Here is a 51,474-nt window from a genome sequence, read left to right on the forward strand (position 1 = left end):
AAATTCTCGATTTTATTTTATCGGAAGTTTCTACTAGGTCATTCTAGAAAGAATTTTATTTTTTAATAAATCATTAAATTAATTTTTATTAATATTTTAGAGACGAGCATAAATATACTCTTTAACTGTTAAACTCAATTCATCCATCAACAAGATTTATCTCGCTCATAAAAAAAGAAGGGAAATATAATAGTTTATAATACATCAACTTTTTATTCACAAATCTGAAAATAATAATTTAATGCAACTTTTTACTACAAAATTTAACATAATTTTTGGATTAACTGAGAATTTTTAAATACATTAAAAGTAGAATTGAAAACTTTTTAGAGATTTAATGACAAAGTTGGAAAAGCATAAAAGATTAGGACATGTTAAAGTATGCAAAATAAATCTTGTTTTATGTTTACAAATCCCACCTAAGTCAAATTGATTCAATGAATTTGACATCTTTGTTATTTAATTTTTTTTTATATTATTATTATCATGTGATCCAAATAAAAGAAAATTATCCATTACCTTTGCAAAAATAAAATAAAATAAAATAAAATATTTAAAACAACAATTTGTATATTCAGTTAACCAAAAATTAAATTTAAAAAGATTAAAGAAAACCATGATAAATATAGTATTTTATAGGATTATTTTTTTAAATAAAAGAAAATGAACCGACTTATTCATAAATGCAGTAAAATATCGCTATCTATTAGTGATACGGTAGATCATGATAGACGTTTATCAGTCTCAGTTGATATTATGTTATATTTGAAAATATATTCAGTAGTTTACCATTTATATAATTATCTTTTTTTTTTTTTTATAAAGAACACATTTATTTTTTTGTTAAATTAAAATATGTATACATAATATATTACAAATTATATAATGTTGTAATAAATATATATATATACAAAATAATTTATAATATACACTATGCTCCTAAACTAAGGATTATAATAGTTAAAATTCAACTTAATTATTGTTGAGTTTTTAAGTAATTCTAACTACGTCTTATGACTTATAAATATATTATCAAACATGTTTTAAATGGTTATTTAAATTCGATTTTTGTTTATAATCTGTCCCTAAGCACATATCTTCGAAAAATTTAAAACAAGATAAATAAAATAATGATAAAAAATAGGAAGTCAGTAAAATTTCACATTTTCTACTAAAAAATTTTAGCTTTATTTCATTTAGATTCCTAAAAAAATATTCCTAAACAAATTGTTTTATAAATAATCCTTACACAACAACTATTTCAATTATTGGGCATTAAATTTATATAGAAAAAATGTTGTGGGAATTTGAGGTAACACTTATATCTTTGATTCATTTTATTTGATGAGCAAATATGTTCATGTATTTGAAATCACATGCAATTCGTTAGTTAGGTAGGTGTCAAGTTTCAATATGGGATCCAAATTTATCTTAAAATGATTAATTCAAATAATTACGAAATAATTTAATATATATTTTTCTTTTGGTAAAAAAAGTATATAAATTAGAAAAACAATTGAATAACTTAAAATAGAAATCAAAGGACAAAAAAATATTTAAACCATTGAAAAATGTTTGTTTGATTTTTTTTTTTTTTTTGTCGCTACAATTTTAAGAAAGTAATAATTTAACCCCTACATTTTTGTTGGTTATAATTTAGTGCGTGTACTTTCAAGTTTTTTGACTCTTTGTTGTGAAAAATATTATTTCGATTTAATAGAATTTCTTACACATAGATTGATAAACTAATTGGAAATTACATTTTATATATGACTTTAATTTTGAAGATATTTTTCATGATAATGATTAAATTGTTATAGATTTCAAAGTATATATGGACTAAATTGTTAGTAAAATTTAGAGACTAAGACCCCATTTAGTAATCATTTTAATTTTAATTTTTGTTTTTAAAAAAATCAAATCTATTTCCTTCTTATTTCTTACAATGGACTTGCAAATTTGTTAAGTACAATGGTTGAATTCTTAGCAAAATTCTAAAAACAAAAACAAGTTTTTAAAAACTACTTTTTTAGTTTTTAAAATTTGACTTGATTTTTTAAACAATTGGTAAAACGTAGATAATAGAGAAAAGAATTATATAGGTAAACGTAGTGTTTATAAACTTAATTTTCAAATGGTTACTAAACAGAGCATAAATTGTTTCATATTTAAAAGTTGAGAGGACTATATTGTTATTGGCTAAGGTTTAAGGACCAAAATTTTACTTTTGTTAAAATTTAGGGATCAAAAGTATTTTTTTAACCCAAAAAGTTATACCAATTATCTTTGTTCTTGATATTTATTTATTTATTTATTTTAACCTTTTAACTTTTTAATTTTATTCAATTAAATATCTAAATGTGATGTTTTTTTAAATCGAAAAAATAAGTTTACATGTCACTACAAGATTTTTGCACTTTCTGAATGCAAGAAAGTGTTAGAAGAGTAAAAAAAATAAAAAATAAAAAAGTGAAAGTCGGAAGAAGTAATTTCCGATTATATATATATATATATATCGTTGTAAGAAGTAATTTCTTTGATATATTTATGTATTAGAAACAATGCATCGTCTTATGTTGACACAATATATACCAATGTTTTAATTTATGCAATACCTAAATATAAATATTATAAATGGTACCAATTTGATATAAAATGAATATCATAAAAGCCAATAAATGAAAATGCAATATTATTACAAAATAATAAAGGTGAATATTGGTCGATTGGTGTCGATTCTAGGATAAAATCAGCACTGAAACTAACTGTAATGTCTATATGTGGTAGTTGGTCAACGGTCGATTCAGTTGGTCAATTTTCTTTTTCTTTCTCTTGTTTAGCGTGTATGTGTCCAACGCGTGTGTTTCAAGTCAACTATTGACAGACTTCAATTCAATCAGATTTGTTCAGTCATATTGATTTTCAATGTATTTATGTTCATGTCTACGAAATTGTGTCCTACTTTTATAAAATTGATATTTGTAGTTATGTCAGGATTGTTATCATAGTTTAGACATCTTATACTTGAAAATTGAAATTGAGCATATTTATACTTGTAAGTTTGTTGTTAGGTTTGCATGTTTTTACATTCATTTTGAGCATTTATGTCATCTGATTTTATGTTTTAGTTGTTGAATTTTGTGTGATTTATTACTTTAATTTAGTTTTTTGAAGCATTGATTGCAACACTTGTTCATTTTCATAGTTTAATTAAAAAAAAGTTCAATACGTTGAAATTGATCAACTAAACAAATTAAGTAAACAAACTTGAATATATATAACTAAAACCTAACAAAATATAATGCCTAACTTTTTTTCTAAGCAAAAAAATAAACATAATCCAACTAACATATGAATATGTTAGCGATTAAAAGATTTATAGTTTGAAATTCATACATCTATTGTATTAAAAAAAAACATTTTTTAAAGTTGAAGCTAGAAAAAAAGAATAACTCAACTAAATGTAAAGGGTGAATTATGTTATAATAATAATAATGATGATGATAATAAGTGTGAAGAAAATTTTTTTAAAAAAAACATATTTTATTTTCTTAATTATGTCACAAAAATGTGAAGAAAATAATTATAGCATGGTGAATTTGTCTCTCCATCCTACAAAATGTACAACAAACAAATAAGATTTGAGAGAGATTATGGTTTGTTTTGTGCAATTTAAAAGGCCAACATGATCTCAATTCTCTGACCAAACTGTTGGACTTTGTGTTTTTTGAAACTCATTATTTTATGTATTTCCTTTTGCTTTGCAAACTCCCATAACCAATCTTCAAACTAAATATTATTCCAAAGCACAATGTGGATTTCATCATTAAATACTCTCAATATTCTTTTAACTTAGGTCTATAAAACTATATATTATTTCTTACCAAGTATTTTGGTAGCAAGTTGGATTTTTATAATTTAAGATAAAGAAATTTGTGTTTGTTATTCAAGATTTGCTTGTTAGATGAGTTACACATAATCCCGACTTCTGACACTAAAATTATAAAAATACAATTTTCTTAAATCACAAATTTATGGGATAAATTTTTTTTTTAAAAAAAAAAACAATTCATTCAAGAACTAACCAAGGCCACACGAAAAACCAGTTCGGGATAACAAGAGAAACCCCACCCATAACTAAATATAGATTATATTAAGTATACATACATAAAAAAAACTTGGGTGCAACTCTTCTATTCTCTGTTCTATCTAAATAAAAATATGCAAAAAAAATATATATATTAAAAAATTATTTTTTTATGTGTATTGACGAAGAGAAGCATGGAATTTAGGTGTTGCCTATGCTGCATTATAAATATATTTGTAATGTAATTATTTTACAACTGGGAGATTAGTTAAAATTCTACATATAATCTTAGGTTAAGTGCTTAATTAGGGTGACTATATTGATTATAAATTATTTTCTTCCTGTTGTGTCAAGGGAGCAACTCATTATATTGATTAGAAACAAGAGTGCAACTAATATAATTAAACAATATATCTTTTAATTATTTTATATAAATTTTGTTTTTTCCCCTTAAAATACATTATTATAAATTAGAAAAATCAATTTTGAATCAAAAATCTAGAAAAGAATAATATTGTTGTCTAACCATTTGAGTTATGTTTTAATTCGGCCATGTGGGTTTAAACTCAAAATATTGGACCATGTCGTATTAAAAAAGAAAATTTATTATCTTGACATATAACTAACTATATAGATGTAGATATACACATGCATCTCAACTATATATTAATGCTTAATTGATTCTTAAAGGACTCAATAAGTTAATATGTTTGATGAAGGTAGTAATAAGAGGCATGGTTGTTAAAAAAAAGTTAGATCTTTATATATGTGAATTGCAATATTGCAAAAAATAATGTGATATATTATTATGGCATTGAATATATTATAGTATAGGGTCAAACAATTATTAAAAAGGCTATTCTACTCAATTTTTGAAGAAAAATTAAAGGCAATTAATTAATTTGTTTCTTGTTTCTAAAGAAGAAGAGTGACTATATTGTTAAAATAAAAATAAAAATGTCATTAAAAAATAAGTTAAGCACTCACCAAGACTTATTTCATAATTTATTTTTTTTAATTCTCTTTTTTTAAAAAATAAAATCATTATTAATTCGTTGGTTATATGTCAAAGTTGGGTATAATCTGAATCATATTCAAATTAGGATTTACATTATTTCATAAACCAGGAAAATAAAAACTACATACATTTTTTTATAATTTAGCGAAGTTATCTCAACTCTCTTTAATATATTACGTAATTATGATACATTAACATACTTTAAATTTTATATATATAAGAGAAAAAAAAATATATCACATGATTTCTTAACTAATGGCAAGAGTTGTGATGATATTATGTTTTCTAAGAAGTAACAATTATCCTTTTTGTATAGTTTTAATTTTAATTTTCTATTTTAACCATTTCAAGTATTTTCTTTGAAATTCTATCATTTTATATATATTATCATAATTATATAATGTCATTATAAATCCCTATCAAATTATTTAAAGCATTCCAACTAACCCAATTTTCAGTTAAAATACAAAATAAACTCATTATCAAAAAAAACCTAAATTTAAAAGTAGAGATAAACAAAACCCCATGAGAAAGAAAAAACTAAAAAATAAATAAATATAGTAATAAGAAAAATTAATCCTAGAAAAACACAGCCACAATCAAGCAGATCTAAAGTGAGGATTTGTTAGTAATAATTATTAATTTTCACATGCATGACAGTTAAAAAAATTGTGCATTGAAAAAGACAAATAAATTAAATTTGTTGTGTGTGATAATTATAAATAATTAGAATTCATTTTTTCATGTTTTCCTTTTTGGCTAATTCCCATGATCTCTTGTCTGCTTAGGGTTTTGTTTTTAACACAACACAAAATATTAATCTTTAAAAAAAAAAAAAAAAATTCTTTATAAACCCATTGGAAGATTTAGGGAATATATGATGGGGCCATGCTTCATTTATCTGATTAGACATTGGGTCTTTTGTTTTGGATCTAACTAATTTAAAATAATAATAATAACTCTGAGAAAAATTACAAAATGTAATTACAATTACATCTATAAACTTTTAATAATGAAAAAAAATAGACCCTCAAACTTGTATAATTATAGAAATTGTAATAATTCTATAAATTTGAGGATTCAATTTCTATTATTTTAGAAATTTCGAGAGTCTAATTTTTATAATTGAAAGTTTGGGAGTGTATTTATAACAATTATCATCATATTTTAGAGGTGATTTTTACCATTGTCAATAACTTTTAACTTATTAGAATGTTTTAAGATCTTTAAAGTTAGTTAATTACTTATGTTTTTAATTAATTAAACCCTAGGTGCTTATTCTTTCATGAACTGTTCAAATTATAATGGTGAAGAATTAGAGAGAGAGAATCTAATGTCTATGGCTTCCACTAATTGAGGCACCTAATTAAAGGAATATCACTAATCACTCTCTTTTTAGAGGTTATTAATAATTAACACTACTTAATTAGAGACATATTAATCATGATCCTTGGAACGTTGTTCAAAATGCTTGAACATGATTATTTATATAATTCTTGATTTGGTTCTAATTTGTAGATTCCAAGCTAATTTTTAGTTAAAATTGGTGTTGAATTAGGGAAAAAAAAGATGGAATTGAAAATTGATATTCTTTAAATTATTCCAACCACCTGTCCAAAAGTTTTAGAAAAAGAAAAAAATAATAATCAACAATAGTCAATTAAACTAAAAAAAAAAAAACTAAATTGATTTGAAGATATATAATAAGAGCTCTTTAATATGGTTGTTTCTAATTGATAAGTGTCCTTTGATTTGTTAAGTATATAATTGGGAAATTTTCACCAATAAAAAAAATGTTTAACTATTTACAAAAATAATAAAAAAAAATACTGATAGATATTGATAAATTTCTATTAGCGTCTATCACATAGTATCAATGATAGACTTTTATTTGTTTCAATCACTAATAGACATAAATGGACTTCTATCAGCCTCTATCAAAGAAGATTAAATTTTGCTATTTTGTGTAAATAATTTTTCTTATTTTTCTATTTTTTAAAATTCCCTTATATAATTATTACTTTTGCATTTCAAATATCTTAAAAGTTTCTAATAAAAGATTTTTGTAACTAAATTACCAATTCGGACTTGAGCTTATTAGGGATTGTTATAAACTTTAAAACCATTACTAGCAACGGCACTTTTAGGGAAAAGAAAAAAATTAATACGAAGTAAATTAGTGTTTAGTGATTTCAAAATAAAACACAGAAAATTAAGTGTACTAAAACAAGAATAAAGTAGGTAATTTTAGGAGTTTGGTTAAGAAAAGAAATCAGATTTTATATCTTACAAAAGAAATATAATAAAAAAGTTATTGTCTCGAAGTTAATTTATAATCAAATTCACCCGACACTAACCACGATTAAGAGTCGGTTTGGATTCACTACATAAAAATTGTTTTTCAAAAGGTCATTTTGATTTATATTCTTTTGATAAAATCCGCTTAAAATACACTTTGAAAATGTTTAAATTTTGTTTTTGAGTTTTGTCAAACATTTCAATTTTTTCTAAAATTACTTATTTTTAAAATTAAATCAGGGATTCTCTCATAATTACTTTTAGTCGCGACAAAATTATCCATTCCAAATGCAACCTTAGAAAGAGGAGGTCATTTGAATCTTCTAGATATTTTTTAGTCTATGAAAGAATTAGCTACTTTATTTGATTCTTCTATAATACCTTACCAAGCACATCTTTTATCATTAATTTTGGGAAAAAAAAACCTCTCACTTCTACTATATTAAATTATAATCATAAAATAAAACAACAAAATAAGGAAACACAACTAGAAAATCTACATGATTTTACATGAAAACTCCAAAATGAGAGAAAAACCATATCTCATCTGAAAGAAATCTACTATATGAAAATTTATTACATCACATAGAATTTTTCTCTTTGGTTTCAATGACGAGTATTTTCCCATGATTTTTCTAATACTCACCTTTTTCTCCACCGAGAATATAACTAAATTAAATACACTCACAAGTTTAAAGTGTTTCTAACTATAATGATTTGAAACCAATGTCATATTTCCTCCTTTGAACTCACCACTTTCTCAAACTTTTTAACGGTAAGATAGCTACTCTTCTAAAATTCTGTTGAAACCCTATCATTTCATGACTTTGTATTCAAGCTTAAACAATTCTATGAAAATTGAAAGTTTAAAGTTAAAATTAAGGGGTTTTACATATAAGGCCTAAAGAAAATCCTATATTTCATAAATGACTTAAAATTTGAATTTTTTCAAAGATGACTTTTAGGGTTAATTTTGGACAATTATACCATTTTTCATTTATTTACATTCGATTTTTTATATATTTTCCCCTATTTTGGAGCTACTTTAATGATGGAGAGAGAAAATAAATTTCTTATAAAGAGAGAAAATGCATTTAATATAATTTTTCTCACTTATCAATTGGAGAGAGAAAATATATTTACTGTAATTTTGTTTCATTTTTCAATTTGAACAAAAAGACATTTAATAAAATTTTATTTTCTATTTACGTTGGTTTTCACGTATCAATTTATTGGCTTTTTTTATGGATTAATGGTTATTTTAAATATACTTTGGAACATTTTGACGAATTCATGGTTATTTTAATATACTTTAGAACATTTTGTTAGGTATTTGAAAATATTCTAATCAATACATGAAATATACTACAATTTATAAATTAGTGATTCACTCAATGTTTGACATAAGTCACAGTATAAATAATATTTGAAATATACTACAGTATATAAATCTTTATGAATTTCATTTACACCATAGTATATATATCATAATACATGAAATCTAAATTAAAAAAAAAAAAAAAAAAGAACACTCTCGTTTATATCAAATAAATGAATACATATACCACAATATATATATAAAAAATAGAAAAAAAATAAAACTAAAAGTTGAATAGAGTCTTTTGTTCGTCTGCTCCGAGTTCACCGTCGTCATTCATTTACTCTGAGTTTGCTGTTGTCATTCATTTTCTCCAAATTCGTCATTGTCGTTCATCTGCTCCGAGTCTGCCATCGCCATTCTTGCCGTCCTGTGCTCCCTCCATCACCGGATCATCCAACGTCATCCGTCTCCCATATGTAACTCACACTGTCGGGAGGAGAAAAAATAGGGTGGAAGAAGGAGAAAAGGGATGGAAGAGGAAGAAATAGCCGCATGGGGAAGAGAATAATATATATATACCTATTTTTAGGCTTTTTATATAGAAATCCCTAAAATTAACCCACAAAACTAGGGCAAAGTTGAATTTTTATTATTAAAAAAGAGAAAATATCAATTTATACCCAGAATTTTCATAACTGTATCAATTCAAATAACCTCCCTTATATTTTATTTGGATACATTTATGAAAATTCATGGCTTAAATTGATATATAAGTTCAGGGTTTAAATTGATACAATTATTAGTTTGGAGTTTAAATTGATACGATTCCCAAGTTTAGGATTTAAATTGATACGACTCCCAAGTTTAAGATTTAAATTAATACAATTTTCAAAATTCGGGGGTATAAATTGATATTTGTCCCAAAAAATCAAAACACCAAATTGGTACAAACCTAGAACCACAAACATATAATTCTAATAAACAAAACCCACAATTTCTCATTTCTCACTCTCCATTTATATATAACAAAAGGCTGTGAAATGCATCACATTTGAAGCATATAAAAACACCAAAAAGACAGATCGAAGTACAAAATTCAACAAATTATAGACATCCATAATGGAGAAGGTGAAACTTTAAGATTTTTTTGTTGCTCTAAAATTTTCAAATCTTCCTTTAAAAAAAAAAATGTATATCTTAAGATGGTTCCCATTTCATATCTTTGAAATTAAGACACAAGACAAAAGCAAATTAAAGCTTGTGTTTGAGACATGGCAATTTATTGATATTAATAAAATCCTAATTATTTTGAGATCATACCCTTCAAAGGCCTAAGGCTGTTTCAGACAAATCTAAAACAAACAGACCACTCTCATAAATATTTGATTCATTTGCTTATTCTCAACATAAAACCCTATAAATTATTTTGCTATAAGTGTTCGATCTATTTAGAAAGCTAGTAGTCAAACAAATTACGAATTGTTTTCTAGATCTAAAGGATAAAAGGCGTCTTTTTTAGTGATTTTGAAATTATTAATCATTTATTATTTTATTTTACCATTTTAAACGTGATTTTTTTACTATTGAAATTGATTTTGAGTCCTTATAAGTAGAATGTTTGGAAATGGTTCTAACATTTTCAAAAATTACTACAAACATGTTATTGAGTTTGTCAAATATGGATGGCCCAAAATTTGGGAGAAAAATGAAATGATATATTTTTTTAAATTCAAGTTTCTTGACTTTTTGCTTGTGTCGTATTCATGTGAAATTACTAAAACGGAACCTCTCGCACACATATTGAGAGCCCTCTTACTTGATCTCCTATCGTTCTCCTCACTCTCACTCTCCTCTCACATAGATCAATCGTTCACTCTCACACTCTTGTTCTCACTCTCGCTTTGAACACAAACCACACAAATGGAAAAAAAAAAAAAAGCCTATGAAGAACACGAAAAAGAAGAAAATACACAAAGGAGACGAGGGAGAGGAAGGAGAAAAAAGGAAAATCAAAGGTGGAAACGAAGGAGGGCAACGAAGGGGGACAAAGGAAAAAAAATCAGGAAGAAGAAGAGAAAGGAAGAGATAAATGATAATTTTGTAATTTTACTTAAAATGATGTAAACAAAAGGACGAAATTCTTAAATTTCAAAAAATCAATAGGGCAAAATTCTTAACTTGCTCAGATTTCAAAGTAACCTGGACAATGCTTTTAAAGTACAAGATAGATTTGAAAATTAGTGAACTTTATTGTGATGTTTTTTCTTTTTTGAAAGAAAAATTTATTTATGGATTAAGATTAGGTTGCACTTAATCGTAGCTGTTTTGATATAATTACCTCTCTATTAATGCTACATTTTAGTTGTCACATGGTTTGAATTTAGAGGCATGCGCGACAGCTTTATTGGAACTTAGGAGGAATCAAGTAGGGCAAATGACAAAGCTCAAGAAAAGCCCTTCTATTCATGCTTTACACAACTGCCTCAAAAAAAAATCCGGTGCGGCAGTAAGTTCATTCTTCTCGATTTTGAGGTCAACTAAGAACAAATCCAAATCAATCATTCTTTTGAACAAAAAAAAATCAAATCTATGTTCGATAAAGGATTGAATCATTAGTTTAACTTTTGGTCGGTTCTGTTTGTTGTCAATTTGGTTTTGATTTTTTTCCCAATTGGATCTTTTTTTTTTTTTTGCTAATGTTTTCATTTTTAGAGAATTTTTGTTTTGAAACAGATAGACCTTAGTTTAGGTCAATTTTGAAGGTCTTTTACAATGAAAACCTAATCAAAACAAAACATTTCAATTTTCGTTTAAAACCAAATTGTAGTGTCCAATACTTCTGTAAAAATCAACCTGAACTACTGGATTGGTTTGGTACGGTTCAATTTTTTAGTTTTTTCTATTGTACCCCTACTTCGTACCATGTAGATTCATGCTCATAATCAAACATATAAGTTAAACGTTAGTTTTTTTTTTTTAATCTGTGAGTGTCTCGATCAGTTTACATACACCTCAACTAACTTCACAGGGCAACCTGCTTAACCTTCCAATATTTGGGTGTCAAAAAAACTGGTAGAAAATTATTCCTATGTAGATGACCACCATGGATTGTACCCGTGACCTCTTAGCCACTAGTACGTTATAAGTTTAGTTAATTAAATTTTAGTTATGTGTCTATTTAGTCTTTAAGTTTTAAAAAGTATTCAATAAGTCACTAACTTTTTATTCAAAATTATAGACACGCCATTGAAAATTTAAGATCCCATTAAACACGAAATTCAATTAACTAATAAATCAATAAAGTTTAAAAAACTTAATTTTTTTAATATCTTAAGGACCTATGGAGCACAAACTAAAATTTGAGAAAATTAGTAAATACATTTTTAAAGTTAGAGACTTACTAGACATGAGATTCAAAATTTAGTGACATACTCGACATCTTTAAAAGTTAAAATACCAAATAAACATGAACATGAAAATTTAAAAAGCTACCTTGTCATTTACCTTTACTGGTCTCGTAAAGCTTTTAAATAACTAGTCTATTTAGTAGGGTAAGTATATATAAGATTACAAAGTTATGAGAGATTCAAGGTTTAATTTATAAAAAAAAAAAAGGTTACTTGTGGCTTAACTAGTTAGACGATGGTGTCTTAATGTAATTAGTTAGATAGATGATCAAGTGTTCAAAAATATCCAATATGTTTTTTCAGATAAAGAAACACTCATCTGACTGAATATTATTATTGGAGTGTTACATCTTATCCATTCTCCACAAGGGTCCAAATGCAAGAACCATATTCAACCATAAGATTTTATTGTTTTTGCCTTCTCGATTTTTGAATTCAAAACCTTTTACAATTAGATCTAACTCTAGTGTTGCTCTTTTCTTTTCTTACCAAATTGTACCATATCAGTGTAGATTTCATTCCTATGGTCAATAACCATCTACAATCGAGTTAAAGATGGCAAAAAAGTTCGATCATTTCGATACACAATTTTATCTTGTTAATGTTTCCTCCCGTTTCGTAACTTTCATCGAGATATATTCTTTATAAAATCAAATATCATTTAAAACTATGACATGTCTGCTGCTACTAGAGTCCCTCTCCAAGTAGGGTCGATGTCGATGAAATCAACCATGTCATTTCAAACCACGAATGTGAACATATACTAGTCCCCTTTGAGCACGGTCGAGGCATCAATGAAATACCACTTTTGAAATACACAACCTCTTTTAACCTGGGTTTTAAGAAAGGTTTTTTTATCGCACACATACCCTCCCAAGAAAACCTCACATTTACATCCACAATCAATCAGAGGTTACAGTACGAATCAAGGATAAAAATATTCATCGATATATTCATAAATCAAAGGATTCGACATCCCTATTAAATATAGATTGATATCTCCGACATTTTCAATTAATACTTGTAAAACATTAAAAAAAAATGTCATACATTTAATCCAATATGAAAGACGATTCAATTATTAATCTAAATAATTTTTATAAATTTCGTAACTTACAAATATATCCTTCGATATTGATATTTTCTATCAATATATCCGTCGATATATTCATAAAATTAACATCTCGATGTCGATATCGGCATCGATGTTTTAATCCTTAGTGGGATAGATCCTCCATTCGAATGAACAAGATCTCTAGACACAAATCTGTCAAATACATCATATTTCACATGGGAGCATAAAAATACAAAAGGACGGATCCCAAGTACAGAGGTCTAACAACATCTAGACATCCTTAATGGAGAGCATCCCCAGACCTCATGAGGGTGGAGGAAACGTGAGATTCGTTGCTCTCCCCTTCAAGAACAATCATATCCTAATATGGTCCTTTGGAGTTGGAATCCACAGACAAACCAAAAATTTGTGTTTCACACATGGCAATTTATTGGAATTTAACCTTAATGTATGATAGCATCAAAGGCCAAGGCTGTTTGGACAAATGAACAAACAGACCAATTATATAAGTATATTTTCTTCATTTGCCTATCCTCCCTCACAATGGCCAATATGGCTGTTCGGCTAAAATGATCCAATCCTGCTTAGATAACTATTTTCTTTTAGAGTTACTATGTTGTATTCAACATTAAAAGATTCAAAATTCTGACAAGAGTACATGTTTAATGTCCGTTAAGCTACGCTTACATTGACTTGAATGTATGTATATCAAATGTCTGACATTTCGATATTTTCTAAGGGGAAAAAATGTTTTATATTAAAATTTTCTATCTAGGCGTTTCTCCAAACATGAAATTAAGAATTAGATACAAAATTGAAAGCTTAGGATTAAACTTGTAATAAGCTTAGAGACTTATTAGGCTCCATGTTTTATCTAATAAACACACTCTATTTGGAGTTTGAAATTTCCATCATCCTACAAGTACGTTTGACTCGTAGGTTTTGTTAGTCAGAGTTCGAAAACAAAGCCAACATTTGATGGATGGATCAAATCTCTCAAACTATGAATCTACAAATCCTATTCACTACATAACTTAAAAGAAACAAGTATGTCTTAATCACAGAAAGCACAGCCTAAGGGCAAGGGTGAGGATCCCCCTCCAAGGATTTGAGCTACGCTATAGTTACATAAATTTTCTTGAACAAGAGACCGAACTTTTCATTAATGTAATGAAAAGAGACTAATACTCAAAGGAAAATACTTGAGCCTCATCAACGGGCCCGAAGCCCAAAGACCAACCTAGACTGGATTCAAGCTCGACCCGAAGTCAACGTTTGATTAACCCAACCCAACCCGTTTGTTATTTGGATTGGATATGAATCACTATTTTGATATGAGCCGACCAATTTGAATCATATTGGGCCAGCCCAATGAGCTTTTCATTGAACCAACCCAAATATTTCTATCGAATGTATTATATTTTATATATTAAAAATGTAAATTTTTTAAAATTCTTTTTCAAATATACTTAGATATATTGTTGTTTTTAATTAACATTAATTTTTTAAAGGGTTAAAAACTAATAAAACTTTTCAAGGCAATTAAATACGAAATAAAATCTTATAATATCAATAATTTTATCTAAAAAAGTAAAAATATAAAATAAATTTAATAAAATTTAGTAATGTTTCTTTCCGAAAATCGCATATATATTTTTAAATAATTAAAAAATTAATATTCAATAGGCTAATCTAATGGACTGACCCTTGGGCCTGTATAGAACTTAGGCCTGCCCAAGGATGAGGGGGTGAAACATAGAGTGAAATGTGTACAAAAAAGAATCGTTAAAAAAATAAAAACAGTAAAAAAGTTGTTAAAAGACATATATCCTGCAAAGGGAAACTAAAGGGAGATTTGGATATAGAACACCAGGATGAAACCGACGAGCTGATTCAAAACAGCCATGCTTGGTCTGGAAGCTATGCCATAGTTACATAAATTCAAACTTCCAAATACTATTCCTCAAACTAAAGCTATACCAATCACGAGTTTCGTACCAGCACCAAAAGAAATAAAAAAAACATCTATGCTAATATTAATTGAGCTGACCAAGTGTATCCCAACTGAAGTTAAATCCGACATGGCTAATAAAAACTTAACACCTTGACCTCGACTAACCCCATGGTCAACCACCTCTACCTACGACATTTAATTGTCAGAAAAAATAAAATAAAATAAAAACAATAGAATTTTAGTATCACAAACTAAGTGGCCACCAGAATTTGAACCTTGAACCTATTATGCCAGTTTCCTTGTTTCTGACATACTCACAGTACCACTAGACTAACCCTCTAACTCACGATGGCTGTTCGAATTTCCTTTTAAAGCTCATTTTTTATTTTAGAACCCAAAAAATTCGATGACAAATTTCAACATTTTATCTGAAAGCAGCTAAATTTTTCTTAATGATTGTTAGAAATGATCTTTTCTTGTTGACAATATGGATACCATAACATAAAGACACATTAATGAATTAACACAACACCTGCACCAAGAAAGATGAGAAGCAAATTATTCATTTCAATCAAAGAAAGGAATCAAATGATATGTTAGTCCTCTCATCCATCCATCAAAACTAATTGTAACTCAAATATAGTTCTTAAGACCGAGGTAAGATACATCTACATGACTCTTCAATGAAATATAGAGCCATTCAATGCAACATGGAACAAAAAAGTATTAAAGAAAAGTAGATCGTGACCAACTACCATGTATTATTTCCCTTTGAAATTCAACTGGTGCCTCACTTTTTAGTCTGAGCGGAATCAGCCATACCTCAGTGATGAGCCTTTGCTTCAGCTTTCTTGTGAGATTTTGCCTTCGCCTGCGGTGATAAAAATAGGAATTGAAGTATAATTCTAAAATCAGACATGTACATTTAGAATGGCCTCGAAAGACAAGACAGCTTGAAATAACATGAGATTTTAAAATCATAATGCCTATAAGTTAAACTGAAATTGAACAGGAATGCCATTAGAAATAGGAGAATAAATAATTCGTCTTCATTCGTATATTAATGGAAATTAGGGAATAAAGTCCAAGACCACCAAACATATTTACCATGGTTCAAAAACCAAACTCTATGTTTTAACTTTGAAAATAGTTACTTCCAATATCATTTTCAATCCAACTCAATTGAACCGTCAAGTTCAAAGAAATTGACAGCCCATTAAAAACAATTAATCCTTTCTTGGCATTAGACATTTAGACCAATTAATCCAATTTAATATATTTATCAACTATGATGTAAAACATAAATAGTTGCTTCAAAAAAAAATGTTTAAAATGTAAATCGTAAAATGATAAATTAATGATGATCTGTTATAAAATAAACGACAAAACAAATATTGCAATCAGAAAACACATCAATTGCATCATACATAATAGTAACGACAATAAAAATCTTAATCACTAAGGAATCAGTATTCTAGATCAGAAATTTTTTCTTCACTAAATTTCAAAAAGAGTGAAGACAAGAGATGGCTGATGGCGTTCCTTTTGATGGAGGGGGAAAGAATTCGGAGAATTGTTGAAGAAAACTTGTCAAATCTACCAGAGATGATTGATGGCATTACCTTTTGGTTTCTGGACGGTATACTCTTTTCTAGGAAGCTATGCAATTATTCCTTTTTCGATATTCAAGTTAACTGGATGGTTCAATTTATAACTCCCATCATTCAGTAAGATAACCTCTCGCCTTCACTTTCTACTCTACTTCCTTATAGAGAAAAAGACTAAATTATTGAGATATATATATATATATATATATATATATATCCATGAGCTTTGAGGTTAGTTTCAATTACACATTTATCGTTTCAAACTCTTTATTTCTATTCTTGACCTTCAAAATTGATTAAAAAAATGCTCCTGAACAATTTTACCATTGTGATGAAATTGACATGGCTGTTGAGTTGTAGATAAAGTACTGGCAGATATGTCTATTTAAAAAGGATACGAGAACAAGACCATCCCTTTTCAAACTACATTGGCCCTTCATTTAGTCCATTTTTGAAAAGCCATGTCTGCCACTGTACACTTTCAAGTTAAAACTAAGCAGCCCCATCAATTTCCATAACTCGTTTTAAAGATAAAATTCTCAAAGAGCATATTTGAATCAATTTAAAGGTTAAGGGTAGAAGGGAGTCTTCAACAATAAGAGTAAAATCGAAACTAATCTCAAAGCACAGGGGCATTTTGAATAACTTAGCCTTAAAAAACAATCAGATTAAAACTTACATACGCTCTAAAAATATATCCTATATCTAGAATGCGACGATATATAGCAGATGGCTCAACGACACGCTTGGCAGGAATGAGAATTTAGAAACACTAACAACGGAATCCCAAATCAACGAACCTGAAGGTACTTGAGCTTGAGGCTTCCGTAGACAAGTCCAACAGAGAACGCCGACGCACGAGCAACCTGGCAAGGATCAAGACCGTTGAATATGAACATTAATTTCCATTATTGAATCCAAAATCAGATCCAGAAATAGCAATTTCAACACGAAATGTTCTACCTAATCTCCAGACCAAAATTTTGAAGGAAAACGATGGGAAAACAAGAAAAACATACCAAAGCGAGGGTGCTGGTTCCAGAATAGGGGCCTGGAGGAAGCGCCATTAAAGGATTTTGCAAAGGAAAATGGAGAAGAAGAAAGAGTTTTGTAGAAGGAGAAGCCGATTTTGAGAAGAGAGGAGCCCTAGGAATTTGGAGGTTCGACTCTGGAGATTAAAGTCCATTACTGACCAGTCCAGGATTTAATCCCGTGCGGAGTGCTCTCTAATGCACTTGAGTTTTTTTCTTCTTCTTTTTTTTCTTAATTACGATGATTTTATTGATTTTGAATTACTTTAGTTCCATATATAGATAGAAATATGAAATTATTTTCATTTTTTAAATCATTAAATTTAAAATCATACGAAAGTATTTTCATTTTTTAAATCATTAAATTTAAAATCATTTCTAGCGAAATTCATACATCAAATAGAGAATTAATATTATGGACTTTTAAATAGGGACAGATCTATAAAAGGACCAAGAAAGACAAGTGCCCCTTCAACTTGTGACTTTTTTTATATATGTATATTGTTTTTCATTAAATATTAAATATTAAATATTTGTAGTTATAATTAATATATAATATTCATTCAACAAAAAACCAATAGCTAGAGAATTGTTAAGTGGTGTACAAGGGTTATATTTTTATATAACATAAGCATATAAAACCGTCAAAACAAACAATCTCACTCTATAACTTAAGCATTATAATTCTATTAGAGCATGAGTAGTGAAAATCGCCTCCAACAATCTAATCATTACCATAAAAACGACGATGAAGACTATGATTGATATAATAAGTGTCAAGACTTCTACGGTCAATATTGTTTTGTTGAAATATGATTGTGGGCACAACGAACGACAGATGGAAGTGGCAACAAATTTATCCCTATTTGAAACTTCTGGATTTTGAAGGATTTCAAATCAAAATGAAAAACAAATGAAAAATAAGTATAAAATCATACTGACGACCAACAATGGCACTAGTGAAAATGAAGAGAGAAGAAAGAAATCAATGACGGTGCAGTGGCTATCACGGAGATTGAAAAAGCTTTCTTATTACTGTAAATGCTATGGAGAACGTGAAGAAGAAGAAAGTAATCAAACACGACAAGGTTTGGGTGTGATATGGCTACCACACGTAGAGGTTGAGAAACTTTCCTCTTCTTAATATGGCAATGAAGATCGCAATTAATTATAATAAGTATTAAGACTTCTATGGTTGACATTGTTTTATTGAAATGCAAGTGTTATTCTACTAGGCACAATGGACGACAAACGGGAGTTGGCAACAAATTTACCATATTTAAAACTTCTGGATTTTGAAGAATTTCAAATGATAATGAAAAACAAAGGAATAATGAGTATAGAAGTGTACTGATGGCCAACAATGACAATGGTAAAAATGAAGAGAGAAGAAAGAAATCAAAGACGATGGGTGTGATGTTGTTGTCGCTGAGATTGAAAAACATTTCTTACAACCAACAATGCAACAGTGAAAATGAAGAAGAAGTAAGAAATCAAACATGGTAAGGTATGGTGTGATGTGGTTGCCACACGGAGTGGTTGAAAAACTTTCTTTTAGTAGGTTTTATGCAAGGTCGCGGTCTGTAGGTTGGAGAATGAATAAAAGCGATTTAAGGGTTATATATATATATATATACATATACATACATATATACTTCTCTACTATATTAAATTCCCCACATACTTCTCTACTATATTACATGAAGAGAAAAAATAAAATTAAGGGGAAAAAGTAAAATGAAAACTTTAAAAGGAAGTAAGGACAAAATAGAAAATTAAAGATTCTCTCCATTTTGTCCTTTTATTATAGTAGAGAAGTAGAGATATATAAAAATAATAAATAAATAAAATCTAAACCCTAAAATCACTTTTGTTCATTCTCCAACCTATAGACCACGACCATGCATAGAACCCACCAAAAGAAAGTTTTTCAACCACTCCGTTCGGCAACCACAAACACCTAGACCTTGTTGTGTTAGATTTATTTCTTCTTCTTCATTTTCGTTGTTGCATTGTCGGTTGTAAGAAAGCTTTTTGAATCTTAAGGGCAACAACATCACACTCATGTCGTGTCGTCTTTGATTTCTTTCATCTCTCTTAATTTCCACTATTGGCACTTCTATACTCATTTTTCCTTTGTTTTCTTTTTTTTTTTATTTGAAATCTTTCAAAATCTAGAAGTTTCAAACAAGGGTAAATTTGTTGCCTTCCCACCCGTCGTCCGTTGTGCCCAGCAGAATAACATTCGCATTTCAACAAAACAATGTCGACTGTAACACTTATTATATTAATTGGAATCTTCATCGCCATTTTTATGGTGATGATTAGATGGTTGAAGGTGGCTTCCACTCCACCTCTTGCTTTGGCATTTCCGCCTCTCGCATTAGGTCTGGATGGCATCAGTAATGACCTCGTGCCATTCAAATTTCTAATTACTTATAATTGTTGGGGCAATAAGAGATGGAAAAATATTTAGTATCACTTTTGCAGATGGTTGGATCGAGCTTGCAGTGTCATTTGTCGATGTTATGAATGCATGAATAGGTGAATATTGAATAGAATCATAATGCTTATGTTATAGAGTTGATTTAATCATTCTAATTCTCTTTAAGTATTTTGTTTAGTCAAATCTAGAGATTGTCTATTTTAGTGATTTTGTAATGATACAATTATTCATATTATTTTAGTTTTCATGTCCACTTGTATATAGAAAAATGATAAATATGAAAAGTTCAAAATTCAAACAAAAGATGCAATTCTCACTATTTGGACCCAACACCTATCACCAGTTATTGAAAAATAGAGCCCTTGCACTGAACCATTCTTTGGATATTGGTCTATTGTTGAACAAATACTATATATTAATTATAACTACAAATTTTTAATATTTAACGAAAATCAATATACATACATACATACATACGTACATATATATATATATATATAGGTCATCGATTGAAAGGGATACGTGCCCCCCAGCCCCTTTATAGATCCGTCCATGTTTGGGCCCCCGAGATGAATTTTTGGATTCGCCACTACTTTCAAAAGTATAAATTATGCAATTTTGGTTCATCAACTCTAAGGGGTTGTTTGTTTGGCAGGTATCTAAGATTCCTATGGAGTGGGCATCTAGATTACTGCACTCAATTTGCGGTATCATAAGATGTATGTCATCCAAAGATTCTCAAATATCCTAAGATACCCTTACGAAGGGCATCTTGAGAGTCTGGATATCCTCCTAAAACATGAGATTTCTAGATTCTCTTATTGAGACTACGCCCATTTTACTTTTTTGTCATTTCTTTTTTCATATATATATATATATATATATATATATATATATAAAGAAATGGAATTCCATAGTGGAAGCGTGTGAACTCATGTGTCAGTGTAATTCATTTTAGAAATGTGTGAAAAGCAGAGATCATACAACATGCATAGAATAAATAAATAATATATAAATATATATATATATATATATATATATATATATATATATATATATACACAACATGCTTTAAAGGAAAGAGAAGAATATCTCTTGAAGACCTTCTTCAACGCAATATCTCTTAAATATCACATATTTAGTTTCATTTGAATCGTATATTCTCTCACATAACCTATAGTTAAATATGAATTTTAACCTATGGTTTTATTTGAATCTCATTCATATAACTAATATTTAAATCTTATTTGAATATTTATCTCTCTCATAAAGTATAATTTTGAGTCTTATACAAAATTAACTTTATATTATAATGTATCCGCATATATATATTAATTGTATCTCATAAAGTTAATTCCCTTATTTAATTTGAACAATTCAAATTAATCCAAAATTAATTGATTCTTGTTTTACCCTTATTGACCTAGTAAGGGGACCTAATAGATCTATAGATTGAAGCTCCAATGATACGAAATGAATTGGTTAAACTCTTTAATTACATTAATAAACATTCATTAATTGTAGATCACTCCAATAAAGACCCACAGTTACATTTTTCACACTATAAATATATTTCTGTGTCCATGAATATAACCAATCAATAGTAAGTCGACTCTTCAAGAATCGTTCATAATTATAGCTAGGTCAAATTACCTTTTTACCCCTGTAATTACATCTAACTTCTTAAGTACCATTGATCCCTCTAATGAACAAATAGTTGATAGTCTAATTATAACTAATCCCTCTTGGACCAGTGAGAGGGTGAGTTCTCATTGTTCAAGACCCGAAATCAGCCCATAAGGGAGCAATTCATCTACTTACCTAAAGATAGGAATGAGTGAATTCCATCGTATGTAGCTATATTCCCCGCTCCCTACTCGAAAAAATCCCCAAAATTGTAGGTTTATTGAGTCCATGAATTCAGCCACTCTCTCCCATACAGATTAAATGACTGCTTTCATAGACATGAGTTCATAACTAACTCAGGATTAAGGTCAAGTCACCTATGGTCACCTAATGAAATATTAATCTCTTCAATTAACGGTGTTAAAAGATAGACTAATCATTTCGCAGTTTAGTCTCATACAAATTCTTTATATAGAATACTCCCACTCACATATCTCTACGTGAACGATTAGGATCACATCATTTGTAACACTTTACAACTTTGTAACAATTACAAAGTAGGTCGTATCCATAGTGTCACCAAAATAAGGCATCAAACCTTACCCATATACTACAGACCATTTAGATTATTACTTAAATATGATCCACCTGTATGTCAACCACATATATGTTTAAGTTACATAAAATAACCTGGAATCTTAGTTTCTTGGATTGAGTAAATGCAATCTAAATGTCGAATAAAATAACACATTATTTTATTAAGGAAATAATTCGTATACAAATTACAAACTACAAAAACCACGAGATTTAGGACATCAACCCTAACAATCTTCCACTTTTCCTAAAGCTAGTGGTGTATACAATAAAAAGTACAATAAAATAAACTAGGGCATACACTATACCCAATAAAATCTTCCACTTGCCCTAGACAAAATGATGAAGTCCTGTAGACCTAGACTCTCCAGGTGACTGTAAGCCCTTGTTCTTTTTCCTCTTGTTTATGCTTAGGATTAACTTAAATAAGTAAGTTTAGATTTTACCTAAATGAATCACATTGATTATATGACCTAAGCATGTTTTGTTGCTAAGTGTTGAAGTTAATAGTTGAAAATTACTTTACAATAGCAAGTTCATTTTTATTTATTTAGTAACTTGGTAACATTATTGATTGTTGGAGTAATTAATTATGACTGGGTGATTGGCTACAGAAAATGAGTTATGATTGGCTAAGTGTTAGAAAGAAAGAAGAAATAAAATTTGGTAGGAGAAACAAAGTGAGTTAAGAGTAAGGAGGAGGAGTGTTTAGGTTGGAAAATAGTTTTCAATTAATTTCCTAAATTTATAAATTAATTTAACTTGATAAACTTAATTAAGGATGAAAAAGATAAGGAAAAATGAGAAGAATCCACGTAAAAGGACGAGCAAATGGTTGACTCAAAATGGTTGGATGAAGAAAATGCAGTTTTTGGCAGCATATGAAGGGCATTTTTGGAAGGCTAGTTCTTCCATACCTGTGTTATCTTCGTAAATTTTAGATCAAATGAAAGTTGATTGAGTGTAGAATAAATATTAGGGCTGCTGAAATGATTGGAGATCAAAAAGGTCAAGAAAACTTGAAGAAAACAGAGGTTGTCTAGAAATCGAGTGAATCTAAGCTTGCTGTTTTAAAGGAGTTTTCAAGGCACTTAGTGGAAGATTTTAGCACCCAAAATTTTTTATAAGCTAGTTAAAAGGTCTCACTTAAGTTTCATAAAATTTATTTAAAGTTTATTTGATTGGAATTAGTGTTTTAAAGCTTTGAAAAATCAGGTTGCAGTAGGAAATTCACTAGGCAAGGACAGTAGCCACCCCCTCAGCCATGCCCAGCCCCGCGCGCGCGCCTACGTTGTGTCACCACCCTCATTTGCACACCTACGCTAGCCTAATCCATTCACTCATCCGTCTATCCCCCGTTCACGCGTCTCCTACCCATTAACCTTATGCCCACGTGTGCTTCTACCATGCCAACGCCCACCCCCACCCCCCAACGTGCCTCCCACGGCCACCCACGCACGTGTCACACCCTGCCCCAAACCACCCTCTTAGCCTAGGAAAGGGCATGATTGCAGTAGTTATCAACCCTTTGGTTGACACTTATTGCCTAATAACTCTTGCGGAAATAACTCTGATACCAATGAACAAATTTAACAATCAACTGATTAAGTAGGCCCATTTTATTTACAACAATGTATCATTTATACAACTTCAAGACATAATTACAAATTACAACAACAACTGTAAAACCCTCCGAAAGTGTAACTGTGGCACGTGGCAGACCTTGATCTTAGCAGCACCCTGGAACTCCTCACTTTTCGCTACCTGGGGGGAGGGTAAAACATAAAACATGGAAAACATGAGCTATAAAGCCCAGTGAGTAGTGCCTTTAGATAAACAAATAAATTTGTCAACAGAAATATACTTTTGGGAAAGCAATATATAGTCAACAAGAACATTACCACAAGTTCATTATTATTTTCCAGCCAAACCGCTGGGCAATCCCCAACTCGACTGCTGGTTAAAACAATCAACCCCAGCTTGACCGCTGGTTATCACATAATAAAAACATCCCCAGTACTTTCACACATATATAAGACAACAACAATTCCTGTGGAAACTTTCCCTGTACCCTATTATCCCGCCAATGTGCACATCGACTATTTTCACGCTAGCTATGCTTAGATAACTTGACTATATTTCCCGTCTGTCATCACCGACTATCATTTTCCGCCGACCGAAGCCGACTATATTTCCCCGCCAGTACCCTTTTCAAGCATGTTAACTATACATCCCGGGTACAATTTCACTTTCCAAAACAAACATACAAGCAATATCTCAACAAGCATAGTAATCAAATAAACATATATCCCTGATCATGCCTATTTAACATTATCCCCTATATATATTTACCTATATATAGAAATTATATCAACAATACAACACACAATAACTACTCGCCTTGATTGGTTAGGAACTTTCCTTTCCGAAGTTCCTTAGGTTTCCTTGGTTTCTCTTTTGAACTCTAAATTCCATATTCAAATATCAGCTTAGATTACTTATATTTCCAGACCTTATTTTAAGATACTTCCTTCTGCAAACATGTTCTAAAATGTCTCAGAAAGCTTACCATAACATCTTAGCTCAGAATTCCTCATGGTTTAGTCAAAATCTTCAAAAAATCAATACTAGCCCAGCTTACCCGATAACCTGACCCTTTTGTCTTTTTCTCAGCTTTCAGCCCGATTACTTGGAGCTTCTTCCCGGCAGCCCCACCATGAAAACTAGACTCTTTTATTTTTCAGATGGCTTTAGAATCACTCCAAACGCACGAGTATTCTGGGAGAACTCCTCGTTCCAATTTTATGTTACTTCTTGTCTTTTCTACCCGACAGCATCTCCCCTCATGGAACTTCTTGACCAACGAATGGTCTTCTCCCACTTAGTCCTCATACACTCTTCTATATTTTCTTTGAAGAGAATTTGAGTTCTCAACTGAAGTCCTTGGCTCTATTTATAGGCGTCCAAGATTGCTCCATGGCCGACACCTCCTACTTGGCCGCACGACCAAGTGTCTCTACCTTACACCATCAACGCAATCTTCTTCTTTCACCAACGCATAAGCTTCCAATCTGATGCAACCACCTCAAATTCTTAAGGCTTAAGGCTTCCTCCCAAGAAGACACATGGTTTGATGATGTTTTCTATGTGATCTCATCCTTTATATGCGTCCAACTCTTGGATGTTCAACGCATAGTCCACTACTCAACGCTTAGCAACCCAACTTAACCATCGCAATCCAACTTAGCCATCACAAGAGCCAACACCATGCGTCTAACCTAGTCTATCGCATGGCCTATGTCCAACACATCCCTCGTGCAAGCCATCACCAACCTCCAATGCATCGCAAGGTCGCACGACTCCAATGCATTGGCTTAGCATCAACGCATAGTATTGCACTGTTGCATCCAACACATCCAACGCGTCCAACGCATCCAATGCATCCCACGCATCCAACGCGTCCAACGCATCCAACGCATCCAATGCATCCAACGCGTCCAACGCATCCAACGCATCCAATGCGTCCATCATCCAATGCCTCCAACGCATCCAACACATCCAACGCATCCATCCAGCCTAATGCGTTGGTCTAACCTCCAAGGCATTCGTCACTCCCACTTTAAATTCTCCCTTTGCCCAAGTAATCTTTCCAAGATCTTATGGCCAATGCATGGCAATACCTAGTCCAACACTTAGTCGATTTTTCATCAATTTAAGCTGAAGTCAAAACTACTTAAGGAAAATCTATTCAACATCTAGAAATTTTCCTTCACTTCAACATAGAATTTAACTTTTACTTAGTTAATCCTTTAATCGCTGGCTTAATTAGGAAAAATGGAAATTCGGGTTTCACATGCACGCTCACGTCCAACATTGCCGCCCAGCCCATTGCCCAGCACCACCTATTTTTAGTGCCCAGTTGCTTGTTTTTTAGCATTGTGAATGTTGATGAGCATTTTTTAAGCCCAGTTAGGATATTCTTGATATTTTGACTCTAAAATGAATAATTTTATTTTAAAGTGACTTTTGGGCCATTTTGGATAATTTGATAAAAATGGACTTAAGAAGCAAAATGTGAGTGTTTAGAGTTAAATTGAGTTCAATTAGTCTCATTGAATCATTAAGGGTTGTTTAGGGTTAATTTCACCTCTTGTGAATATCTAGTAACCTTGGGACTTTGTTTCAGGTCAAATTGAGATCCAGAGGGCTTATAAGCAAAAGAACTCATGCCCGTGACCATTAGTGATTTTATTTTAAGTATTTCGATGCGAAAAATATATAAGTATGATAGTATACTATGATTTATGAAATGTGATGGCATGATCTGTTTTACTTGGCTATTAATTCAAAAATGCTTGAATCATGATTTCTAAAATCTCTTTGGTTTATATGAGCTAAATTTATGAAAATATAGTTTGGAACCTGATTTTACATTATTGTGATTTGTATGGTTTTATTTAAAAACCTATTGATGATGGATTTAAGAATGTTGATTGGTTTGTGAAAATGGTTTCAAACTACTAATTCTTGTACCCGGGAGATGGTTATTTTTTCGTGCTACTTGAATATGTTTCAGTAGCGTTGCGAAGGCGATCAAAAGGCTACCGGAGTCAGATGTGGCCAAAGTATACTGGGGAGTCCAAAGGAACCTGTAACTGTAACGCCACCTAGGCTACCAGGGGGCTACTGAAGTCAGGTGTGACCAGAATATACCGGGAAGTCTAGAGTATCATGGGCCTGTGGTATAGATCTATATATAGCCTCGAGGTAGCTCTACGTGCACGCATGACTTTCTTATTTGGTTCACACTGCATGGGGCATTTCTTTTCCAGAGTAACCCGCCGTTGTAAACAAGTATTTGGGTACAGAGTTGGTATGGTTTCTTGATAACTTCTGTATGCTTTATAATGTGCTTGATCATGCCATTATTTTACTAGCACGTGTTTGAAATGTTACTAAAACTTTATTACTTCAACGATGATTTACTGAATGATTCGACCAACTTTATTGATGATTTAGAAAGAGAAAAATTTATGTTCATATTAAATTACCACTCAGTGGGCATTAGCTCATGCTTTTCAATGTTTTATGTTCCCCCAGGTAGCGATAAAGTTTCGAATTCAAGCTTAGTTGTCTACTGCCACATGACGAGGGTCTCCTGCTACATTATAAGTCTACCTGTTTTTTAGTCTTGTTGTAAATAGTTTGCACATCATGAACCATATGTATTTGAGTGTTGGGAATGTGGGATAAAAGTAGTTGTATGGTTGTATAGTTTTAAAAAGTGTTTTTGTAGTACATGAACTTTGTTGATGGTTTGTATATAACAGGAGATGGGAAAGCTATGAAATATGTTTGTGAATGCCATTAAATGGAATATGTCGAATGGAAATTAAATGTATTAAATGATCATTGTGTAATTGTTCAAGTTCATGTACAAGTTGAGCTGGTTAGTTGGATGCTAAATGTCATCAGGGAAGGTGATGTTTAGCATCTTCACACCTCTTTCTAGATTAGGTGGGTAGTCTGGGAGGGGGTGTGACAGTGACCCTAAAAAACTTTAACTGTAAGAGTATTTGTATATGGATTGATAACATTGTGCTTCGAAGCAATCTTCGTGACAATCACGTCTCCTCGTTGCACAATCTCCCTATCAAATGATACAACTACTACAAAAATGGGCTTTAATGTTGGTTTAAAACTAACATTATAAGAGTATAATGTCGGTTGACAACTGACATCAAAGATTGTGTTATAAAAGTTCTTCAATGTTGGTTGTCTTTAATGTCAGTTTTAAATCAACATTATAGATGACCAAGTTTTTAATGTCAGTTATCTTCAATGTCAGTTTTCAACCGATGTTGAATATTATTTTCAATGTCGGTTTTCAACTGACATTGAACATTATCTTTAATGTCGGTTTTCACCTACTTTCTGTTAGTAATTGTCCAATATTAAATATTTGTCATCGTTTTGTCATTAAAAAGAATATATATAAAAAAAATTTGCTTGCGCACATGCAAATCAATAGTATTTATCTTTTATTTGTACATGCACAAAATAAAATCTTATTTGCTTGTAGGTATACAACTTAGCTTTCATAAATAAAATTAACTAATTTACAAGAAAAAAATGATAAATTGTTTAACTAAGTAACCTATCAACAAGTTACATTGATATTGATACATAGAGCTCGAAAGTCTAAAGTTTAAGAGAGCTAGTTGTCTACTTTTGAGGGTTCGATTTAATCCAAACCTACAACCAACAACCTTTCACAAGTCATACTATTTTCAAAGATCAAAACTATAGTTTGACATCTAAAGATGAAAAAATGTCTCTATTTGAGATCTAAAAAAGAAAAACCACAAAGCTCAAATACATAATGTGTTGGATCTAGAGTTCCCCAAGAAAAAGCATAAAGAGGCTGTGATACCAAATCTTTATTGTTGCACCTGCAAAACAAGAAAGCTCAATAGTTGAATAAATAGAAGACAACTAATAAGAAAAATATAGACCTGATTTCTAAGCCCTAAAAAAATCAAAAGTAAACCTTACTTGGATGGGTCTTCCAAAGGCTGAAATTATATATCTTTCTACCTTGAGAATTGATGGCCGTATAGATGAAGATTGGAACTAAGTCTGGTAGTCAAAAGAGAAATTAATCATTCACTCATGTCCATCAAAGTATGAGACATGATGCATACATTAGTTCCATAAAATGATAATAATAACATTCAAAGTTCTTTCCATTCTTAAAGTTCCAAAGGGAACTACAAAACCAGAATAGTTCAAGGTACACTACTTTTGGAAAATCAAGTACATTATGTTCACTTGTAACTTACCCACGAGAAGGGAAACAATGAGAAGAAAAAATGGAAGAATGGGTGGAGCCAAAACATAAAAGGAAGGCCAATAGGGCCTCTAAAGATTAAACTTTAAAGTTTAAAGCCTATTTTAAATAGACTAAAAAGCTTTCAAAAGTATAGCAACTATCAAACTATCCTCTCATTTTGGTATTCTTTATGAGTAAATTAGGATATCAAAGAGAAATTGGAGAAAATCAAAATAATATTGCTTAGGAGAGAAAAACAAACTCTTTAGAATGAAAATCCTTGTGGTTAATTACTGGCTCAATTCCTAATGTTCCCAAATCTCACGGTGTAAACTATCTGGAGATGTGGCAGTTGAAATCTATATATCGAATAATTGATTTATGTTTGAACAACTTCCTCTTATTCACCGCAATCTAGATTTAAGCTAAAAATTACTTTCCGTATGGAGGTCACTCCCAGGGTGATAGGAAGTATCGCTTAGATCTTGATTGTGAACTCTTAGAGATGTAAGAGTTAAAAATAATTTATCGTATATGTTATTAATCTCCCAATGAAGTGTTCTAATAACTTTATCATATAGAAGTTATTAAACTGCCACTGAAGTGTTCTATTAATTGGATAGATTTATATTTAGGTTCTTTTCGGCTAATAAAACAACCCTAAGCCTATGTGGTTTATCCAAATATAACGCTTATAATTGGATTTTAACCTACAATGTCTAGATGATAAACCATTTTATTACATCACATTGCTCACGTATGCTCATAAAACTGGTTACCAACGCTCAATAATTCAGTCATAATCTCCAGGTAGGAAGTGTTTCGTAGACCGTCAACTTAAGTACCCCCAGCCTTAGACAGGATTATATACTGGTTGAGTTTGTAACCCAAGTTTTACAAGTTTTAACTATTAAAACAGATGGTCAACCTAGTGAGCATGCAACTGTTCTTTATGGATTTTAAATGTCTAACCTAATTTTATAACAACTTATAAAACTTTAGACATACTAAACATCCATAACATGCATAAAGGCATTCAATATTTAATATAACACTTATATTAAATATAAGAAATCCTAACATGTGTTGGAATGGTACTAGTACGCAGCGGAAGCGATGAGAATCGATAAACACTCTAACTGATTAATTTTGGCAGAAATGAAAGCATGCTCAAACAGAATTTAATGGGTTTCAAAACATACCTTTGATGAACCTTTGAAATCTCAACTTCCAGCTGCAAATTCCTCCAAATCTTTCTGCAGATCCTTACAAGATCTTCCCTACTATTCTCTTGATGTTCTAGATTGAGTTATGGGACTCAAAATAAGTTGGAATCAAAGAGAACTTGGGGAATGCTCACAGTAGCAACCCAATGAAGAACACATTCTTCAACCCAAATTTTTTTAACTAAAATTCTATCAATTGCCTAACTCCAACTTCACTCCAATCTCTTCAATATATTGCAGACTATCATGCAAAGAGATTTGCTACATGGGATGTAGCTCATGCTTGGAGTAAATGAAGTTTGAAGATAATGGGTTCTTCGTAAGCTAGTTGAAGATGAAGTTGGAAAAAACCATTTTTCCATTTTGTGTATTTTCTATTTCCAAAATCCAATTTTGATTTTAAAATCATATTTTGATTTCTAAAATCAAAATTTATTAATTTTACAAATTAATTTCATAAATTAATTTTCTAATAAAATTAATAAATAATTATTTAAATAATTTTAATAATTTTAATTAATTTAATATCCAATATTAAATTAATTTTACATAATTCCATCTTCATATATTTAAATCATATTTAAATATATATTCTCCAATTCTGTTTGATTCTAATTTGAATGTTTCAAATTAACTTAACACACTACTCTAGAGCTAATCCATTTTCGAGCTAGTAGAGAGACCTCGTGGACCCACAGATCATGGGCCCCAACGATCCGAGATTAATCGACTAAACTTATTAAACCGATCTAACCCTCATTCATTAACTAATGGGTCACTCCACTAAAGCCCATAGTCGAACTCCTTTCACTATAGATATATTATGTCCACTCGATATAACCATGATTAGTAAGTCAACCTTTCACAGGTTGTTTGTAATAACGGGTCGAATCTCTGTTTTACCCTCGAAATTACCTCATGTTCTTTGAGTCCCCATTGATCCCCTAATGAACAATTGTTTTGTGATCCAATCAATAAAACCGAGTCTCTCTCGGGCCAGTGAGAGGGCAGGGCCCCTTATTTGAGACCCAAAATCAACACTTAAAGGAACAACCTCTCTTTTATCCCTAAAACGGGTAGGAGTGAATTCCGTTTTGCACCCTATGTCCCCAGCTATCTATCCAGTCTTACCCCTAAAATTGGAGGTTTATTGAGCCGACACTGTTGAGTCAACCCTCACCTATGCAAATCTAAGGATAATTCCAAATAAACAAGAGTTCATAGTTAGCTCAGGATTAAGGTCAAGTTAATTATGTCATCTCTTTGAAATAGTTAGTCTTAAACAGTAAACGGCGTCATAAAGTAAGAGTGACTAATTTCGTGGTCCGATCTTGTACAAACCCAACATAAGGACACCCTTCACTTCTCATGTCCCAACATGAATGAATTAGGATCACTTCATTTATAGCACTTTACAACTTCTTGTAACAACTACAGAGCATGCCGCATCTAATAGTGTTGCCATAATAAGGTACCCAATCTTATTCATACACTATAGATCATTTTGACTATTTACTCGAATCTGATCCACCTTTATGACTCCACATAAAGTTTAAGTACTCATCCAATAGTCAAGGGACTTTCAAGTTTATTGGATTTCTCATAAGCAAAACATCTATTCAATATCACCTTATTGAACTTTCAGAATAGGTTCCATTGTTTACATACCACAAGTTTTAGGACATAAAACCTAACAACATGCATACTATATATTATAACAAATTATAACATAATTTCAATGCATGTAACATGCTTCCTATGGTGGGATTTTAAATCTAAATGGCATACTGTATGCACATACAAGATTTATTTAATTATAACATACATCAAATGCATAAATAATTAAACACAGACCATATATGGTTTCAGTTTTGGCATAAACAAGCAAACAGAAGCCTAACTATTATAAACAACTTCAAAACCCACTCGAACCGCTCCAAACCGAACCCAAGCATCTTAGACCGAACTGGATAAGTCTGAACTGGACCAGTCAAAAGCCCTTTGAGGCTGAACCAGAATGGACCTCGAGAAAATCGGTCGAACTGGCTGCTCTCAGTCCAACCTCAAAATCTCGCTAAGGCTAATCATGTAACACTGAGGCTATCGTCTAACGCCAACACCTAGTGTTGGGTAGAGGTACACGATCGCTTAGTGTCTTTTGTCTATCGTATAGTGCGATCATTTAGCTCTCAAGTAAAACTACATGATCACTTAACACCATTGCATAGCACTTCTTATCATCGTTTAGTGTCCATTGAAGCTACACGATTACTTAATTCCATCGCATAGAACTTCACCGCATCGTTCAGCATATAGCTACACGATCGTTTAGTTCCATCACATAGAACTTCAACGCATCGCTTAACACCGCAGCTAGACGATCGCTTAGCGTCATCAATAGCACTTCATCACATCACTTAGCGTACGCCGCAGCTACACGATCGTGTAGTGTCATCGTATAGCACTTCCAACGCATCATTTAGATCCCACACAAAGCTAAACGATTGCGTAGTGCTATCATATAGCATTTCAACGCATTGTTTAGCTCCCGCAGGTACACGATCGTCTAGCGTCCAATATCATAACGACCAGCGCCTATAGCTATACGATTGTCTAGATTTTCTTCACATCATGTAACGCCTGGAACTAGACGATCGTTTAGCATCTGAAATTCAACGACGATTTTGGGCAGAAGCTAAAAAAACTGGAAACAACAGCTCGACCTTCTTCACTTGTTTCTTTAATTACAACTTAATTTCAACTCTAATGACTCCAAATAAACTACAGACTCTTGGGTACACATATAAGCTCATCAAACAAAAGCCAATTACAAATTTAATTAAGAAATCAAAGAGAAATTAAAAGCCAAAACTCATAAAACCATATCGGTGTAGAAGTTTCATATAACTCATATAAAACGCCCACCACACCAGATTAAACTGAATTAAATGCTTATATGATACTCTAATATCAATTGTAGGATTGTATCAGCAACAATGGAAGTAACAAGGATCATTAAACACTCTAATTCATTAATTTTGACAAAATATAAAGCATGCTTTTTCAGAAACAAATGAGTTTCATGACATACCTTTGTAGAACTTCTTCAAAGCTTAATCTCCAGCTGCAATCTTCACCAAATCTCGTTTCAGACCACCTCAAGATCTTCCCCACTATTCTCTTGGTGCTCTAGATTGAGTTGTGAGACTCAAAACAAGCTTGAATCAAAGGAACTATGAGAAGTGCTCATAGCAGCAATCTGGTTGAAGAACACCTTCTTCACCACGAATTTTCAACTAAAATTCTATCGATTGCATGCCTCAAATTCACTCCAATCTCTTCAATATATTACAGACCATCATGCAAGGAAGATAGCTACATGAGTTGCAGCTCATGCTTAAAGTCATTGAAGGCAATGGTGATGGATCTTGTGTGAGCAAGTAGAAGATGGGTAATGGAAAAACTTGTTTTTCCATTTGTGCATGTTACCAACTTTTCAATTTCCATCAAAACCGATTTCAAAATCAATTTTGATTTTAAAACTGAAAATTTTTATTAATTTTATAAAATTAATTTTTAAATAATACTAATTAATTTAATATCAAATATTAAATTAATTTTTACACATATCCATCTTCATATATTTAAATCATATTTAAATATAAATTCTCCTATTCCGTTTAATTCTAAAATTAAACACGTAATTACATCTCATATAATTACTAATTTTCTTAATTCTAATTTGAATATTTCAAATTAACTTATCACGCTACTCTAAAGCTAATCCATTTATGAGCTAGTAGGGGGACCTCGCAGGTCTACAGATCATGGGCTCCAATAATCCGAGATTAATTGGCTAAACTTATTAGACCAAATTAACCCCCATTCGTTAACTAATGGGTCACTTCACTAACACCCATAGTTGCACTCCCCTCACTATAGATATATTATGTCCACATGATTTAATCATAATTAGTAAGTCGACCCTTCACTGGGTTAAATATCTGTTTTACCCCCGAGATTACTTCTTATTCCTCAAATTCCTACTGATCCTCTAATGAATAACTGGTTTGTGATTCAATCACTAAACCGAACTCTCTCAGCCTAGGGAGAGGATGGGGCCCCTTGTTCAAGACCTGGATTCGGTACTTGAGAGAACAACCTTTCTCCTATCTCTAAATCGGGTAGGCGTGAATTCCATCTGGCACCCTATATCCCCAACTATCTATTCAGTCTTACCCCTAAAATGAGAGGCTTATTGAGCCGGCATTGTTAAGCCAACCCTCACCTATGCAAATCTAAGGATAATCCCAAATAAACAGGAGTTCATGGTTAGCTCAAGATTAAGATCGAGTTACCTAGGTCATCTAAGTGAAATAATCAGTCTTATACAGTTAACAGCATTATAAAGTAAGAGTGACTTATTTCTTGGTCTGATCTTATGAAAACTCATTGCAAAAGACGCCCCCACTCCTCATGTCATAACATGTACAAATTATAATCACTTCGTATGTAGCACTTTACAATTCTTTGTAACAACTACAGAGTAAACTACATCCAATAGTGTTACCAGAATAAGGTATCCAACTTTATTCATATACTATAGATCATTTTGACTATTTACTAGAATCTGATTCACTCTTATGTCTCCAGATAAAGTTCAAGTACTCATGTAATAGTCATGGGTCTTAGTTTATTGGATTTAGACTCTCATGTATATAATTTATAAAATCAATAACAAGTTTATTGACTATAGAAAATGTTTATCATTTTACAAATTGCGAGTTTTAGGACATAAAACCCAACAAAAGATGCCTTTATCGATGAGCAGTTGCTTGCTATTGACCATGTTCCATGGTATGTTGATTTTGCCAACTACTTAGAAGTTGGAGTTTTGCCACCAAAAGCTACCAGTAAGAAAATGAAAAAGTTTGTCCTATTGGGGTTGATGCCCTAAATAACGTAGGGTCCTATAGTTTGTAGTATTATACAAATTTTTTATTTATGTAATAAAAATATGTGTTATTTTATTTCAAAATTAGTTGCATTAACCACAAACCAATAAACTAGCATCCAACGTTATCTTGTAACTTAAACATGTATGTAAAGACATTAGAGTGGATCATGTTTAAGTGAAAACCTAAATGGTTTGTAGTAAATGGATAAGGTTGGATACCTTATGTTGGTGACACTACGAGTATGCCTGCTTTGTAGATGTTATAATTGTTATAAAGTGCTACAAATGATCTGATCCTGATCATTCATGTGGAGACATGTGAGTGGGAATATTCTATACAAAGGAGTTAGTATAAGACCGAACCATGAAATATTAGTGGTACTTAAGGAGTTAGGTGTAACTACAAGGACAAAATGGAATTTTTGGTCCAGCTATACTTACGAGCAATTTGTGAATGGTCATAGTACTGTTGATTGGTTATATCCAATGGACACATAAATATATCTGCAGTGCGAAGAGTGCAGTTGTCAGTCTTTAGTGGAGTATCCGACAGTTAACGGATGGTGAATAATTTAATTAAATAGTTTAATTAATTATTCACGTACCGTTGGAGCTTCAAGCTACAAGTCCATGAGGTCCCCACGGTAGCTCAACGGGAACTAATGAGAATCAGTTTTGGATTAATTTAATTGTTCAAATTAATCGAGGGAATTAGTTAATTATATGCGATATAATTAATTCTAATTACATGTGATATAATTACTATAATGTATTTGATTCATTATACTATTAATGAGTGGAAATAAATGTTTGAAATGATTCAAATATTAACTATATGAATTAGATTCATATTGTTAAATTTAATGTAAATGTGATCTACATTAAATGTCATTGGTGAGAGAAAGGAACTATAGGTTATATGTTATATTTTATATAACATATAGTTTAATATATATATTAAATATTTTTTAATTTATTTATTTTAGAAAACTAATTATGGGAGTTGTAACTCCCTCCCCACCTTTTGCTCTCTCAGATGTGAGAGTGGGAGGTGATCCTGTGCAGTTTTTGTGAAAATTGGATACAGAGTTTCTCTCTACACATAAATGGTCTGTGAAAAATTCAATCCTTCCTCCTCCTCCTCTCTACTAAGAAAATTCGTTCTCTCTCAAAATCCCTGAGAATACCATGGTAGCCATTGTGGTGGTGTCCTTTTTTAAGAGGATTTAACGTGAAGATTGGATTTTTCAAAGATAAGGGTTCTTAACCCAAATCCATTCCCTTTTGTTTGTTTTTTCGGCATGTTGTAATTATTTAATTAAATGCATATTTTTTGTCATTTTACTGTAAAATTTTTATTCTATGAAATTTGGGACAATTGGGACGATCTGCTTCTGCTCAAGAACCCTAACAAGATTCCTTCATTTTCCTGATCTCAAACATTATTATTGGGATGACTCATACTTGTTCAAATTGAGATCAAACTAGATCTGGAGATGTGAGTTGTAGAAGAAAAGTAGCCACTATTCTTGAAGCATGTCACAAGGCTCCATACGGAGGCCACTTCGAAGGAATGAAAATAGCAGCTAAGGTATTATAGAGTGGGTATTTTTTGCCGATGCTGTTTAGAGACGCTCATAAATTCACTCAAGAATGTGACAAGTTCTAGAGAACAGGAAATTTGACAGCCCACAGCGAAAATATTGATGAATTACATCCTTAAAGTGTAGATCTTTGATGTATGGAGAAATGATTTTATGGAGCCTTTTCCACCATCGCTTGGAAATTCTTTATATCCTCCTAGCGATAGATTATGTTTTGAAATGGATAGAGGCAGTGGAAACTGCTTCTAATGATGCCAAAGTGGTGAAGAAGTTACTCTTAAAGAATATCTTCTGCAGATACGAACACTAAAAGCCCTAATTAGTGATGAAGGAACTCATTTCATCAACTGAACTATGGCAAGCCTATCGCAAAAGTACAATGTGAAGCATCGAATTGCCATAGCATATCATTTATAGACTAATGGTCTGGATGAGCTTTCAAACTAGGAGATCAAAAGTATCCTCGAGAAGACAGTGGATCCTTCAAGGAAAGACTAGTCGCAGATTTAATTTCATTTGAACTATATATATATATATTTAAATAGTATTAATTAATTAATTATTATCACATATTTAATTTCATTTCAAATAATATTCTCTCGCATAACCTATAGTTTAATATGAATCTTATTCATATTAATTTTAACTTATAGTTTTATTTAAATCTCATTCATATAATTAATATTTGAATTTTATTCAAATATTTATCTCTCCCGTAAAGTATAATTTTAAATCTTATTCAAAATTAACTTTATATTATAATGTATTCACATACATTATATTAATTTCATCCCATACAATTAATTCCCTTATTTAATTTGACCAATTCAAATTAATCCAAAATTAATTTATTCTTGTTTTACCCTTATTAAGCTAGTAAGAGGACCTAATGGACCTACTCCAATGATACAAGATTAATTAATTAAATTCTTTTATTTTAATCAACATTCATTATCTGCAGGTTTCTCCACTAAAGACATACAGCTGCACACTTTGCATTGTAAATATATTATTTTGTGTCCACGGATATAACCAATCAACAGTAAGTTCATCCCTCATGAATCACTCGTAATTACAATTGGATCAAATTATTATTTTACCCTTGTAATTACATCTAACGTTTTAAGTACCACTGATCCCTCTAATGAACAAATAGTTCATAGTCCAACTATAAATTAATCCCTCGCGGGTCAGTGAGAGGGTGGGGCCTCATTGTTCAAGACTCAGAATCAACACAAAAGGGAGTAATTCATATACTCACCCTAAAGACGAGAATGAGTGGATTTCATCTTGTATAACGTTTTCAACTCCCTACTCAAATAAATCCTCAAAATGGTAGGCTTATTGAGTCCGCGAATTCGGTCACTCTCACCCATACAGATCAAAGGGTTGTGCTATAAACAGAAGTTCATAACTCACTCAGGAGTAAGGTTGTCATTTATGGTCCTCCTATGAAATGTAATCTCTTCAATTAACGTTGTTATAAAGAGAGATTAATCATTTTGCGATCTGGTCTTATACAAGCTCTTTGTATAGGATACCCCCACTCGTATATCTCCACATGAACGATTAGGACACATCGTTTGTAACATTTTACTGAATGACTACCAGTGACAGTTTCTATGCGAAAGTGGGGATCATTCCCAATTTTATTTTTACAGAATTCTAAAATTACATAACATAACAGAGATGCATTATCAAACCAAATTTTACAGCATGCATTTGAGGGTAAAAGGGAAAGAAATATACATTACTTTGAAGCCAATTTCTTCATGTTACCTCGAATAGACCCCGATCTCTTCTTTGATCAGGACACCACCACAAACTGGAACCTTTTGTATTCTCAAGGGTTGAGAATATGGCAGGAGTTGTGGGTTTTGCCCAATATTTGGAAGAGAGAAGAAGAGGATGAGAGGGAAAGAAAAAGGTTTTCTTCTCTATAAATTTTTACAAAGAGAGTTACCCGGAGAGTTCTCAAATCCACAATTGGTGAAAGAAGATGACTGAATAATCCTCCCAACCACACACTACACATTTTATTCAAAGAAAAAATAGGGGAGAGAGTTGTAACTCCCTCCCTTTAATTAAAATAAAATTAAAATTAATTTAATCAAATTAAATTAATAATGATGATGATATATATATATATAATAAGGTATATATATAATAACTACCTTATTATATATATATATATACACACACTATATGTTATATAAAATATAATACATAACATATAGTTTTTATATTGTATCAAATACAATATAACTTATAGTTTTATTTTCTCTCAACAATACATGACATTTAACATAAATCATATTACTAAAATCAATTATATGAATCTCATCCATATAACTAATATTTGAATCATATTCAAAATTTAATTCCTCTCAACTCATTATGGTATTTAATATAAATCATATTTATATTAAATTTAATTATATGAATCTCATTCATATAATTAGTATTGGAATCATATTCAAATTCCTCTCAGAATACTTTATACTATAATATATCAAATATATTATATTAATTATATCATATATTTAATTAATTTAATCAATTATATCATATATAACTAATTCCCTAAATAAATTTGAACACTTCAAATTAATCCAAAATTAATTCTCAATTAAATCCCTGTTGAGCTACAGAGGATACCTTATGGACCCGTAGATTGAAGCTCCAATGGTGCTTGAATAATTAAACAAACTCTTTAATTAAATTATCCAACTTCCATTTACTATCGGTCACTCCACTGAAAACCAACAGTTGCACTCTTCGTACTACAGATATATTTTGTGTCCATTAGATATAACCAATCAATAGCTTATCCATCTACTACAAATCGTTTAGGTTATTACTTAAACAAGATCCACCTGTATGTCTCTACATATTTATTTAAATTACATAAAAATAACCTAGGATCTTAGTTTATTGGATTGAGCGTATACTCATAAAATAACAATTATTTTATTAGTAACAATTTGTTTATACAATGTTTACAAACTACGAGAATACAAGATATTTAGGACACTAATTCCAATATTTACAACCTTTGTAATAATTAAAAAATGGGTCGTATCCGTAGTATCATCAGAATAAGGCACCCAACTTTATCCATATATCAAAGACCATTTAGGTTATTACTTATGAAGGACCTGTGAGGTCCACTGCGAAAACGGGGATCGTTCCCAATTCCCAATTTTCACCGAATGATAATTTACAGTATAAATTAATATACATTAACATAAAATTACATTATAAATTAATATACATTAACATGAAATTACAACATGCTTAAGAAAAGAAGAGGAAGGGTTAGGAAAACACTTACCCTTGAAGAACAGCTTCTTCACGTAATTTCTCCTCTCCGGTCACGAATAACCACGATCAAGAACCCTTTGAAGATTACAAACAATAAATCAAAGGGACACCACCAAAAGTAAGTCTTCTGTATTCTCTGTAGGGGATAAGAATTACAGGAGGTGTGGGCTCTGTGTTCTTTTGGAAAGAGGGAGAGAGATTTGAGAGAGGAAATTTCTCAGGGATGAATTTATATAAAACTTACAGAACCAGAACCCTTTGTTCTCACTTGGGAAGAAGAAATAAATGAATGATACGTCAAAAACCAACTCCCCTTCTCCATACATTTTGAGAGAATTAAGGGGAGGGAAGTTATTTCCCTCCTTTTAATTTTAAAACTTAAAATTAAAATTAAAACTAATTTAATTTTAATAATTATATATATATATATAGTAACGAACTTATTATATGTATATATAACTATATGTTATATCATATATAACACATGACTCATAGTTTTTATATTGTATCAAATACAATATAACCTATAGCTTTTATTTCTCTCGATGATATATAGCATTTAATATAAATCACATTTATACTAAATTTAGTTATATGAATCCAATCCATATAAATAGTATTTCAATCACATTCAAATATTTAATTTCTCTCAAAATAAACTTTATATTATAATGTATCAAATACATTATATTAATTATATCATATATAATTAAGTTAAATTAATTATATCACATATAATTAATTTCCTCAATTAATTTGAACAATTCAAATTAATCCAAAATTAATTATCAATAATCTCTGTTGAGCTACAGATGGGACCTTATGAACTTATAGATTGAAGCCTCAATGGTACTCGGATAATTGATTAAACTATTTTAATTAAATTATTCAATATCCATTAACTGTCGGTCACTCCACTAAAGACCGACAGCTACACTCTTCGCACTACAGATATATTTTTGCGCTCATTGAACATAACCAGTCAACAGTGCGATGACCCTTTCACAAATTGCTTCTAAGTACAGTTAGGTCAAAATTACCGTTTTGCCAATGTAGTTACATTTAACTCCTTAAGTACCATTGATCCCTTTAATGAACAATAAGTCATAGCTCACTATGACCAAACCCCTCTCAGGCCAAGAAAGGGTATGGCACCACATTGTTCAATCCCCGAAATCAGCCCTTAAGGGAGCAATTTATCTACTTAACCCGACATTAGGGAATGAGTGAATTTCGTCTTATGTAGCTATGTTCTCAACTCTCCAATCAGATGAATCCCCAAAATGGTAGGCTTGTTTGACTCGGTGATCTGGCCACTCTCACCCATACAAATCAAAAGACCGCCTTCATAGGCAGGAGTTCACAACTCAGGATTCAAATCATGTCACCTATGGTCATCCTAGTGAAATGTAAGTTTCTATTATTAACAGTGTTATATAAAGAGACTATTCATTTCATGGTTCGGTTTTATACAAACTCTTTTATATAGAACACCCCCGCTCACATGTCTCCACATGAATGATCAGGATCAGATCATTTGTAGCACTTTACAACAATTGTAATATCTACAAAGCGGGTCATATTCGTAGTGTCAATAGGATATAGTATCCAGCCTTATCCATCTACTACAGACCATTTAGGTTATCACTTAAACATGATTCATCTGTATGTCTTTTACATACATGTTTAAGCTATACAAGATAACCTTGGATGTTAGTTTATTGGTTTTGTGGGTTAATGGTACTAAATGTTAAATAAAATATCTCATATTTTATTAAATAAAAAAATCATTTGTACATTACAATTACAAACTACAAAACCCACAAGATTTAGGGCATCAACCCCAACAACTTAAACATGATCCACCTATATGTCAACCACGTACATGTTTAAGTTACATAAAATAACCTCGAATTTTAGTTTATTGGATTGAGTTAATGCAATCTAAGTGTCGAATAAAATAACTCATTATTTTATTAACTGAATAATTCATATACAAATTACAAACTATGAAAACCACGGGATTTAGGGCACAAACCCCAATGTATCAATGAGACTTCTATCAGTTTCTATACACTTATAAATTTTTATCATCCTCTATCAGTCTCTATCAAATAAAATTAAATTTTGCTATTTTGTGTATATAGTTTTCTTTATTTTTCTATTTTTGAAAATCTACCTACCTGTATATATATATATATATATATATATATAATTTTACCTATATATACATATCATTATCTTTCATTTGCATTATATAACTAAAATAAATACTGTCAACCATATATATCACCTTTTTTTTTTGTTATATCGTAGTTCTTATTGTTTTTTTTAAGCGTAATATTCAAATTCAAATTTGAAATAATATATAAAAATTAGATAAATCGTATTAATTTAAAAAGATATTTAAATTGATAAAAGAAAATATGTTGTTTAAGTCCAAATTATATTAAATTAATTGTAAATTAACAATTAGTCTCAAAGGTATTCTTTGAACTTTATATAAATACATCTACAGTTTATAGATCCTACGAAATAAACAAAGTTATTAAAATATACCCAGATATCCGTAAAAATATATCTATAAAACAAATATGGTTATCTAAAGATTTCGGTCGTCTACGTTACAAAAAAAAAAAAAAAAAAAAAAAAAAAAAAAAAATCTATTTGATAGATTCTTAAAACTTCTAATTTTATTTTTAATAGGCCTCTAGCATTTGAGAAGTGATGTTTCAAAAAAATTATTTGAAAAATGTCTAATAGTTTTTGGAGTTTTCAATTTTTTGTTTAACCGCAAGAATATTCCACATATTTTAAAATTTACACGTATATAAAGCATAAATTTGAAAGTTGTCTTATTAAAATTTAATTTTATATTTAATAGTTAGTTAATGTTTAAATTTTTTAATATGTTCGAGAAGCTATTAATCAGAAAATTAAAAGTTCTTAAATTATTTTTTTAGTTTAGAACTAATAGACTTTTTAAATTTCAAATATTTATTAAACATATTTTAAGGTTTAAAAATTTTTAGAATTAAACTTGTAAGTTTATAAGCTAAGCTTATCACTTAATTTTTTTTTTAATTCTATTTATGCAGGTGAACTTTTAAATTGGTTCCATTTTAGTTCAAAATTTTTAATATACCTATTTTAATTTCTAAACTTTAAAAAATGACCATGCAAGTCCTGCTACATTATTTTCCACAAAATGTTCATTTTCCCAATTCTCATCTCTAAGCTATGCAACTTCAAAACATGCTCATATTTCTATTTTCTTTAGTACAAATCATGCTCAATAATGTGTCATTAATTCATTGAAGCCAAAACAAATGTAAGAATAAAAAATTATGTTGAGACTGGAAATTTTTAAAATTTTAGGAATAAAAATGAAATAAATCTAAAAGTTCTTTTTCCAATTAAAATAGAAATATTAAAAGTTCAAAAGACAAAAATAGAGCCATTGTAAAACTTCAGGAGTGAAATTGGTAGGCTTAATTTCAATTACAATTTCCGGAGCCTTCAAAAGAGGAAGAAAATAAAATGAAGCAAAAATAAAATAAAAATATTCATTAAATTCAAATTAAAATAAATATATGCAATGACACGAATTAACAATTAACCCACATTTATCAATCCGTAATGATGTATAATTATAATAGAATTCGATTGATCTAATAATAGGTCACAATCACAAATATAATTAGATTGTTTTTTATCACATTTACTTAAAATTACGAATTTATCACATTTATTGTTATCATTAATATTTAGGATCAGACTAACAATAATGATAAATACAATAACACACCTAACAAGTTCATAATTAACATATTGTAATCATAACAAAATAGTAAACATAACGATGTCAACTAATGGGTCTCATAATTTTGAAACACAATTGGATTGATCATCCTCCACACCTCAATTGGATTGTATTCTTTTATTACAAACGTAAAAGTGAACCCCGCATTTTATTCGATTACAGAACATAGGAAAGCAACAAATATAGTCGAATAGAGTCCACTTTTCAAATAATCATTGATTTACTAAAATAAACGTATCTTAAATGTAATAATTTAACAGCTGTGCAGAAAGGGCAGGCCAACAGATTTGTCCTTTTTTTCCTAATTACTGCAGCAGATTTATGATGTAATCGGAACATAAATATATAAATAATTTGTGAGAAAACTAAATTAGCTCTTCAGCCACTTAACTGGCGATGCACGCGGCAAAGGCCTTACAATACTCTGCATCAGCAATGGCACCAAGAAGAGAATTGCAGCGATCATCTTTGTAGTAACGAATCCAAATTAGCCATTTTCAGCTCGGTCGTAGGCGTTGGACTTGTGTTTGGGTGCGAACGAGAAGCCATCAGGAACTTTACCAAGCAACATCTCTGAGATCTTAATCTGCAAAAATGGGAGGAGATTACAATTCAAGTTGATGGTTTGATTTCTCACCTTGCAATTGAAAGGTATTAACCAGCCAAAATTACTGGTGAGTTATAAAAGTGTTACCCAGTCAGCAGCAGAGTCAGAGGACATGAGCGTCTCGAGGTCATCACGGCCGAAATACGATGGTGGTCGCCAGTTTAGACGTTGGGGAACAACATCCAGAAGACCAACGGGAATATATCTACATGTGTAGCTAAGCCATTCCAATAAGAAATGCCTTGTCGTCTCAACACCTGCAGATTTAATATAGAGGGACAAAAGGATTGCATAAAAATCGACCGAAGAAGCCCACGGTAGCAACAGAATGCTTTGCTGAATATTTAAATCAAATTTCTATTGGCTGTCGAATATGCTTTGAGAATAAATAAGTATTTAGTAAATTTTTAATTTTAAAAGCGAAAAAGTAGAATAAAATAGGAAAAATGAGAATCTTAAAAAGTTAATTTGAAGAGTCATTTAAGAAGTCAATCCAAAAAGCTACATTACAAATCAACATAATTTTGATTTTTTTGGGCTAAGTAATAGTTAGTTTAATCAACCACTGGAACAGTTAAATTCTTCACGTAATCACTTGTAACGCCTCCAAAATCAATCCCAAACGGAATCTTAGTCTTTTGTTGAATAAAACGTGTACATCAGTATAACGAGCAACAAGCAATAAGTGGCATACCTTTTGTGTCGGATCCCCAATGCTCAAGCCCAAAATGAACAAAATCCTTCAAGATGTTTAGCCGCTCCCCTGAAGTGATGTCCCAGTTTCTCTGTTCCTTAATTTCAGTAAATAACCAAGGCTGCAAAAGACAACAGATGATATTAAGAAATATTCATAGATATCTACGTAAATCAGAAAGTGCGACATCGATATTGTGGTTTAATTGATATCCTTGATATCTTTTATAAACACTCGTAAAATTAAAAAAAAAAAAATGCAAACAAAAACAAAAAATCATCTACTAATGCCAAAATATTATAAATACTAATAGTAAGATCTATTACCAATTTAAATAATTTTTATGATTTACATGAGCTTCCCCCAATATTTTATCAATATATCTGCAAAATTTGAAATTCTGATAACATCAATATTTTAATCCTTCTCCAACTAAGTCGAAGCTTTGAAACAGAAAATCGAATAAAAAGAGATTGTCAAAATCGAATAAAAAGAGATTGTCAAAATCGAATAAAAGAGCATTAAACTGCAAACCTTAATCAGTGCTCCTCTAGCAATCATGCATGTGGCTAACTTTGGACCTTCGTCCCTATGTCGATTCCAGTCTGAATATGAAAATACGTCCCCGTTTCCTATAACTTGCAGAGATTCAGGAGCCAACGAGGAACAACGATTTATGTATTCCCAGTCAGCAAGCTTGCTGTATCGTTGCTGACGAGTCCGGCCATGAATGGTTACAGCACTGGCTCCCCAGTTACCAATATCTGCAATAAGTGAATCGATACGGTTTTTCCCTTCAAAGTAGCCTGTCCGAACCTAGTTGGCATGATAGTACGATACAAATTGAAAAACTTGGGGATCAAGAAAAATAACCAAAACATAGATTACCATCCTAAGTAATAACAGTTCCCGTTCCCCCCTCATTTCCCCCTCCCCAAAAAAAGAATATGCTGGCGTTCAAATTCAACAATATACTCTCCACTACTATACAAAACTATTTCTTTTTTTATTTGGGATAGGAAATAAACACCATGCATTCATCACTATATAGAAGTGAAATTAAAGGTGGAGCTACGACTATGATTAGGATTGGTAACAGAGTCGGACGTGGGGAAACTGTCCTCGGCGCTTGGGAGAAATCCACCCCATAACCTATGATTGCAACTACCCAAAAAGATATGGTCATTCTATTTGGTACTTGCATTCTATTTTAATGGAACGTGTTTTTTTACCCAAAAAAGGAAATTGAAAAAACGAAAACTAAAGATCTTTCGTCACTAAAACAAACCAACTGGGAGAGCAGCTTCACATATAGAGTGGGGAAAAAAAAGAGGAAAGGTGGGAGGAAACCATAACTGGTCTCTGACTATTCCTTGTAAGACTATGAATTAAATGATTTCACATTTTTCTCCATATTACAAATGTTAATCCTCCATTAGGCTTTTTGCCTCTTAAATTCTCAAAAATATTTATCTGACTCATTTTCTGTTTTAACTTTGCCCTCCTAACCAATTCATGTTATAAATTTAGGATATTATTAAGGAAAAAAGAGAAATGTAAGGAGTGTGCCCATTACTTCAGTTAAGAGCAACTTCACCAGTTAATTTTGGTCATTCCATTGAAATATGTACATAAGACTCAGATACCTTAATTGTAATGGGTGTATCCACAATTCCCGAAGCTGCTTCTACTACACTTTTCATGCGCATTGGCTTTGTGAGAAGAGCTGATCCAGCACCCTTATTCACAACAATGTCAATTGGGCATCCCATGTTTATGTCGATGAAGTCAAGCACACATTCTTTGTTTATAAGTTCCACAGCACGTGAAACTGTGTCCGGATATGCACCGCATATCTGTACACCAAATAGATCTTCTGAGGAATGTCGTCTCAACAATGCCCATTCTGAAGCTTGACCCTATACCACATGAGTAATAATATAAAAGAAGGTTTCATTAAATTTATCTTACAAAGTATGAAATGGAAACATCATTAAGTAGTAATTGTATTAGAAACATGCCAAATAAAGTACAATACAATGATATTTAAGATCAAAATGAAAAAAAGCCAAACCATGTTTGATAATATAAAACTGCACATCTAGAACTGAAAATGTTGTTGCATATTATCATAACTAAATGCCTAACCAGTGGACCTTATCACAAACATACAAATGATTCGTTATGCAAGAACATACAAATGATTTCAAAACCAATAATTTGGAACTTGGTAGCTAGCTGATGCTAATCAATTAAGGACCCTTTACTGATATTAATTTCTGTAGATCCATGGAAAAGCTGTACAACCTGCAAAAGATTGGTACACATTGCCATTTCACCGCATGTCACATCTGCTCCTAAAACTTTGCAAACTCTTCTAAAGGGAAGATTCCCAACAGTGGTCAGAGGGGCAAGATACAGCTTATCTCTAAAATCAATAAGCTTTTTTTCACGGGGATGTGGTTTTAGACTTGCATCACTATCAAGAAGTACACTGTCATTCATAACTTCAGACTCGATTGGTGTATGGCCCTCACCAATGGTTTCATCGATCATACGTGCCCCTGTTGAACACATGAAAGTATAAATAACAAAAGGAAGATGAAAGTATAAGATAAAGTACTTGCACATAAACATCTCTGAACAAAACTAAACGGAAAATATAATATAATATAAACCACCATTGTCAACTTGATCAGAATGGAAATTCTCTGAAGACAAAGATTTTGATTTCTTCAGGGGTCGAGATTCATCAGATGAAAATGTTCCTTCTTCCTGCTCATTTTCTTCTGGCACTTTCACAGAGATCTCTAAGTCAGCATCCAAGTCGTTGTTCACTTTGCTGCAGCATGTTCTGTCTGCAACCACAATGTCATTTGATACAGCATTTTCCTTATCTTCTTTGACCCTCAGTTTTGACTTTCCCTGAGCCTAACAGTGCCAAAATTACGTCAATGATTATGCAATGTAAACAGACTACATTATGGGTAACAGATTAGGAAATGCATTAGAGTATATTCCTTAAAAGCTGTAGCCTCTTCACCCCTTATCTCAAGATGATACATGGACAGGATTTATGTAACATTTTATCGTGAGAAGAAATCAAAATACAAGTGTCATACCCAATGACAAAGAAAAAGGTCTCAAAAAGATACAAAGTACGCTTTCTGGTCATACCAAGAGCCCAAGTTCTTTGAGTTTGGAATCAGCTTTGGGAAATTTCATCTTGTTTTTCCATAAGAGCTTTTGAACATCTTTATTCAATCCATTCATTTCAGAGCATTTCTTCAAAGTAACTGAAGAACCAGCAGGAACACCTTCCTTATGGGTCCCTGCAAATCTACACGCTAAACCGTAGGGGCAAAGTTGTTCAGCACCACTGAAGGGACACTCTCCATCGAGATCAGCAGGTTTCTAAGATCATAAACCTCTAGTCAAAAATAAAGGTAAAATCACAAATTACTTGGAGACAAATTTTGATAGACAAAAATGGGCTAGAAGTGAAATTTACAATAAACTACCTGAGATTTAAAGGCTTCAATATCATGACTAAAGCGGCATTTATCACTATACCGACATGAACTAACATCTCCAGTCTTCGCTATTTCAGGACACAAGTGGCGAGTGGACTTCTGTTCCTGTAAAGATTAAATCCGATACTCATAATCTGTACTTATCGAAGAGCCTATACTTTTCACTTAGAATAATTTTTCTTCATGAAATCAACAAAAATATACAGCGATACTCATCACATTTATTTGTAAGTATTTGTAGTGTTCAAGTTAGTCGTAAACCATCAATTCCAGATAGGAACGTATACTCCAAGCTACATTCCATTCAAAACAGTATCCGGCAAAGAAATCCCACAGTGCAAGTTAAAATGACGTAAGTTAACGAACACTACAAGAACACAAAGCGATATGAATAACAAGTTAACCTGACGTCGTTCTCGTTTCAATTGACGTTTGGACTTCTTCTCCTTCACCAAGCCGGACGGAGCAGGTTTATCATCACTGTCACTCTTAGCGGTGGAAGTGGCATCCTTCACGTTGTTAGAGGATGATGACCTCACTGGCGGAGGGCGAAGAAACTCCCGCTTAACAGGAGCTATGGCCTTGGCCACCAGTTGTTGAGGCGTCAACTGAGTTCCGTTGTCGGCCGAGTGAGAAACCGGCTCCTCGGAAACCGCCGTGTCGTCGAGGAGCTCCGCCGTAACCGAGTCTTCCATTGGTGGGGGAGTGTGCTAGGGCGAATGCGAACGAGCAACTGAAAGTGGAAAGTTACGTCAAAGGGCTTCAAGAAGTTGGACTTGGACCATGGAAAAATGGCGTGGATGGCCTGAAAGAAGAGGCCCAGATAGTAAATGAGTACGTTTTTTAAATCAATAAAAGTGCTCTTATGTTTATGTTATCATGGTCTGAAATTACCATTTTAATCCCAAATGTATTCCTTCTCTTTTCTTCATTTTGCAACGTCTCTCTTTTTTTGGGTTTTTTCTTCTTACTTTTTTTTTCTCCTTTTTTACAACTCTTTTTTGCGATTCTTTTTTTTTCATTTCTTCTTCCGTTCTTTTTTTTTCCTTTTTCTTTTATGTCTTTTCTCTGCATTTCTTCTTCTATTTTTCTTTTCTTTTTTCTACATTTCTACTTCTTCCTATTTTTTTCTTTTTTGCATTTCTTTGCATCAAGCATAGAGCATCATGTGCTATACATCAAATATCGAGCATTGTGTATCGTGCATCGATATACAATGCTCGAGCATGGGACATCGTATATCATGCATCGATACATAATGCTCGAACGTGGAGCATCATATATCGTACATGGAGCATCGAGCATCGTGCATGGAGTATCGAGTATCGATTGATCATAAAGTATACAACATAAAGTGTACAGTATAGAACATGGAGTGTCATGTATCGTGCATCGAGTGTCGTTCTCAGTTGCAAGCGCACTGGTGGTTTTTAAGATCGAATTGGTAAATTCAGAGCAAGTAGAAGACCACTTTTCATTCCCTTTTAAAAGTACCCATTTTTCATTAGAGCCATTAAAAAAGGGTCATTCATCCCGCGGACCCCTTAAACCACGTTAGGGTTCGATTTCATTTTTAGCTTCTAATAAGTCTAATTTAAACTCTTCTTTGACGACTTTTCTTGTAGAAGTAACTATAAATATACATTTTTGTCTTACGATTTCAAAACATTACAATTTTACCTTTGAGTTTTGAATTTTGCTTATTATAATTTAAGTATAAAATAGTAAAATATAAATATAGTAGGTTTTTTTAAGGGAAAATGCATTTATTACGCCACAAGGAACAGATGAACAACATCAAGAACAACAATAGTAAAAAAATTGATGGAGGGAAAGAATTGAACCAACTCCCAGAGAGGGAATTGAGCCTAGCTTTCTTAGCCAACTTTCAGCTAAGAAATCACATTCACATTTAACAAATTTCACTTTACATTCCATAAGGGTTTGCGATATATCCCAGATTTCAGTCAGTCAGCATACACATTCATTTAAGGAAGAAGAAGATCCATTGATCAGATTTGAAGCTTCAAGACAGTCTACTTTTACTTCAACGTGTAGAACATTCATACTTCTGGCAAATGGAAGGCCTTCAAGAATGGCCAAAAGCTCAGTTAATGGCGGAGAAGAAGAGATATCTCGACAATTTACAGAAACAGCTTCGTAAAAACCTTATTATCTCAAATTATAGCACTCCATCCTCTCATTTCTAAGCTGCATCTACATTGAGCTCGAAGAAACCACTTACTGGTGGAGTCCATTTAGGTTAAATATATTATGTTAAAAATCACTTTCTGGTGGAGTCCATTTTGTTTAAATATATTAGGTTTAAAAAATCACTTTTTGTTTCTAAACTACGATAGAAGTAACAATTTAGTCCCAGAAATTTGGTTTATAATGATTTAGTCTTTAT

The 51,474-nt window shown here is 31.3% G+C and overlaps 2 protein-coding genes and 1 long non-coding RNA gene across 4 annotated transcripts; 1 reads left to right on the forward strand and 2 right to left on the reverse strand.

Annotated features, from left to right (window-relative positions):
* Nucleotides 1-15,705: 15,705 nt before the first annotated feature.
* Nucleotides 15,706-18,042, reverse strand: LOC120077638 (uncharacterized). Its single transcript, XM_039031588.2, has 3 exons — nt 17,787-18,042; nt 17,568-17,633; nt 15,706-16,031 (listed from the first exon to the last, which is right to left on the reverse strand). Exons 1-3 carry the CDS (start codon nt 17,832-17,834, stop codon nt 15,984-15,986), a joined length of 162 nt encoding a protein of 53 aa, XP_038887516.1. The 5' UTR covers nt 17,835-18,042; the 3' UTR covers nt 15,706-15,983.
* On the forward strand, nt 16,396-17,966 carry LOC150036326 (uncharacterized). Its single transcript, XR_016529749.1, has 2 exons — nt 16,396-16,887; nt 17,477-17,966. It is a non-coding gene; the product is annotated as an uncharacterized LOC150036326 (long non-coding RNA).
* Nucleotides 18,043-44,292: 26,250 nt separating the features above from the next.
* LOC120078469 (FMN-linked oxidoreductases superfamily protein) lies at nt 44,293-49,902 on the reverse strand. Of its 2 annotated transcripts, XM_039032735.2 has the most exons (10): nt 49,469-49,902; nt 49,053-49,169; nt 48,709-48,945; nt 48,213-48,462; nt 47,839-48,095; nt 47,178-47,450; nt 46,066-46,347; nt 45,532-45,652; nt 44,925-45,094; nt 44,293-44,816 (listed from the first exon to the last, which is right to left on the reverse strand). In XM_039032735.2, exons 1-10 carry the CDS (start codon nt 49,757-49,759, stop codon nt 44,718-44,720), a joined length of 2,097 nt encoding a protein of 698 aa, XP_038888663.1. In that variant the 5' UTR covers nt 49,760-49,902; the 3' UTR covers nt 44,293-44,717. The 2 variants fall into 2 exon arrangements, with proteins under 2 accessions (XP_038888663.1, XP_038888664.1); XM_039032736.2 differs by lacking the exons at nt 44,293-44,816; nt 44,925-45,094 and having other exon boundaries at nt 45,635-45,914; nt 49,469-49,900.
* Between the last annotated feature and the right edge of the window lie 1,572 nt (nt 49,903-51,474).

This window comes from Benincasa hispida, chromosome 5 (genome assembly GCF_027475165.1).
Source record: "Benincasa hispida cultivar pf3 chromosome 5, pf3_genome.v1.1, whole genome shotgun sequence".
Classification (NCBI taxonomy): Eukaryota; Viridiplantae; Streptophyta; class Magnoliopsida; order Cucurbitales; family Cucurbitaceae; genus Benincasa; species Benincasa hispida.

Excerpts from the sequence above, each read along its gene's own strand:
- LOC120077638 (XM_039031588.2), bottom strand. The coding sequence starts at position 17,834 with ATGGCGCTTCCTCCAGGCCCCTATTCTGGAACCAGCACCCTCGCTTTG. Across the intron at positions 17,634-17,786 it reads GAACCAGCACCCTCGCTTTG|GTTGCTCGTGCGTCGGCGTT; the intron begins GTATGTTTTTCT and ends GATCCTTGCCAG. Across the intron at positions 16,032-17,567 it reads TCAAGCTCAAGTACCTTCAG|GCGAAGGCAAAATCTCACAA; the intron begins GTTCGTTGATTT and ends TTATCACCGCAG.
- LOC120078469 (XM_039032735.2), bottom strand. The coding sequence starts at position 49,759 with ATGGAAGACTCGGTTACGGCGGAGCTCCTCGACGACACGGCGGTTTCC. Across the intron at positions 48,096-48,212 it reads TTCTGATCAAGTTGACAATG|GGGCACGTATGATCGATGAA; the intron begins GTGGTTTATATT and ends TGTGTTCAACAG. Across the intron at positions 45,095-45,531 it reads TTGGGGATCCGACACAAAAG|GTGTTGAGACGACAAGGCAT; the intron begins GTATGCCACTTA and ends TTAAATCTGCAG.